This window comes from Nicotiana tomentosiformis, chromosome 8 (genome assembly GCF_000390325.3).
Source record: "Nicotiana tomentosiformis chromosome 8, ASM39032v3, whole genome shotgun sequence".
Classification (NCBI taxonomy): Eukaryota; Viridiplantae; Streptophyta; class Magnoliopsida; order Solanales; family Solanaceae; genus Nicotiana; species Nicotiana tomentosiformis.
Genome location: NC_090819.1, coordinates 104276710 through 104348798, shown reverse-complemented (window position 1 = coordinate 104348798; position 72089 = coordinate 104276710). Strand labels below are relative to the sequence as shown.

At 37.6% G+C, this 72089-nt stretch overlaps 4 protein-coding genes and 3 non-coding genes across 7 annotated transcripts; 1 reads left to right on the top strand and 6 right to left on the bottom strand.

The window, feature by feature from the left end:
* Window positions 1–24195: 24195 nt before the first annotated feature.
* On the bottom strand, window positions 24196–26138 carry LOC138897940 (uncharacterized). The gene is made up of 4 exons (XM_070183966.1): window positions 25994–26138; window positions 25086–25181; window positions 24803–24876; window positions 24196–24723 (listed from the first exon to the last, which is right to left on the bottom strand). The coding sequence occupies exons 1-4, from the start codon at window positions 26136–26138 to the stop codon at window positions 24196–24198; spliced, it is 843 nt and encodes a 280-aa protein (XP_070040067.1).
* Window positions 26139–29691: 3553 nt separating this feature from the next.
* LOC104100332 (probable sugar phosphate/phosphate translocator At2g25520) lies at window positions 29692–31250 on the top strand. Its single transcript, XM_009607544.4, has one exon. The coding sequence runs from the start codon at window positions 29888–29890 to the stop codon at window positions 30941–30943; it is 1056 nt and encodes a 351-aa protein (XP_009605839.1). The 5' UTR covers window positions 29692–29887; the 3' UTR covers window positions 30944–31250.
* A 12351-nt stretch (window positions 31251–43601) lies between these two features.
* On the bottom strand, window positions 43602–43761 carry LOC117277751 (U1 spliceosomal RNA). Its single transcript, XR_004508093.1, has one exon. It is a non-coding gene; the product is annotated as a U1 spliceosomal RNA (small nuclear RNA).
* Window positions 43762–45102: 1341 nt separating this feature from the next.
* On the bottom strand, window positions 45103–45220 carry LOC117277752 (U5 spliceosomal RNA). The gene has a single exon (XR_004508094.1). It is a non-coding gene; the product is annotated as a U5 spliceosomal RNA (small nuclear RNA).
* Window positions 45221–48087: 2867 nt separating this feature from the next.
* LOC104100333 (probable carboxylesterase 17) lies at window positions 48088–49418 on the bottom strand. Its single transcript, XM_009607546.4, has one exon. The coding sequence runs from the start codon at window positions 49236–49238 to the stop codon at window positions 48237–48239; it is 1002 nt and encodes a 333-aa protein (XP_009605841.1). The 5' UTR covers window positions 49239–49418; the 3' UTR covers window positions 48088–48236.
* Window positions 49419–49490: 72 nt separating this feature from the next.
* TRNAR-CCU (transfer RNA arginine (anticodon CCU)) lies at window positions 49491–49563 on the bottom strand. Its single transcript has one exon. It is a non-coding gene; the product is annotated as a tRNA-Arg (tRNA).
* A 459-nt stretch (window positions 49564–50022) lies between these two features.
* LOC104100334 (SPX domain-containing protein 1-like) lies at window positions 50023–52564 on the bottom strand. The gene is made up of 3 exons (XM_009607547.4): window positions 51998–52564; window positions 51424–51550; window positions 50023–50737 (listed from the first exon to the last, which is right to left on the bottom strand). The coding sequence occupies exons 1-3, from the start codon at window positions 52271–52273 to the stop codon at window positions 50295–50297; spliced, it is 846 nt and encodes a 281-aa protein (XP_009605842.1). The 5' UTR covers window positions 52274–52564; the 3' UTR covers window positions 50023–50294.
* Window positions 52565–72089: the final 19525 nt, after the last annotated feature.

Below are 72089 nucleotides of genomic sequence, written 5' to 3'. Positions count from 1 at the left end.
AAAAATAGGTGCTAGAGTAATTTCTAACATTATAATTTATTCGGAACTAGAAATGAAGACACTGTAATAGCTAAAAGAAGAAAAGAAAGTACTGAAAGAAGCAAGGAAAAGAAGAAGCTCTCCTCTCAATTTTCTGTCATGTGAGAAGCTCAATGTAACGTTATTTATACATGGAAAAGTACTGATTTCTCACATATATTTTCCCAAGTTAGCAACTTGCATGTACTTGTAGTTGTAAAGTTTGCTAAAATATAATCCTCCAAATCGGCAAGTGGGCCATTTGCTCGGATTTTTTCATGTGCACAAATACTTTCATCATTTGTCAAGTTGCATACACCACTTTTATTTTTAACTTTTCATCATTATAGTTCTTCTTTGCAAATTTGGAAACTGAACTTTTTCTTCTCATAGTTCTTTTTTCTTATTAGTTTAATTATTTCCTACAAAGAAAGAAAAAATATTAGTACTAAAAATTAGATTCCAACTCAACTTGTGCATGATATTTTTCTCTTATCATAACCCTTAGCCAAGAAATTGGCCCGCTGAGGGTTATATTTGATGAAGCCAAGGCCAAATGGGCTGAAGTCCAGGACGCTATTCTTTCTGCAACTGGGCGCGAGGCTGCTACTGCCGAAAAAGTGACTGACTTAGAAGCAGCCTTGAACTCCAAAATCAATGAGCTTGCTACTGTGAGGGCGAAACATGCCCAGTTAGAAGAGAAGTATGGGAAAACTATCGAGCATGATAGGCTCTTTAGTTCAACTGTCCGCGACCTTGGTATCAGCCTCAAATCTGCTAGGTCCGCTCGGGAAAACCTTTCTGCCAAGGTAACCCAACTCAAAGAAGAACTCAAGCGCCGAGAGGCTTCCCAAGTTGTTGAAAAAACTTATGCCATGTACAGCATGAGCAGAAAAACCATGGAAGAGGCCAAAGCTGCTGTCATTAACTTTGATGCCGAAATTGCTAAGGCACGCGAGCTTGAATTAGCTGCTAAAAGTGGACTCCCATCGAGGTCTGATGTACCTGGCCCTTCTGATTCAGGTTTCGAGTTTTCAGGAACTGAAGAATAATCGAAAGATGATGATGTTGAAGGCCAAACTGATGAAAATGTTGAGCCATCGGGGATGCGGACACTTCTCTTCCTCCTGGTTTCGGAGACACTGCAGTTTAGCTTTTCTTTTCTTTTTCCCATTTCATACTTTTACCGTTTTGGCATGTTCTTGTAAATAAGGACATATTTTTGCTCAAGTATTGTTTGAGTCTTACTTTCATTTGAATATCCATGCAAGTCTTTAACCTTTGCATTTGCTTAAGAACTTTGTGCACATTTTTCTGTTCGCGCTTTACTATGTGAAGCCTCGGATGCATTTTCCTCGAAGCACTTTGGTTCCGAGCATTATCCCTTTTACGTGAGGGTTTCTATAAGTATTTGCGCAAGTTTACTTTTTGCGTCCTTTCGTGTATGTCTTCAGGTGCATTTTTCCTCGAAGGCATTTTGATTCCGGGCACAAATTCTTCCGAAACGAACCCTTTAATGTGAGGGTTTTTATAAGTATTTGTGCAAGTTTATTTTTTGCGTCCTTTAGTGTATGTCTTCGAGCGCATTTTTCCTCGACGACATTTTGATTCCGGGCACAAATTCTTTTGAAACCAACCCTTTAACATGAAGGTTTTCATAAGAGAGGGCCCTCTTATATTTATGGTGCTCTTGAAGAGGACGTCTCCTGTTCATTATGGCACTAACATGTGAAGTACTTGTTTAACTTTCAAATGAAAAAGTTAGTTCATCGTTCAAATAAGAAACAAGATAAAAATAAAATGATTTCATTTCATGTAATTCCTTCTATTTTCAAGCATTTATTATGCTAAGAAATTGCCATTACTTCTGGGTAGCATTTATTATCCTAAAACGAAATTGCCATTACTTGTGGCTAACTTATATAACTTGTTTCTACGGGGTTGGTTGCGCAGTCCCCGGTCTCGATGATGCCTTTGGTTTCCAAATTTTTGTTTCCCGGTTGACGTGGCATTCAATGTTGTCTATCCTCATATCATTTCCCTCCCAGTGTTCGAATGCGAAGAATGTAAATTGGAACACTGGAAGTCTTGTATCTTCAAAGATTCCACCAATAAATTGCTAGATAATCCTTAACTCGGAAACATACCTTACTCCCCCTTAGGAATCCATGCTATCGAGCGAAAGAATATCTAACAATCTTCCAGTGGTTTGTGCTTGTGAACGGTCGGGTAACCTCTGTTCGGTAGCAAACTTAACTTCCTAGTGGGAATTTGCTATCGAACCAAAGATTATCTAACCGTCCCCGAGTGGAAGCTTGTTTGTTTGCCTTGCTATCAAAGGTCTTTTTGTTGTTGTCTTTGTAGTATGCTTTCTATCGTTGCCTCATTAAAAACCTTGCCAAAAAAACCCAATTGGGATAAAAACTGAACGAAGGTAAAAAGAGTGCAGCACATACTTTCCGCTTGAATAAAGTTCATTACCAATAATATCTTTTGAGGTGTGCCACGTTCCAGTTGCTAGGCAACTTGTCTCTATTATGGTTCTCCAACTCGTATGAACCTTTCCCAGTTATAGCTAAAATATGGTAGGGACCTTCCCACATTGGACCTAGCTTCCCCACGTTGAGCTCCCGGGTATTTTAGGTTACTTTCCTCAGAACCAAATCTCCTACTTTGAAATAATGGAGGTTGGCTCTTCGATTATAATATCTCTCCATTCTCTGCTATTGAGCTGCCATTCTTACACGTGCCGATTTCTGGTGTTTCTCGAGCAGTACCAAGTTGATTAACATTGCTTCGTTGTTCGATTCCATCTGTCCAAAAATATTTCAAAGTGGGTTCACCCACTTCCACCAGGATTAAAGCTTCAGCACCGTACACAAGGGAAAAAGGAGTTTCTCTTGTGCTCGATTTGGTCGTTGTTTTGGTGGACCCACAGAACTCCATGCAATTCTTAGGGCCATTTGCCTTTTGCTGCTTCCAATCTTTTCTTGAGGTTTTGAATAATCACTTTGTTTTTTGACTCCGCTTGACCGTCTGCACTCGGATGATAAGGAGAAGATGGGATCCTCTTTATCTTCAAATCTTCGAGGAACTTTGTAACTTTGGCACCGATAAACTGTGGCCCATTATCGCATGCTATCTATTTTGGTATTCTGAACCTACAAATTATATTTTCCTACAGGAAATCGATCACTTCGCGTTCTCCAATCTTCTGATAAGGACCTGCTTCCACCTATTTAGAAAAATAGTCAGTCGGAATTAAAAGAAACCTTACATTTCCAGGAGTCGGTGATAGCAGTTCGACGACGTCCATCCCCTATTTCATGAACGTACATGGGGATAGAACCGAATGTAAGGGTTCTGCCGATTGGTATACCAGTGGTGCGTAGTGTTGGCACTTATCACATTTTCATACGAAGTCTTTGGCGTCTTGTACCATGCGAAGCCAGTAATATACTGTCCGTACCAACTTTAGCACCAAAGAATCTGCATCCGAGTGATTGCTGCATATCCCTTCGTGGGCTTCTCTCATAACATAATTAGCTTCTGACGCTCCTAAGTACCGGGCCAGCGGGCCTTGGACGGATTTTCTATACAATTGGCCTCTCTTGAAGCTATAACGTGCATTTTTGGCGCGAAACGCCTGTGATGCTTTGGGGTCTTCGAGCAACTTCCCATGCTCGAGATAGTTGATTATTTCTTTTCTCTAGTCCCAGAACTCAGAATCAAGTCCCCGGGCCAATTTGAGCCCTGCAATCAAAGCTTCATACTCTCCTTCATTGTTACTTAAAGGGATTGTTCTGATGGCTTGCCTTAAGGTTTTCCCCGAAGGCGTGATTAAGACTATTTTGAGTCCAGACCCTTTTACGTTGGAAGATCCGTACGTAAATAAGGTCCAAACCCACGATGTTGATTTTGACACCATTACTGCCTCCTTGGTTGCCAGAGGCAGTAGTCCCGGACTGAAATCGGCCACGAAGTCAGCCAAGACTTGCGACTTAATTGCAGTCCTTGGCTTATATTGTATGTCGAACTCACTCATTTCGACGACCCATTTCGCCAATATTCCCGAGAGCTTGGGTTTATAGAGGATGTTCCGCAAAGGGAAAGTAGTCACCACAGCTATCAGATGGCATTGGAAGTAGGGCCTCAGCTTCCTAGCGGCAACTACAAGAGCTAAGGCCAGTTTTTCCAAATGTGGGTAGTGATTTTCTGCTCCCGTTAAAAATTTTCTAACGTAATAAATGGGAAATTGTGTATCTTCGTCCTCCTGGACTAAAATCGCATTTACCGCAACTTCTAAAACTGCGAAGTAGACTAGCAAAATTTCACTTTTTTTTGGTTTTGAGAGCAATGGAGGGTTTGATAAGTACTTCTTCAGGTCCCTCAGAATCTGCTGGCACTCCGGTGTCCATTCAAAATTATTTTTCTTTTTGAGCAGTGTGAAGAAGCGATGGCAGTTTTCTGACGACCGATAAATGAACTTGCTCAAAGCTGCTAATCTTCTTGTGAGACTTTGGACTTCCTTTACATTTGACAATTGATCCGGGATATCCTCTATGACCTTGATTTTGTCGGGGTTTACCTCGATTCCCCTTTGTGAGACCAGAAATCCCAGAAACACGAACATGCACTTCTCGGGATTAAGTTTCATGTTATGCTTCCTCGGGATGCCGAATATTTCTTGCAAATACTTAAGGGGGTTACCTGCATTCAAAGCCTTAATGAGCATATCGTCTATATAAACTTCCATAGTCTTTCCTATTTGCTTTTCAAACATCTTATTTACGAGCCGTTGATAAGTGGCTCTATCATTTTTCAACCCGAAGGGCATCACATTGTAACAATATGTACCGAAATCTGTTATAACAAAGTCTTTTCTGATCTTCCAGGTTTATTTTGATTTGGTTGTACCCAGAATAAGCATAGAGGAAACTCATTAACTCATGCCTGGCCGCGGCATCAATTATTTGATCGATATTTGGCAGTGGGAACGAGTCTTTCGGGCATGCCTTATTAAGGCCTTTATAGTCTACACACATGCAAAATTTATTGTTCTTCTTCGAACTACTACTACATTAGTTATCCGGTCTGGATATCTTTCCTATCGGATTGAACCGATATTAGGCAAGCAGGTTACCTGTTCTTTGCCGAATTTATTCCTGGCCTCGGCAATAGGGCATTTCTTTTGTCTTACCGGAGGTAGGTTGGGATCCAAACTCATCTTGTGCATGGCTACATCTATCGGGATACCTATCATATCCTCGTGCGACCATGCAAGACAATCGGCATTAAATTTAAGGAATTCAATAAAACCAGACCTGAGCTCCGGGTGCAATCCTGTCCCCAAATGGAATTTTCTTTCTAGGAATTCTCCGAACAATGAAACTTGCTCCAATTCCTCTGTCGTGGACTTCGTTGCGTCTGTCTCTTCTGGAACTTGGAAATATCTCGGCACCCGATAATATTTTGATGACTCTGCCCCCGGGCTAACTTCTTCTAGCTTGGGAGTAGGTGTCGGTTCCTATAATTGATATATCGTGTGCTCCTTCTCTCTGCTACTGGAAACCAGAATTGCATTCATCTCTCTCGCTACTGGTTGATCACCTCTTATCATCTTGATTCCTTCAGGAGTTGGAAACTTCAGCAATTAGTGATATGTTGAGGGTACACCTTTCATCTCGTGTAACCATGGCCTTCCCAAGATGATATTGTATCCCATGTCACTATATACTACTTATAAGAGAGTTGTTTTCATTATTACTTCAGCATTTGTGAGCAGCAAAATATCTCCCCAGGTCGTCACACTCGCAAGGTTGAATCCAGCGAGGAGCTTTGTTGCGGGAATAATGCTTCCGGTGAGTTTAGATTACTCCAATACTCTCCATTGTATGATACTAGCCGAATATTCTGGATCCACTAGAACACGTTTAATCTTAAAATCCAATGCATTTAAAGAAATTACATGTGCATTGTTGTGTGGTAACAACAATCCGTCTGCTTCTTCCTCCGTGAAAGTGATATCGTCTTCCCGGAGTCTTTTACTATGAGTTATCGATACTTTCATCTTCTTCGTTGCCGAAAAGGTGACCACGTTAATCTCATTCTCTCCGAAGATCATATTGATCATTTGGCGTGGGGGTTCTTCTCCTGCTTTTGAAGGTTTTGCGTTGTCTCTATTACGACCATAATTGTTCTTAGCTCGGTCACTCAAGAATTCTTTGAGGTGACCATTCTTCAATAGTGTTGCCACCTCTTCCCCGAGGTGTCAGCAATCCCCTGTTCGGTGGTCATTCGTCCCATGGTATTCACACCATAAGTTGGGATCCCTCTAGCTAGAATCGGATCTCATAGGTCTCGAGAATCGTGCTTCTTTAATATTTCTCATGGCTGACACTAACTTCACTATATTGACGTTGAAGTTATATTCTGATAACTTGGGGTAAGAAGAATCCCGAGACCACGACATCTCTTTATCCTGAAGTGATCTATTATTTTGACCACGATCAGTCCCTCTATCAATGGTGAACTTGTTTGCTACCCGAAAGTTTCTCTTACGGAATTCGGTCAGCTCGTAAGGCTAAAACTGGCCCCTCGAAGTCCATCTGCCCGCATCGTAGTCATCCTTTGATTTTTATCTACTTTTCTCCCGACCTTTGGCCGATGATGTAGAATCGACCTGGTCATCTTCGATCCTAATCTTTGACTTGTACCAGTTGTTGACATCTGCCCGAATGGTTGCCTGAAACTTAAGCAGGCTCTCCTTCAGTTTTTGGGAAGCGTCTGAGCTTCTCAGATTCAATCCTTTGGTGAATGCTTCAGCTGCCCATTCATCCGGGATAGCCAGGATCAACATTATTTTTTTCTGGAATCGGGTAATGAACTCTCGTAATAATTCATATTCTCCCTGTATGAGCATGAATATATAGGATTTCCAGGCTTGTACTTTGCTAGCCCCGATATGAGCCTTGATGAAAGAATCTGCGAGCATCTCAAAGGAATCTATGTAATGCTCGGGTAATAATGAATACCATGTTAAATCTCCACTCGTGAGAGTTTCTCCAAATTTCTTTAATAACACAGATTTAATTTTGTGAGGAGCTAAATCATTTTCTTTTACCGTCGTTGTGTAGGTGGTAATATGCTCCTATAGGTCTGACCCATCATACGTTGGCACTTCAGGCATTTTGAACAGCTTTGGGATTAGTTCTGGTGCCGCACTCAGCTTGTACGATAATTGAGTATACTTCTTCGAGTCTGGGCCTTTCAATACTGGTGGAGCGCCAGGGATTTGGTCCATGCAGGCATCTACTTCCCTCATAAACCGTAAAAGTTCATTCTTGAACGGGTATTTTTGGTTGTTAAGACCGGATCCGTTCCCCAGCCCAGTCAAAGCCAACTTCACCCGTGGGAGTGTTGTTGTCGTCTCTCTGCGTTGTTTGGTTTGCCGGAACACCGGGAGGAATTGGATCTCGTCTGTTTGCATTATTTGAATCCCCCGATAGCGTCTGATTCAGCTCTGTCATAAACTTATCCTGCCGTGTGAGATGGCCTAGAATGATCACATGTTGTTCTTGCAGGACCCTCACTGCATCCGCAACATGCTCCTCATCAGCATCACCGGGAGTTGTCTACCGAACCTGTCGAGGGTACTACCTGTCATGCACCGGAGTGTCGTCATTCCCCTCATTGTGGGTGTCACTGATTGAATCCTCAAAATGAGGCCGATCCCCTCGAATTTCAGGGTTGTGCGTGTTGTTAACATTGTTATCTGTCATTTTTTGTGATTTTTTCTAAGACAAAATAATCAAATCACGTTAGTAAAAAAGGCAAGGATCAACTTAATTGCACGACTGTCTAGGCCCCACGGTGGGCGCCGAACTGTTTACCCATAAAACAGTACAGTTGAATTTATACGTATTTTCTAGATAAGTGAACTAATTTAATCCTCAAATAATGAAATAATTGAAGAAATGTACAATACTTAGCCTTAAAATATAGATGAAATAGCGGAGATGACAGTTCCAGGAACAAGATTTTCGGGCACAGCAACGATGAGATCAAAAAGCAGAAAGAAAGATTGTATTAAGCTTTGTATAGAATGTAGTGTAAGTTTAACCAGAAAATTTCTGTCATTTACAATGATAACTGGGTTCACTATTTATAGTTGTGTCTAGGGAAGGAGGTCCTAGGATCGTGCCCTCTTTTAATGGGACGTCGCTCTTAATGCTGCAGAATATTCCTTATTAAATGCTACTGGGCGTAGAGTATTTAATACACATTTATGAACGTTATCCCTTCCGGTGACAAGCTGAATGGTTGTATTCACTCTTCAGCCATCCCCGTCTTGTGTTCCACGTGTCTTTCCTTTTGATGGCCACATGTTATATCATATTTCATCATATACATTGCTGTGAAGTTAAGTCTACAGGTTTAGGTGATAAACCTATTTCAAGACTTAATATGATTTGAAAAAGAGCTTCAAGCTTCTGTCTTTAGAGGTGGGGCCGAGAGGGGAACAACAAAGGCTGAATAGAATTAGAACAAAGTCACAAACCCACACCTGTACCTGCACCGCACAGATTTTTAAAAAAATTATTTTGACCCGCCCCGCACCTGCACCCCCCATTGCCATCCCTATGTGCCAGGAACTAAGTGCAGTTTGGAGTGTCCTGCAAGTGCTCTGCGGTAGAAGGTGTTGGTAACTAAGGGGAAACTTCTGACGCATTAATTGTTCTTGTGACTAGATAGAAACATCGTGTTGGTGTGGACACGGCACAATTATACGAACGAAAGATGACTATCTTGTCACAATGATAGTTAAGATGTTGTTTACCCGTAAAATAATACAGTTGAATTTATAACGTGGCTTATAGACAAGCGAATCGATTTGATCCCAAAATGATAAATAAATTAAATTAAATGCAAGACTTAGTGGTGAAATCGAGATAAGACAGCAAATAGCCTAGTTCCGGGAGCAGAGCTTCCGAAGGCCGCAATATGAATATCAATAAGTAAGAAATGAAATGTTTTTGAGCTTTTGAATAGTATATAGTATAAGTTTGTCAGAAAATTCGTCTCCTTATAATGGCTGTTGAAGTCACTATTTATAGTTGCACTTACCGGAGTCGGATCCCTTACAATACGAATGCATGAGCTGTACAACCGTACCAGAGTCAGATCCCTTCATCTCCGTGGATGAGCCCAGGTTGGCCAGTATGTCAGCTTCTGCGTTTTCTTCCCTCGGGATGTGGGTGATTGACCATTCCCTGAATCGTGCAAGCAGAGTCTGGACTTTCACTACATATTATTGCATGCGTTCCTCTTTGGTGTTGAAGATCCCATATACCTGATTTACTACCGGTTGGGAATCACATTTGATTTCTACAACCTCAGAGTCCAGTCCAGGGCCAGCTCAAGTCCTGCAATCAAAGCCTCATACTCGAATTCATTGTTAGTCAAGAGAACAGTTCTTATGGCCTGCCTCAGGGTTTCTCCCAAGGGAATGATTAGTACTACCCCGAGCCTGGACCCTTTCACATTAGAATTAAGCTTCATCCGTGAACAAGGTCCAACCTCCCGATGTCGATTCCGATACCATCACTGCTTCATTGGTGGCCAAAGGCGGCAATCCAAGGCTTAAATCGGCCACAAAGTTGACCAAAACTTGCAACTTAACCGCATTCCTGGTTTATACTCTATGTCAAATTCACTCATTTTGAATGCCCATTTGGCCAGTCGACTTGAAAGTTCAGGTTCGTGAAGGATATTCCGCAGGGGAAATGTTGTCACCACGGTTATCAGATGGCATTGAAAATAAGGCCTAAGCTTACGAGAGGCAACTATGAGAGCTAAGGCCAATTTTTCGAGGTGTGGGTAGCGAGTTTCCGCTCCCGTTAAAATTTACTAACATAATAGATAGGATATTGCGTACCTTCATCTTCACGGACTAAAATGGAACTTACCGCTACCTACGAGACCGCTAAGTAAATCAATAATTGTTCGCCTTCCTCTAATTTTGATAGTAACGAAAGGCTCGATAAATACCTTTTCAAATCTTTCAAAATTTGCTCGCATTTCGGAGTCCATTCAAAGTTGTTCTTCTATTTCAGAAGTAAGAAGAAGTGATGACATTTTCTGAAGACCGGGAAATAAACCTGCTTAAAGCGGCCAGTCTCCCTGTTAACCTCTGAACCTCTTTCACATTTGATAGCTGGTCGAGAATGTCCTCGATGTCTTTAATTTTATCGGGATTGACTTTGATTACCCTTGACACCAAGAACCCCAAGAACTTACCGAAGCTGACTCCGAATGAGCATTTTTCGGGGTTAAGCTTCATGTTGTGCTTCCTTAGGATGTCAAAGGTTTCTTTGAGGTGTTTATGATGATCATCTGCGTTCAAAGACTTAACCAGCATATCATCTATGTAAACTTCCATTGTTTTCCCTATTTGTTTTTCAAGCATTTAGTTCACGAGCCTCTAATTAGTAGCTCTGGCGTTCTTAAGCTCGAAAGGCATCACATTATAGCAATATGTGCCAAAGTTCATTATGAATGAATTTTATTCCTGATTGTCCTGGTTTATTTTGATTTGGTTGTACCCGGAATAGGCATCGAGAAAACTCATCAACTCATGCCCGGCCATCACATCAATCATTTGATCAATGTTTGGCAATGGGAACGAGTCATTCAGGCACATGCGAAATTTATTATTTTTTTCGGGACTACTACTACATTAGCTAGCCAGTCAGGATACTTTACATCCTAGATTGAACCGATATCAAGCAGTCGAGTTACCTCTTCTTTGACAAACTTATTTCTGACCTCGGCAATAAGGCATTTCTTCTGCCTTACCGGAGGGATATTAAGATCTAGGCTTAACTTATGCACGGCCACCTATAGCGGGATACATGTCATATCCGCATGCGACCACGCAAAAGAATCAACAATAAATTTAAAGAATTCTATAAAACCTGATTTGAGCTTGGGGTTTAGTCTTGTCCACAAGTGGAATTTCCTTTCCAAGAATTTATCGAACAATGCGACTTGTTCGAGTTCTTCCACTGTGGATTTGGTTGCGTCCATTTCTTCTGGTACCTGAAAATAACTTAGCACCTAATGGGATTTTGATGACTCCTCCTTTTGTCTACTTCCTTTGGCTCGAGAGCAGGCATCGGTTCCTGTAATTGCTATGACGCATGTTCCTTACCTTTGCTACTGGAAATCGAGATTGCGTTTATCTCCCTTGCCGCCAGCTGATCTCCTCTTATTTGTTTAATTCCCTCTGGAGTTGGGAATTTCAGAAGTTGATCGTATGTCGACGGTACAACCTTCATTTCGTATAGCCATGGTCTTCCCAAAATAATGTTGTAGCCCATGTCGCCATCTACTACTTCGAACAGGGTCGTCTTCATTACCCCTTCGGTATTTATGGGCAGCAAAATCTCCCTTCGGGTTGTCACACTTGCTAAGATGAACCCGGCGAGGAGCTTTGTGGCCGGAATGATGCTTCTGATTAGCGTGGCTTGTTCCAGCACTCTCCATTGGATAATATTTGTTGAACTCCCTGGGTCCACCAAAACACGTTGTATTTTTAATTCTAAAACATTAAGAGAAATTACCAAGGCATCGTTGTGCGATAGTAGGAGTCCATCAGCGTCATCTTCCATGAAGGTGATATCATCCTCGACGACTTCCCAAAGTCTTTTGCGATCGGTTACCGATACCTTTGTCTTCTTTGCGGCTGAGAAGGTTATACCATTGATCCCGTTCCCTCCAAAAATCATGTTGATCGTTAAACGGGGAGGATATTCTCCCGTCTTTGAGGGCTTTGTGTTATCCCAGTTGCGACCATAGTTATTTTTAGCCCGGACGCTTAAGAACTCTATGAGATGGTTGTTTTTCAGCAATGTCGCCACCTCCTCGCGCTGATGTCGGTTGTCCCCAGTCTGGTGGCCGTTGGTCCCATGATACTCACACCATAGGTTAGGGTCCCTCTGATTGGGGTCGGATCTCATTGGCCTCAGGAACCGTGCTTCCTTGATGTCCTCATCACCGATACTAGTTCCACTACACTGACGTTGAAATTGTACTCGGACAGTCTAGGGTAGGTGGAGTCTCGGGAACCTGACGTCTCTTTATCCTGCAATGATATGTTGTTCTAGGCATGGTTGCCTCTTCTATCGGTAGTGAACATGCCTACAGGCTGGAAACCTCTATCGCATCCTTCGGCCCTTTCATAGGTCAAAAATCGACCTTTAGTAGACCGTCGATCTGCATCGAAGTCATCCTTCAACTTTTACTTATTCTTCTCTAGGTCCCGACCCTTGGTCGATTCCGAGAAACCGAGCTGGTCATCATCTATTCTTATCTTTGATTCATAGAGATTGTGGACATCTGCCCATGTTGTTGCCTAGAACTCGAGCAGACTTTCTTTTAATATTCGGGAAGTATCAAAACTCCTCGGATTAAGCCCTTTAGTAAATGCCTCAGCTGCCCATTTGTTTGGCACGGCCGGTAGCAGCATCCTTTTCTTTTGAAATCTGGTCATGAACTCTCACAACAATTTGTACTCTCCTTGCACAATTATGAATATGTCGGACTTTCGAGCATGCACCTTCCTGTCCCCGGCAAGGGCCTTGATAAAATAATATGTGAGCATCTCGAAGGAATCTATTGAGTGCTCGGGTAGAAGTGAATACCATGTCAGGGGCCCCTTTGTGAGGGTCTCCGTGAACTTCTTCAGTAAGACCGACTCAATCTCGTGTGGATCTAAATCATTTCCTTTCACTGTCATTGTATAAGTGGTGATGTGCTCCTGAGGATCCGAGGTCCCATCATATTTTGGAACGTTTAGCATTTTGAACCGCTTCAGAATTAACTCTGGTATTACGCTTGATTTGAACGGTAACTAGTTGTACTTCTTTTAGTCTGGTCCTTTCAACATTGGCGGTGCACCTAGGATTTGATCCATTCGGGCATTTATTTCCCTCAAAAACCTCATGAGTTCGATTTTAAAGGGATTATTCCCGTTATTGTTACCAGATCCGTTGTCGTCCCCCTCCCTCCCCCCACCCCATCGAAGCCGACCTCACCCATCGGGGTGTTTTTATCAACCCTTTGTGTTGTTTGGTTTACAAGAGCACTAAGAGGAACCAGACCTCTTCCATTCGCATTGTTGGAAACACCCGACAACACTTGCTTCAACTCTGTCATGACTTGATCTTGCCACGAGAGATGGCCCATAATAGCCTTTTGTTGCTCCCTTAAGATTCTCACTGCTTCTGCAACGTGCTCGTCTTCAGCATCATTAGGAGTTGCCTCCAGAACGTGTCGTGGATATTGCTCGTAGTGGACCGGCGTGGCTTCATCCCCTCGTTGCGGGTATCGCTTCGAGTCTTCGTGTTGAGGCTGATTTTCTTAGGCCTCAACGTTGTGCATGATGTCGATATTGTTATCTGCTATTTTTTTTTATGATTTTTCGCTAAGAAACAAAAAAATAAATAGGTTAGTAATAGACGCAAGGATCAACTCAATTACGCAACTGTCTAAGCTTCACGGTGGGCGTCAAACTGTTTACTTGTAAAACGGTACAGTTGAATTTATAACGTGATTTTAGACAATCGAATCGATTTTATCCCAAAATAATAAATAAATTAAATTAAATACAAGACTTAGCGGTAAAATCGAAATAAGCTTCCGAAGGCAGCAGTATGAATATCAATAAGTAAGAAATGAAATGTTATTGAGCTTTTGAATAGTAAATAGCATAAGTTTGTCAGAAAATTAGTCTCCTTACAATGGCTGTTGAAGTCACTATTTATAGTTGCACTCAGGGAACAAGGTCCTAGGATCAAGTCCCTCTTAAATGACAATTATGGGGGCCATTGAAGAATGTGTAACGATAGGCTATGAATGCCAAAATTCTCTATAACGGATTGTGTATTTAATACTGCAGAATATTCTTTATTGAATGCTATCGGGTGACGGACATTTGTTTGTCTTCATTAGCAATATTTCCTTCGGGGGCTTCCCGGTGCCAACTGAAGCTGCTGCCCCCGGTCTTGATTCCACCTGTTTTTGGTTCCACATGTCGCTCTATTACATGAGTATTTAATATGAATCGATTTTACCCTATACGGATGTTTATCTAGTCGTTACTTACAACCTTTAGGAGCCGTCTGGTAGGGTGTATAAGAATAGTATTGGACATGATATATTAGTAATATTATGATTAGTAATGTTGAGATTAGTTATACTGAGATTAATCCTTATTTGTTTGGTTTAGTGTATTAAAAATAGCATGCATTGCCAATTTTTTTTAAAAAAATTGCTTGATTACAAAAATACCCTCCACATTCTTTGGAAAGGATTTGGAAAAGGTTTTGAAAGAATAATTCTGTCTTTATACATGCTTATTCAGGTATTAAAAATACAAAATACATAAACAGCCCCTTAAACTTGTTACCAAATTTTATTTAGACATTTTAACTAAGACCTTTTACTATTAGACACTCCAACTTCAACTAATGTGTGTCAATTAAACACATATTTCACAATGCTAGACTAAGTTCAGCGAGTGAATGCCACTTGCTGTGAGGTGGAAGTTAAAGCCAATAGTAAATATACACGTCAGCATAGAAAAAGCCAGAATTAAAAGAAAAAGAAGAGAGAAGAAAGAGTCTTTGAAAGAATTTTACACAATATGAATTATGAAGCAGTCATACAACACCCATTGGAAAAAATAGAGGAATGGAAAACGAAGCGTCTTCGAGTTCTCAGAAACGTCAAAAAACAACTCCACTACAGCTAAAGTTCATGACTTCTATCTTACAGTTACAGATGTCTCTCTTTTTTTTAAAAACATTACTCGAAGAAACCAGGAGAATTCTTCTTCCTTTCTGTTACGATAATATTATTACCATATCACAATCCCAAATATATATTCTTGAAGTGATGTAGAATCTTGGAAAGTTTATATTTTAATCTCTTTATTAGCTAGTTTACGACCATATACATGGAGGAGCTCCGGCGGGTCCAACAATCGGAGACTAAAGATCACGAGCGGAGACGGATTCAACAACATATTCCAGAAAAGAAAAAGGATAATGCTGAGTGTTTTAGAAAGTACATCTGTACATGCTATGGGACTCTATTTCTCAAAAAGAAATGAGGAACAGATCTAGCGATAAATGCAGGAGAGAAGAAAAGTAAAAAGGCAAAATGGACAAGAATAGCATTTGGATAGAAGTAAGAGGGGGGAAATGAAATAGTCACTATAATTTTCCTTTTTCTCTGTTAACACTTATTTTTTGGGCAATTTCAGACTAACATAAAACTATTTCACGCTCTCAAATGCTGTGTGAAACACGCATGGTGCCACATCAGCAACTTGTGTTCAGTTGACACATTTTAAGTAACATCGGGTGTTCAATAGATTAGCCCCTAAGTTAAAGTGTCTAACTGAAATTTCGTGATAAGTTTAAGAAGTTATTTATGTATTTGGCCTATTAAAAATTATGATATTGTTAATGTCATGATTTGATAGGTATAAGAATAGTACTGAATATGATGTATAACTAATACATATATTAATTATACATAAGTTAAAAAATATTACCAAACAAAGAATTAATAATATCAAAACTAATACGTACATTATTTTTCCTAATACATCCTACCCAACAACCCCTAAGTGTTTAGTTATGTATTTAGCAAAGTATTTATGAAAATATCCCAAGAATAAAAAGTTGACCATATATTGCTTTAATGTTGATTGTTGAAGCGTTAGAATATTTGTAAAAAACAAATACTTAGTAAATTCTGCAGAAAGCATTTCTCTCCTTTGGTGAAATATTAAAAAAATCATCAGAATTAAAAATAACTAAACACTAAAAGTTATTTTTCTTGGAAAAAACATCTTTTGACATATTTTATTCTTTGGATATTTTTAAAGGGAACCACAACCGTTATCCTTTGTGTGTGCATTGAGTAACCTGCTTACTATGCAATAGCTTGCAAATCACTCTGGAGATGTAAATCACACTAGTCAAACCCGCTGCGATGAGCTGTGACTGAGAAGACTGCTGGTGAGGAAAATCGATCTCAAGTCCCCCATGTGAGAAATTACTCACCCAACCAACTCAACCAACTCATGTGAGCTCCTTTTGTAGAAATGAACACCCCAAAAAGAATTACTCCATCCGATCTACTTTAATTAATTTTTGAATATTTTCACATATTTTTTAGCATTAATTAACAATAAAATTGATCATAATAACTTTAATTTGTTCTTTATAAATACCACAAATACTTCTAGCTTCTTTACTCTAATGGCAATTTTTTAACAATAAAATTATTTATAATAACTTTAATTTGTTCTTTAGAAATACCATAAATACTCCTAGTCTTTTTACTCCAATGACAACTTTAAAAAAAAACTAATTCTTTCTTAATATCTGAAAAAATTAAATATTTAGACACAAAAAAAAAATCAGTTAAAGTGGAGTTGAATAAGTAAAAGAGAAAAATGGAGGACAAAAGACGCGCAAGTAAATGATATCCACATGACAATTCTGAAATGTAGAGGTGCTTTTCAAACTTTCAAGTTACAAACAACTATAATCTTAGCTGTCATCGTAATATTCGATTTTAAAAATGCACCTCCACTTTATTATTCAGTTCCCCCATGTATGATTACTTCCTACTTAACATTTTAAAATGCAGATTAAAAAATTGTACGAAAACATAATATGAATATAACGAGTAGTTCGAGACTTATAGCTTGTTTGACCAAGTTACAAATATCAGTTTATTTTGAGAAGTATTTTTTCTTAAAATTATTTTTCTCAAAAAGTACTTTTGGTAAGAAATAATTTATGTTTGGCTAATTAATTTAAAAATCACTTCTGAGCAGCAATTAGTGTTTGGCCAAACTTTTAAAAACGATTTCTAAGTGTATTTTTTTCAAAAATACTTTTCAAAAAAATAATTTTGGAGAGAAATTAATTTTTATGCTTCTCCAAAACTACTTCTGTTTTTACTCAAAAGTATTTTTTTTTCTTCTAAAAGTTTGGCCAAACATTTTAACTTTGAAAAAAATACTTTTTTAAAAAAATAAATAAATACTTTTGACTCATGAGAAGCTTGGCCAAAGGCTATTACACAAACCCTTTTGTTTTAGAAGTGCTTACACAACACATGTGGAAAAATTATATTATTCAACACCCTGTGTAATTTGTTTGGTCAAACTTTTGAAATTTTCTCAACTGAAATTATATCACATTATTTTTTTATAACCATAGTATATGAGTTAGCTTGTGTATATTTCGACTAATTCACATGTTACTTGTCATCTTCCACCAGCATAAATACTGAATAATTATATTCATTAAAATTTGAAAGTATGAGAAGAAATCACATACCCCTCCATTTCAAGTTATGGTGTCATACTTCCTTTTTAGTCTATTTAATTTATTTTTATCTTTTTCAATATTTAATAACTCGTAACTCTAACTTTTTCACATTATATATTTAAGACCACAACATTTAAATATATGTACACACATTTTATTTTAGTACCACAAGATTTAAAAGTTTTCTGACGCTCTTAAATTTCGTATCTAGTCAAACTAAGACTCATAAATTAAAACGGAGGAATTGGTATTATTTGCTTTTGTTGGAATTAATACCCGAAAACTCATAATTTTCAACTCACTTTATTGTTCACTAGGCAACATCCTTGAATATTGTAAGGTATTGTTCTACACATTATTTCACATAGAAATAACTTGTGAATGTATTATAAATCATAGTTTTGAAAGTGAATTTATCTGATATTCTTAAAAAACTTTAATAGTTGATTACTCGCTTGATCATTTATTGACTCGCCATGAAAACAAAAAAAGAAAAGCTTTACTTTAAATCCAATTAGTAATTTTGACCTCACAAAGTCAAATTATTACATCAAATGGGATGAAGGAATATTAGTTTCTTCTTATCTGCCAAAATGCTGAATACAACTTTCTAAAAAAATGAAACAAACAGTTATATTGTTAGACTTTATTTACTGACAAATAAATGCCAAAGATCTTTTGCTATAAAAGAATAATTATGGATTTATCTTTTCCGCCTTTATTAACAAAAGAATAAATGCCGAAAATCCAATAATACTTTTTACTCAAAGAATAATTCCCTCTTTCCTCATCCAGAATCCTCTTTTACCCTTAACTAGGGGTGTCAATGGTTCAGTTCGGTCGGTTATTTTGTAAAATTTGTACCATACTAATTTTTCGATTATTCTATTATATATAACCAAAATTATACTTTTTGAAACCGTCCCAATCATATCGGTTTCTCTTCGGTATTGGTACGGTTCGGTTTATTTTTTGTTTTTTTTTTAATATCATGTAAAAATCACTAGTAGAAATAGAATGCAATAATATACGTATTTTTATAGGACTTAGCAAAACTCTCTAGACATTTTTACATTTTAAAGGATGATGAATTAAGAAAATATGAAAGATGGCTAGAATATAGATTCGTCAACTATTATATAAGATCGTAAAAGAAACTAAGCAAATTAATATAGAAAAATATATATCACACGAGTGAAAAGTATATAGGGTAAAATATGAAATGACACGTGGCTGACTAAAAGGAGGAGACATAGAATCCAAGATGAGATGGCTGAGGATCGAACGCAGCCACTCTGCTTGTCACCGGAAAGGATAACATTCATAAATATGTATTAAATGCTCTGTGCCTGATAGTATTTGCTAAGGAATATTCTGAAGCATTAAGAGCGACGGTCCGTTACAGAGAATTTGGCATTCATGTTCACTGTTACATCTTCATCAATGACTCTCAGAATTAGCATTAAAGGAGGGCATGATCGTAGTACCTCTTTCTCTATGCATAACTATAAATACTGAGCTCAATTACCATTGTAAAGGACACAAATTTGATCGCAAAAACATATACTATATTCTATACAAAGCTTTATACAATTTCACTTTCTTGATTTTAGATCTCATCATTGGGGTTGATACCCAATTTTGCCCTCATATTTTTTAAAATATATACATGCCTTCAAAATAGCATTTTATGCATCATTATTTAGTTTACAAATCTATACAAGCATTTTCTATAATTTTTCATATTTTTAGAGCTCTTAAATTAATTTTCTCGCATTTAAATTATATAAATATCTAGTAATTATCCTTTTAAATTATTTTGTGATGACTTAATTACCTAAAATTATTATTTTGCACCTATAATATATGTTTCAAATATTTTATTTCATTGCATATAATTATATTAGCATTTTTCAGCTATTTATCTAATTTTACAATAATGACTTATATTCATACACAATTGCTCTTTACTTTATATTAGTTGTGTCAAAATAGCATATTTATATTTTTTATAATACTAAGTTATTATTTTAAGCATTTCAGTGTATAAATAATATTTTTATTTATTTATTAAGTATTTTTTATAAATTATTTTGATAAACTTTTGGGTACTTAAATAATAGCCCATTCTAACCAATTTTGGACCACATTAGTGGCCCAAAACTACCCAAACCTTAGCCCAGTCCATCCCAGCCCAAAAGCCAAACGACCCCTAGTCTCAAACCCGGTCGGTACCCGTCTCAAATAACCCGCCTCGTTTCCCCTGTGATCCTGGTCGTTGATCTCAAATGATCAATGACCCATAATTAACCTATCCATTTTATATTACCCCTCACCCTAAACCCTAAAGACCCATTTTAGCCCGTCTGCCGCCCCCAAATCCTCTCGAACCTTCTCCTCTCTCCACAGAAACCCTAGCCGCCCCCTCAAATCTCTCCAAATTCGTCTCAACCATGGATTCTATCCATGATTTCCTTACCTTCTGTGTGTTATCTCATTATTTTCTACAAAACTATGGTATCACCTAGTACTTGCCTAAACATGACAAGTACTATCTCTCAGAATCCGGCCATTCGACTTCAATCGCTTGAATCTGGACAGTATTTAGTCCATATAAATCATGATCATGGCTATATGGGTCCGATTAGCCAATATTTTCGGCCAATATTTGATTTTTGTCAATTAGTGTTTACCTATTTTTTCCCTAATCCGATTTTATTGATTCTGCATGTTAATACTTCCTTATTTATGTTCGATTTTACAGTTTCCCTTGTTTACTGGTTCGATTTCTGTCACTATATAAACCCTTCCCCATCCCCCTTTGAAAAGGACTGGAATCGATATACTTTCACTAAAAATTAGAGCTTTGTTCTATGATTCCCTCATTCTCTTGTTCTGTACTTCATTTTGGCCGGCTGAAAGCCAAGGCCACTGAGATTCTGTTATTCGAACTCTCTCTTGGTGCGAGCATTGCCCGGAGTTCTTTTGAAGCTCTTGGGAACTTTGACGTATTGAGATTCTGGATTCTTGTGGAGTTTTTGTTCTTTGTTGTTGTCCGTTTAACTGGTAAGTCGCTTGATCTTTTACAATTTTATTTTTTATGTGTCTCGGATGTGCATGTGCTCTCGCTTTTGAAATCTATGGCTTAATGTGTTTCTAGGCTACTTTTATGCACAACTCTGTTAGCTTTACACTCGTTTTAAATCTCTCTAGCATTTAACTCCTCCTAATGCTGCTAGTTCTGAGATAATCTATGTCTAACTTGGATAATCTGAACCCTCCTAAGCTCGTTTAGCTAGTGTATTGGTGTCTGAATGTTCATAAATATGCTTACCTGCTTTGTCCTGGATCTCTATAATGAATGCCTCACATCTGTAACTATGACTTGTTTCTCTATTATTGTGTCACTCAGCATGCTCACTTGATCTCACACCCCTTTAATGATGGCTTTAAATTATAGAACAGTTATCTCAACTTGTTTTCCCTACCATGTTTGAATAGTTATCTCAACTTCCAATCAAACCCACCGCATCAAATGGGCACAGGAAAATTTTCACCCAATTGGCAAGGACCTTACATAGTTCACAGAGTACTAACAGGAGGAGCACTCATACTCGCAAAGATGGACGGAGAAGTTTGGCCAAAACCTATCAACTCAGACGCAGTCAAGAGATACTATGTTTAGATTGTATATATTTCTTCATCTGATGTAACTAAACTACGCTTGACCTAATTACCGTTTAAGAGGGGATACGTAGGCAGCCCTATGGGTTCGGTCACATCTCAATAAAATCTTCATTTTTGCCATAGTCAGAAACTGGGGCAGAATTTTGAGGGTCCTCCTCAAAATTCTAAAGCAAGTCTAGCCAACTTCGTCATATAGAACAGTCAAAGAATTGCTTTTAAACTGGGGCAGAATTTTGAGGAGGACCCTCAAAATTCAAGAGCAAGGAAGCCGCAATGTCTCTAAAATATCTCACAGTCATTGATTCATCTAACTTAGTCGATGTTGTATACTACTATATTTTAAATAACTACATTCATCAAATACACGCATTTCTTTCGAAAAACTTTATTTCTATAAAGAGCCAGATGTTACCCAGGGTGACTCAAACAGGATCTCAAGACATGAGCACAGGCAAAGCAAAAGACAAAAGTGTGAACCAACTTTTCCCTACAAAACTCATAATTTTTCTTTGGATGCAGGCACAGTAAGACAATAATATCTGCAGACACGTCGGGTCACTACCTTCAAGATAGCATATTATCTATCCCAAGCATCTCCAGTTAAGAAACACTCTACTATCACTCATCGTTTTCTTTGCATAAGGCTAAGCCATGCCTCCCTAATTGCATGAGACTAAGCATTGTGTCCTTTCTTTGCATGAGACTAAGCATTGTCTCCTATTTTGCATGAGGCTAAGACCTGCCTCCCTAATTGCATAAGGCTAAGCACTACCTTTCCTTACATTGAGACTAAGCATTATCTCCTATTTTGCATGAGGTTAAGCCCTGCCTCCCTAATTACATAAGGCTAAGCACTGCCTTTCCTTGCATGATACTAAGCATTGTCTCCTTTCTTTGCATGAGACTAAGCATTGTCTCCTATTTGCACGAGGCTAAGCATCGCCTCCTTAACTGCATAAGACTAAGCATTACCTCCTTAACTGCACAAGGCTAAGCACTACCTTCTTTGCATGAGACTAAGTATTGTCTCCTAATTTGCATGAAGCTAAGCACCGCTTCCCCTTCTTAGCATGAGACTAAGCATTGTCTCCAATTTTTGCATGAGGCTAGGCCCTGCCTCCCCCTCCTGCATACGGCTAAGCACTGCCTTTTTCTCAGGATTAAATACTATCCCCACTACACCACCTAAGACCTAGCACTATCCTCTGTTTACCTAGGGCTAAGCATTGCCTTCATCTTACACAAGACTAAGCCTTGTCTTGTCTCATCTTCGCATGTGACCAAACGTCACATCTTTGCACTTCATAGGCTGAAATATCGCCATTTTGTCCGAAGGCATCACCCTCATAGCCGGAAGACACCATTCCATGGCTTGAGGATCTCTCAGGATTGTACATCATTATTCAAAGGAGTCATGGTTTAGAGGCACCATTTTCATAGCCCGTGGACATCACTTCATGGCCTTTGAATCCCTTATCACATGATTCATGGCCCAGGACGTCATGGTCTAAGGACATCATCCTCACCTTCCAAAGACAACTTTCGTGGTCCAAAGGGAATTTGCATCATGTTTAAATTCTCGCAATAATCCATATATATTTGCATACATCATGTTTTAAGTTTTGCAGGTAATCCAGAAAGTAACCGTTCTCCTAACAGAAGCAATCTTTGCTTTGGTTTCCGTTCAATGTTCACATCCTGCAATTATTTCAAACGCAACCAACCACCATCAGTTACCCACTTTTACTTGATAATCGTTCAGATACTCATTTTGAGATACATCCATAACATTTCAGAGTCACATTCATGATTTCGCGCAAATTCGTTTGATATTGTCCTACCCAAAAGAACCCTTTTTCGAAGCATACGACCGTTCCTATGACAACTCCATCGGTTCAGTTCACCGTTGGATCCAGAATTACACACGACCTGATTCCCATAACACCGGGGATATGTAGGCAACTCAGGAACTAGGGTTCGGCCCCATTTTTCAAATCACACCATCCCTCCCTCAATTCGTCCAAAATTGATCATCATATTCTTTACCCGATAACTCTTTCATCATTTTCGAGTAAAGAGGGGCAGGTGTTGATACCCAATTTTGCCCTCATATTTTTCAAAATATATACATGCCTTCAAAATAGCATATGCATCATATGCCTTCAAAATAGCATTTTATGCATCATTATTTAGTTTACAAATCTATACAAGTATTTCCTATAATTTTCAATATTTTTAGAGCTCTTAAATTAATTATTTTGCATTTAAATTTTATAAATATCTAGTAATTATCCCTTTAAATTATTTTGTGATGACTTAGTTACCTAAAATTATTATTTTGCACCTATAATATATGTTTCAAATATTTTATTTCATTCCATATAATTATATTAGCATTTTTAAGCTATTTATCTAATTTTGCAATAATGACCTATATTCATATACAATTGCTGTTTATTTTATATTCGTTGTGTCAAATAGCATATTTATATTTTTTATAATACTAAGTTATTATTTTAAGCATTTCAGTGCATAAAAATTATTTTTATTTATTTATTAAGCATTTTTTATAAATTATTTTGATAAAATTTTGGGTATTTAAATAATAGCCCATTCTAACCAATTTTGGACCACATTAGTGGCCCAAAACTACCCAAACCTTAGCCCAGTCCATCCCATCCCAAATCCAAACGACCCCTTGTCTCAAACCCGGTCGGTACCCGTCTCAAATAACCCGCCCCGTTTCTCTTGTGATCCTAGCCGTTGATCTCAAATGATCAACGACCCATAATTAACCTACCCGTTTTATATTACCCCTCACCCTAAACACTAAAGACCCATTTTAGCTCGTTCCCCCCCCCCCCAAATCCTCTCGAACCTTCTCCTTTCTCCACAGAAACCCTAGCCTGGGAGCATCAGACTGCGCTGGGAGTCCATTTTTTGCAGCCAACTCAAGCTCTCGAGCCATAGCAATTTCGACATCAACATCAATGATACCAGCTTTGGCCTCTTCCAAGGTTTTTCTCCTCATAATATACATGGAGTAAGTTTTTTCAACAATGAGGGAAGTCGCTCAGCGCTTAAGCTCTTCTTTGAGTTGAGTAACCTCGGCGAAAAGGTTTTCCCAGGTGGATCTAGCAGATTTAAGGCTGACGTCGAGCTCGCGGACAGTTGAACTAAAGAGCTTATTATGCTCGATAGGTTTCCTATACTTCTCTTCTAGATGGGCATGTTTCGCCTCCACAACAGTTAGCTCTTCACTTTTGGAGTTCAAGGCTGCTTCCAAGTTAATCACTCTTTCAGCGGATGCAGCCTCACGGTCGGTTGCAGTAAGAATAACGTTCTGGACTTCTGCCCATTTGGCCTTGGCCTCATCAAATTTAACCCTAAGTGACCCAATTTCTTCGCTAAGGGTTACCACTTCTTGCTCGCTTTGCTGCAAACGTGCCTCCAAAACAATGGCCTCAGTAGCTCTGGTTTCCAGCTCTGAGAGGCGGAGAACAGTCTGGTCCCGTTCCACCAAAAGATGATCCCGTTCAGAAGTAAGTTCTTCCTTCTCACGAATCAACCTTTGAAGGCCCTCAGAAGCAAGAAAGTTGGCCTATAAAATAAGAAGAGTTAAAATTTAGAATACATTCTTTCAAAAGTAGAAGAAATAACAGAGGAAGGAGGGAACGTACCACCGCAGCGTTATGCATAGCATTGTTCAACAAACACTCTCCCGAGAGTGTTTTAATCTTTTCCCAGTCTTTTCCTAAAGCCAAAGGCTTCAGGTAATTAGCAAGCTCCACCGGCCGTGATAGTTGGTTGCACCCGGTAGAAACCAAAAGAATAATGTTCCTCCTCCTTTATGGATTTTCAGAAGGAGCAACATAATTTTGCCCCAAACTCTCTTTGTTTGTTTATCCTTCGGCCGGGGACTCTATAAAGAAGTATTCACACCCAAAACAGGCCCGGAGATACCTGTTCGAGTAAGTGCTTCCTGAAGCAGCCTCGCTGTATCAGCAAGATCAACCAGAACGTCCTCCTCGGGGACATCAACAGAGCCCGCAGGTAGACCTAATTTCATGAACAAAGTCATAAGAGTTCAACCAAGTTCTTCATATACAAATATGGAAACAAGGTAAATTAAAGTTACCATGATTTTTGACCTTACACCCGTATTTAAGGGCCAGTTCTTTCCACGAACGAGTTTTGGGCGTTGTGACGTCCAAGATCTTCTGTACCCACTGGTTCAAACCTTTCACCATCAGTGGGATCTATCGAGTTGCTGAAACATGCGAAGGGTAAAGAGATGATACGTCCATGGAAGAATATCTAGTAAGAGGAATACTATACAAAGAACTTACGAGTGCGGTTCCAAGCAACCGGAAAGGATGAAGTCGTTATCAGAATGATGTCATTGGTGGCAACTGCAACGAACCATTCCATCCACCCACGGTCGTTATCATCATCCATGCTAGATAACAAAGCATGGTGGCCACGCTTGAAAAGGTTTATCATTCCCCCATAGAAGATTTTGGGGGAATAGAGATTCATTATATGAGCTAAGGTTAGCTCCTCTATAGTTTCTTGGCACAAACGTCGAAGGCAGGCAATCGTCCACCACACTGAAGCACTTACCTGTGCCAAACACACCTGCTAGCGAAGGCAAAACTCCGCAATCACGGAATTAAGCTCTCCACTCAAAGAAAACGAACCCAAAGTAAAGGAATATGTGAAAAAGTATGTAAAACCTTCCTTGGGAAGGGTCACTCGCTCCGATAGATCAGGAGCAATAATTTCCAACTCATTGCAGCGGCAGTCCTCCTTCACAGCAGGAATACTGGAAGGACGAATGGAAGAAGGGTACCTACTAACAACCCATGTACGAGGGCTAGTAGTAGGAAATTTCTCTTCAAAATCCTTCGAAGTACTAAGCCTTCTTGGGATGATAGAATCCACTGTTAGAGGAACGGAATCCTCGGTTTTGTTCTTATTCTTTGTAGAACCAACACGTTTAGAGGAAGAAGCCATTGGAAAAGAAGAAGGTAAAGAGTTTACGTTTGAAGAAAATTAGAAAACAGATGGAAAACAAGGATACAAATCAGAAGCTCAAACAATTGTGAAACGCAAAGGAAACGAAAGTTGCGTATAAGTAAAATTTTGGCGGCTAAATTCATGGCTATGATTACCTCGATAAATTGGCAAAAGTTATGCTGAATCAGGAGATGAGGCGTGTTCGGGGTATTAAATGCGGAGAGACATGTGTCTAACCAACTGTTAGATACCTTCGGAGGAAATTATAGTAACTCCCGCCAAAAAGGTATTTCTACCAACTTTCCGGTAACACAAAAGTTATGTCATCGGAAAGTAGGGGGTTATCTGTATAGGGTAAAATATAATATGACACGTGGCTGACTAAAAGGAGGACACATGGAATCCAAGATGGGATGGCTGAGGATCGAACGCAACCACTCTGCTTGTCACCGAAAAGGATAACGTTCATAAAGGAGTATTAAATGCCTACGCCCGGTAGTATTTACTAAGGAATATTCTGTAATATTAAGAGCGACGGACGTTACAGAGAATTTGGCATTTATGTTCACCGTTACATCTTCATCAATGACCCTCATAATTGGTATTAAAGGAAGGCATGATCCTAGGACCTCTTTCTTTAGGCATAGCTATAAATACTGAGCTCCATTAATATTGTAAATGACACAAATTTTCTGGCAAGAATATATACTATATTCTATACAAAGCTTTATACAATTTTACTTTCTTGATTTTTGATCTCATCATTGTTATGTTCGGAAACCGTGTTCACGGAATCACCATCTTTGCTCTTTCATATATATTCTAAGGCTAAGTACTGAGTATTTTTTCGATTATTATATTATTTCAAAATCAACTTGTCTAAAAATCACGTATAAATTCAAATGTACCATTTTACGGGTAAACATAAAGATATTAACCAAGTTGGGACTGGGACTCAAGAATAAAATCTATAGAAGATTAAAAATTCAAAAAGATAAATCTAAATCATACGAAAGGGAACATATTTAATACATTGTAGTTTGCTACTCATAATCGCTACAATACCTTGTGTCTTGCCGGTGAATATGCTGAAAATAATTTAGCTTCAATAGGAGTAACATAATAGGTTTGGGAATTAGGATTTTGAGTTTAATTACTTGTTGGCTTGTAACTGTTTTCATAATTCTAAGACCCAAGGAAAAATTTAATGCTTTATTATTTTCAAACTTAATATATAAATATATTTTTCACATGTAAATTTATTCGGTACGGTTCAATATTTTTTCGGTTTATTTTCATAAAATAAAAAAACCTACCCTAATTATCGGTACGATTATAGATTTATATAAAAACATACGGTTTTGTTAAAAGAAACCTAAAAATCGGTTCGGTACGATCCGATTCGATCGGTTTAATCGGTTTTTAAATATCTATTGACACCCCTGCCCCTAACCTATGTCCTCAAGGGGAGAAAAAAAAAAATCGAGCTTCTTTTCTAACTTTAACTGCAAATATTTCTCCCTTCTATGTAACTTAAGTTTTTAGATGTGTTATTCTCTAAATTGTCAGCTTCTCTCTTTTTAATTTTCCCCTATGATGATGGATTTTCTTCCTTTTTAATCTAGGTTATTAGATTCACCTATATAAGTAATTAGATTTTATTACTGTCGTCAAAAAAGTAAATGAATAATAGTCAAACACATTACTTAATAGCTTTGAATAATGAAAACATTACGAACAACAAAATAATTTTTTAAAAATAAAACAAATTTTCTCATATCAGTAATTTTGTTTATGACAACCAGACTCAAAAAATATATCTACAGTTCTTAAATAAAAGAAAGCGACAACTTAAGCACTTAGGGGTTCTTTGGTTGGAAAATAAGATTATTTGAATCCCACCATTATACCACACGCCTCTTAATGCAAATACTACTAGAATAGAAGTATTAAGAATAGCAGTAGCTAGTAGATTTTATAAAAAAAATTCATAAAAGAATATTTCCTATTTATTTTGAACAAAGTTGAAATGAGATGTGCCGTCATTTGAATTATATCTAAATAATACTTCCGTTCCAGTTTACGTTAACCTATTTTTTTTGGTCCGTTCTAAAAAGAATGACCCCTTTCTAAATTTGAAAATAATTTTGCTTAAACTTACAATTATACCCTCAATGAGAAGCTTTTATAACCAAACAAATACTCTGGGTCTTTTTTTAAATTGTTTAGAACCACAGTTCACATAAATTGGAACGAAGGGAGCATAATGTAAAAACAACTAAAACTTCATGAAACAAAAAAATATATTTACATACTAGGAGAATTGACTATGTAAAAAAATAAAATAGACATTATTTAGGACAATAGGAGAACGTTTTCATTCTTTCCAAGCTCTTGAAGATATCGGAGAAAAGAAGCTCCGCGAGATTCCAAAAGGACGAATAGCCTGTTTGGTAAGCGGGAGAAATCAACTTATTTTGATAAGTATTTTTTTTTAAAATGGTTTTGAAAAAAGTACTTTCGTAAAGAAGCAGTTTGTGTTTGGCTAATCACTCTGAAAAGTACTTTTGAGCATTAATTTGTATTTGACCAAGCTTTTCAAAAAGTGTTTTTAAGTATCAAATTACGAATAAAGACATGAATAGATTTGCTTAATAGTTAATATTATAAGTAAATAAATAATCTTAAAAATTTATTATTACAGACAATAATTAAATCTTTTCACTTAATTCTTTTAATAGTATAAGTTAAATATATTAAAAATCATTCAACAAATATAAAAACATTTACCCCTAAAATCACTATATATTAGAAAGTTATCCTAAAAATAATAAAAAATATTTATACATTAATATCCTAAGTATTAGGTTTAACGGTTATTTTGGTATATACTATATTTTATTAAGGGTATTTTTGGTAAGAAGAAAAGTCAAAACTGCTTCTGCTTCTACTTTTGGGAAGAACCTACTTTTTTCTGTTTCTACTTTTTTTCCCCAAAAAAGCTTGGCCAAATACCTAAATTAGGAAAAAAAGTATTTTTGAGAAGAAAAAAAAAAAACTTTTGGCATATTGAGAAGCTTGGCCAAACAGGCTATAACTCTTCCAAGTCTCACTTTGTCTTGACACCTCACTTCTCAAAATTCAAATAAACAAATATAATACTATGATTTAAGTTATACTATGTACTTACATTCTATAGATTTTTTATATTATTGTGTGATAATATGTTAGCTACTCCTATTATTTTTATCATAATAATTTTTTATATTTATCACGATATTAACTCTAATTACCTAAATGAAAAAATTGCATAAATTAATTTTATACTATCAATACATACAATTTAAACTAATATGAAGAGGAAAAGAAAAACAAAAATGTCACATTTTCAATCACCTAAAATAGACCTCTAGTCTTCTCCCCAATTATTCATTTTCCCATCTTCTAAATTCTGCAAGACTCCAAAAGGGATAAACTCTTCCAAAGTTTCAAAACTCACCCCCCTTTTTCTACCCAACCCCTACTCCAACTCATAAAAAATGTAGTTAAAAATTCTACAAAAGGAAATAACAAAAAATAGTAACAAAATTATCACACTACCACATAAAAATAAGACCTCTTCTTCCCCCATTCTTCACTTTCCCCTCTTTGTCAAACCCACGGCAAGACTCCAAAAACCAAAGCTCTTTCAAATCCTCACCACCCTTTCACCTCCCCTCTCCACCACCACCACCGCCACCGCGAAAATGGGGAAAGGCGCCGCCTTGTCAAACGGATTAGTGAAAAAGATCATTCTTTCCTATACCTATGTAGCAATCTGGATCTTCCTTTCCTTCACTGTCATTGTGTACAACAAATACATTCTTGACCGCAAGCTCTACGGCTGGCCTTTTCCCATTTCTCTAACAATGATCCACATGACCTTTTGCTCTTCTTTAGCTTTCCTTCTCGTTCGTGTCTTCAAAGTTGTTGAACCTGTTTCCTTATCTCGTAATGTTTATCTCACTTGCATACTTCCTATTGGTGCACTTTACTCTGTTTCCCTTTGGCTTTCAAACTCTGCTTATATTTACCTCTCTGTTTCCTTTATTCAAATGTTGAAAGCCCTTATGCCTGTTGCTGTTTATACCATCGGGATCTTGTTCAAAAAGGACACTTTCAAGAATTCTACTATGGGTAACATGATGGCTATTTCTGTTGGTGTTGCTATTGCTGCTTATGGTGAAGCAAAGTATGATTCTTGGGGTGTTTTACTTCAGTTGCTTGCTGTTTTGTTTGAGGCTACTAGGCTTGTTATGATCCAGATCTTGTTGACTTCAAAGGGTATTAGTTTAAACCCCATTACTTCTTTGTACTATGTTGCTCCTAGCTGCTTGGTTTTCTTGTCAATCCCTTGGATCTTTGTGGAGCTTCCTGTTTTGAGAGAGAGCTCGAGTTTCCAGTTTGATTTTGCTATTTTTGGGACTAATTCACTGTGTGCGTTCGCTTTGAACTTGGCTGTGTTTCTTTTGGTTGGAAAGACATCAGCTTTGACTATGAATGTTGCTGGGGTTGTTAAAGATTGGCTGCTTATTGCATTTTCTTGGTCGGTGATTAAGGATACTGTGACTCCAGTGAATTTGATTGGGTATGGATTGGCATTCTTAGGAGTTGCGTACTATAATCATCAGAAGTTACAGGCATTGAAGGCAAAAGAAGCACAGAAGAAAGCTCAGCAAGCAGATGAGGAAGCAGGGAGATTGTTGACTGAGAGAGAATCTAATGGATCAGCTGATGGAAAGAAGGGTGATTCACAGGCCTAATTTGAATCCAATTGACAAAAGGGTATCAAATAAACCTTATGAAATTGGCTGGAAAGCATAAGATTTGGGGGCTTTCCTCAAGTTGACTTGTGTTTTTAAAAATGGATCTTGGGGTTTTAAGTATGTAGGTGGATGGATCTGTTACTGTTCTTTGATAGATCAGTTTCATTTCATATGTAGGCTTATTTGGGATATCCACATTTCTTTGTTTACACTGCAGATTCAATTCATGTATCTTATTAGTAGAGTTAAGATCTGAGATCCCTTATAGCTGTTTTTGATATTATGAGTACTGTTTTTACCTTTTCTTCCTCTTCTTCTACTCTCTGCATGTTTAGGTACTTGTTGATGTTACCAATGACTGGTCTTATATAATTTATTTACAATATTTCCTTTATCAGATTTGTGTTCTTTTCGCTTCTAATCTGATATTTGGGGCCGCGGTTGAGGTAATTGTCCATTTGGATCTGCTTCATAGCTGAGTCTCAAGTCATAACTGATCTGTGAATTCTTGCTTTGCAGCAAACGGTTTTGCTCAGGCTTAGAGTGGAAAGTGAAGTGAAATCTGTCTGTTGAAGTGGAGAAAGTTTAATGAGACTAATTAATGTTATGAACTGTCACCATTTTTTCTATGTTGGATTTGCATTAATGGCTGTTCCTTGCAGTAAATTTTCCTGTGTCATTACTTGTTCTTAACTGTGGGGATTTAATGCATGTCAAATGTATTTGGGACACGTATTTGGTGGCTTAAAGCCCGAGTAAAGCTTCACAGCTTTAGTTGTTTCCTTTTCAGCTTAGGGAGGTTGTGTATGGTATCCTACATTGATTGTCCTTGTGAAAAAAGTATCCTACATTGATTGAAGGATTTGAGTGTTGTTTTCTTGTAGGGTATTGAAGGATTTGAGTGTTGTTTTCTTGTAGGGTATTGAAGGATTTGAGTGTTGTTTTCTTGTAGGGTCGTGACTTGTTGTTTTCTTATGAGGTCTTGAGTTCTCAAGTGATGAAATAGTTTTTCAGATTGAGTTAGGTTCAAGATCTATTTTCAGTCGCATGGTATTATAGCCAGACCATCCATGTTATTGTGTTTCTCTATGTTGGGTCTCTATGTTATATGTTATTCATATTTCAGTTGCCCCGATCTGGGACGCTAGGTCTTATAGTATCCCAGTTTGGTTGAGAGATTGGTTTATTGTCTCCTTGTATAGTTTTAGATTCAAGGTCTATTTTCTTAGAGTATCATCATTTTGACTAGCCTGTAGATGGTTCTTGAGAAAGAAAATTATCTGTTCATCTCTGTATAGTCAGAGACATGGATGTAGGTGATTGGAAAGGATGTTCAAGGTTTATGAGAAGGCAAGATAGAGATGAAAGGAGTGGCTAAATATGCAGTGGCAGTGTAAAGTTTCTTGGCGAAGGCGCAACATATGTAAGGAGAGGCAACTCACTTTTATCTAACTTGGTACTTTTCATGTTTCGACTTAGGTTAGGACAGCTCTGCTCTTCAAAGTTAACCACATTTTTTATCTTCTTCTTGGAGGGTTTTTTTTGTTGAGGGATCTGTGGACACAATCCCTGATATCCGGTACAAGATGATGTAACACGTTAGAGGTAGATCTGCATATGGACAACCACATGGGAGGAGATTGGGTGAAGAGAGGGCAAACTTTGGCATTGTTTGACTTTTATTTTGTTCTTAGTTTCTATTGTTTATTGAATTAATGTGCTCTTATAATGTCACCATGTTGGATACACTGGTGATGCATTGTGTCACTCTTGAAAGTGAAGTCACCAAGTGATTGGTACAGGTTAATGGCTTTAGTCTTCCTATTTCTAGGTCCATTTTGATACCACTAGTAACACTTTCCAAAAGCCGCCATCTAACCAAAAAAGAAGTGGTCTTCTGTCTCTTGATACCATTTGCAACTTGAACCTTACACTAAAAAGAAGTGGTCTTCTGTCTATTGATACCTTTTGCAACTTGAACTTTACACTATAAAGAATCTCTTGTACGCGTGCATAATAAGGAAAAATAGCTTGTTGGCTATTCCTTATTCTTGATAGCACAGGAAAGAGGGACAACTCAGTACTTGGAAACTCTTGAGATAGTCTTCTGCTGCACATTAGACTCTGGTTAGAGGTGTTTGTAAAGGAGGTCAATAGAAAAACTAGAGGAAACAGTCAAAAGGGAAAGAAAAGAAAGGAAGCTGTGATGCTTAAGAATCCATTTGCTAAGGTTTTTTTCTGCATAATTGGGAAACCAACAAAAGGAAAAAGTCAAAGGGAAAAGAAAAAAAAACACAAAGAGAAACAACATGCAGCAAGAGGAACATTGTAGGCATCTTCTTGGTAAACTATTGCACCTAACCATTTTTGGGAAGTATTTATACGTATTAGTCATTTCTGAGCCAAATAGACCAATTATTGCACCTAACACAATACTTGCTTTATAACTTGTCTCACGTTTTAAAGGTAGCCACATATAAGGGGATGAATATTTTTTGAAGTGGGAGCTCCTAATGTGAAAATGAAAGCTTCCACTTTTTCTATATGAGACGGTCAGCACTTGGCATTTTGGCTGATCTACTGTGCTTGTGAGGATGCAGAAAGCCGCCGGCAGCTGGGATCAATGCCAGCTGTTTTCTTTAAAGAAAATAAAGAAATCTAAAGGAAAAAGTATAAAATTTATGAAAGCAACATTTCTTAATAAGAACTTCTAACATTCCTATGTTTGTCCTTTATGTTGCTTTATGAAAAGGATAATTGTTCCAATAGTTTGTAAAATTTATCTAATTCATCACTCTTTTATTTACAGCAACACAGTCACAACACATGCAGCAAGTATCATTAGTACAGTACACTTAATTTGCTTCAGCTCACTGGCAAGAACATTCATTTGAACAATAACAGCAACAATAAATTCAGTTTAATTTCATAAGTGAAATTTGATGAGTGTAGTGTGTACGTAGACCTTACCCCCTACCCTATAAAGGTTGAGAGGCAAGAACATTCATCTGAACTTTTCAACAATAAATACTCAAGTTTGAGTCTAAAACATATCAAAAAGAAAGGATTCTAATTGCTCAAGAAATAAGAATCCAGTAGGAAAAAGAATACATAATTTCTTTTCAAGAATACTACTTACTTGTATATCTGTTTCTCATTATAATTATGCTTAAGTAAGCCAATTTTCTCTAAATCTAATCTATAAATACATGAAAGAACAAAGTAAAGAAGTGCTTCACTTAATTAGTTATGTAACAGTAAATAAAGAAACATGCTTTATTGTTGTTGTTGCACGTCCTGTCCTTGTATGTTGTTAACTCCAACTACAGGTGCTGACTCAGGAGTAACATAACAGGACAAGATATCTCTGCATTCACCAATTTGCCTGTTCTATTAGGAGGCCAATGTTTGCATGAACGCTCAAAAATCACCTTCCAAATTCCATAGAGTTAATAGCCTTTCGCCAAGTTTCTTCAAGTTCAAAAGCATTTTTTTTTTTCAAAAAAAGTATTTTTTTTTTCAAATTTGAAGTGTTTGCCAAGCTTTTAGGAGGAAAAAAAAATACTTCTGAGGAGAAGCAGAAGCATTTTTGAAAAAACAGAAAAAAATAGTTTCTTCTCATAAGCACTTTTTTGAGAAGCACTTTTGAGAAAAATACACGCACTTTTTAAATGCTTGGTCAAATACTAATTGCTGCTTAGAAGTACTTTTTAAATTAATTAGCCAAACACAAATTGCTTCTCACCAAAAGTACTTTTGAAAAAAAATACTTCTCAAAATAAGCTGATTTTTTCAGCTTGGCCAAACGGGCTATAAAGGTGTTTGACCAAGCTTTGGGAAAAAAGTGCTTTTGGGAAGAAGCAGAAGCAGTTTTTGAGAAGCAGATAAAGGTAGTTTCTTTCCAAAAGCAAAAGCAGAAGCGGTTTTGACTTTTCTTCTTACCAAAAATACCCTTAACAAAATATAGTATATACCAAAATAACCATTAAATCTAATACTTAGGATATTAATGTATAAGTATTTCTTCTTATTTTTAGAATAATTTTCTAATATATAGTGACTTTAAGGGTGAATGCTTTTATATTTGTTGAATGATTTTTAATATATTGGAATAATATTAAAAGAATTAAAGTACTTTTTAATTTTATTTTCATATTTTACTTAAATAAAATAAAAAGATTTAATTATTGCATGTAATAACAAATTTTTGAGATTATTTATTTACTTATAATATTAACTATTAAGTAAATCTATTCATGTCCTTATTCGTAATTCGATACTTAAAATATTTTTTGAAAAGCTTGATCAAACACAAATTATTGTTCAAAAGTGTTTTTTAGAGTGATTAGCCAAACACAAATTGTTTCTCTCCAAAAATACTTTTTTCAGATGTACTTTTAAAAAAAGCACTTCTCAAAATAAGCTGATTTTTCCCGCCGGCCAAACATGCTATAACTCTCAAAAAGAAAGATCTGACGTTCATTGAACACTTTCAAGATTTTATTTCCACATACCATATACTATTAGTTACAGAAGACAATTGAGACAATCTTTATTTCTCTGACATTCCTATCTTAAAAGTAGAAGAAAGGAATTGAAGTCAAACATAACCAGAAAAGCAGTAGCCAGATTTGCGAATAACAGACTTGAGTACTTGCGAGGAAAAAGAGAACAGGAAAGTTGATCAAGCATAGGCATCAGGATTCTGAAAGAGATAGGCCTCCACAGCTTTGTACGCTGTTACGACCCGGATCCTGCCGTATAACATTTCACTTGCTAGACAAGCCACAGTTAACTAGATTATTTAACCAATTTTAACAATTCAAAATAAAACATTAATAATAAAAAATAAAAAAAAACGAAATAGTCTGAAACGGATAATAAAATATATACGACGATACCTAAACATCTTCCAAAATCTGAAGTCACAAGTGCATGAGCAACTAGAATATTATATATATGATCTGAAGCAAAGTACACTGTTTGAAACTAGATAAACAGTAGAATAGATAAAGAAGGGGACTTCAGGACTGCGAACGCCGTGCAACTATACCTTAAGTCTCTGAATGTCGCTGGATCCAAGCAGAACCTTACTAGACGCCGTTGGGACCAATACCAGTATCTGCACAAGAAGTGCGGAAGTATAATATGAGTACAACTGTACCAATATACTCCGTAAGTGTCGAGTCTAACCTCGACAAAGCAGTGACGAGACTATGTCAAGACACCTATGTAAAAATATTGTACAAATATATATAGAAAACAACAAAATAACAAGTGGAACAATAAAATATTAACTGGGAGGGGACATGCGAAAGGGGAAATGTCATAAAAATCGCAAGTACGAAAACACCAAATAATATCTTCCGAAATAAGCAACAATATAACCAAGTAAATCACCATTCCGAAAATCAAATAAGGCAATAAAATAAAGATGGCACGACATCACCTTCGTGCTTATACTCTAGTCCTCACCATGTAATATCATAAATAAAATGGTACGATATCACCCTCCGTGCTTTAATTTTCACAACCTCTCAATATATGATAATGAATGCAAATAAGGCACGACAACACCCTTAGTGCTTTTTCACTCGACTTCACCAAGCAACAATACAAATACAAATTAACAATGTAAGGCGGAAAGCAATTTCACTTCAATTAAAGAGCCATGGTAACTAATTCAACTTGCAAAAATTACCAACCTCTTCAAAATAAAACAATAAATACTAGGCGACTAATTAAAGGATTAATAATCTAACCTAAGCATGGAAAGCATAGTCAATGAAATAACTTAGATCAAAAAAATAATTTCTACCTGCATTCTTTAACCCAATAATAACGCATATGTACTCATCACCTCACATATACGTCATCCCCACATATAATACACGTAGCAAATAGGCCAACAAGTCCTAATCCATCAAGTCAAGGTTAACCACGACACTTACCTCGCTCCGCAATCAAATCAAGGCACAATCATGGGTTTTCCTTTGGAATTAGTCTCCAAATCAATCAAATCTAAACAAATATAATTCAGAATAGGCTTTAGAAACTACCCACGGGTGAAAAAGATACAATCTTTAATGATTTTGAAAAAAGTCAACCTCGGCCCGCTTCGTTAAAACCCGAGATTCAGACCAAAACCCTATTACCCATTCACCCCCGTGATCGTTTATGTAATTAGTTTCAAAATCCAACCTCAATTTGAGGTCTAAATCTGAGTTTTCTCAAAATTCCCAATTTCTATCTAAATCCCTAATTTCTACTTTGAAAATCCTAAATTTGATGTTGAAATCTCATGAAAAGTAACGGAGAATTGAAAAAAAAATGAATTAAAGTTGCTTAACAATGAATATATGAATAAAAATCTATTTGAAGATCGTCTCTAAAGTGTTTAAGGTTGAGAAGTGGTGTAAAATGAGCTAAGTCCCGAATTTCCCCTCATTTACCCAACTATAAACGTCGTAATTGTGAGTATCGCAAATGCGAGACAAAGGACGCAATTGCGAACTCTGTCACCAACCTGCTATAGTCGCAATTGCGACAAAATCATCGCAAATGCGATCAACGTTTCGCATTTGCAAACCTATCTAAACCTAGGGCTCAGTCGCAAATGCGACCGAGCCATCGCAAATGCGAATCTGGGATGTCCGCAATTGCGAATATTTTTTCGTGAATGCGAAGACTACCTTAGACAGTTCCCCATCGCAATTGCGAGCTCAACTTCGCAAAAGCGGAGTTCGCATTTGCGAACAGGTTCTTGCAATTGCGAGTCCTACAACCCAGCACCAGAATTGAAACACACCAGCACTTCTCTCACTATCCAAACTCAATCCGAAATGCATGAGAAACTCACCCGAGCCCCTCGAGCTCCAAACCAACCATGTACACAAGTGTAATAACATCATACGAACTCACTCGATCAAAACACCAAAATAACACCTAAAATTTCGAATCGGACATCAAAATGCATGAAATTTCAAAGAAAACTCAAGCACTTCTAAAATCACAACCGAGCGTTTGAATCCTATCAAACCAACTCTAATTTGCACCAAATTTTATAGACAAGTTTCCAATAGAAAAATGGACCTATATTAAGTCCCGAAACCAAAATTTGGACCTGGTAGCCATAAAGTCAATCTACGGTCAAACCTAAGAAATTTTCAAACCTTCAAATTACTAGCTTTCGATAAAACATAAATCAAGTTAGGGACTTTCGAATTCAATTCCGGGCATATGCCTAAATCCAAAATTAGGATACGGACCCACAAGGGTCGTCAAAATAATGATTTGGGATCGTTTACATAAAATATTGGCCATAGTCAACTCAAGTTATTTTTAGATCCAAAAATCATGTTTTCTTAAAATTCTCACATAAAAATATTTCCAGAAAAAAGACACGGACTGTACACGCAAATCGAAAAATATTAAATGGAGCTAATAGAGGTCTTGGAACACGTAAATAAGCGCTAGTACTCAAAACGACCTATAAGATTGTCATATTCTCCACATCTAAATAGAACGTTCATCCTCAAACGGATTTAGAAAAGTACTTGGACTGGTGAAAAGGTATGGGTATCTACTCCGCATATCGGACTCGAACTCCCACGTAGCTTCCTCGATCGGCTAAATACTCCACTACACTCTAACAGAAGGATAACTCTTAGACCAGAAGAATCTCTATGGAAAACTGGAACAACACCTGTGATGACGACGTCAGATGACTCTACCTCAAGTCTAGCTGGAAATGCATGAAAGCGGGGTTGGGGCCCACCACTCTGACCTCCGCCTCTCGGATGGCCTCTAGTTGGCTAGACTCCACCTCTAGTTAGCTGAGCGGGCGGTGGCGTAACTGCTTCTGGAACCATGGCACGAGAACCCTGTTGTGGCTTGCCGCCCTGTGACCTAGGGCAAAATCTCATAACGTGCCTCGGATCTCCACAAGTATAGCAAACCCTCGGCTGTTGTGACTGTCGAACCTGGAATTGGCCCTGTCGACCAAGATAACCACCCTGATAACTCTGGATCGGCGGTGCACTAATAGGAGCTGATGATGTGCTGTCAGCTAGTTGGTCAGGATGAGACCCATAAGAACCACGACTACCCGAAGTACCAAGGGATGCCTGAAGCTATGAGTGAATCGGCCTGGGAGGATAGCCTCTATCAAATGAACCCCTGCCTCTAGACGAGGCACCACTGAAACCACCAAAATAACGAGGTCTCTTCTCAGATACTTCCCCTTATCCTGGCCACGAACCATCTCGATCCGTTTAGCAATCTCTACGGCCCTCTGGAAAAAAATATTATCTCCGGTCTTTTTGGCCATCAGTAGCCTAATATTGAAACTAAGTCCATCAATGAATCTCCACACTCTCTCCCTCTCATTATGTAGTAAGATAATTGTATGGCGAGCTAGGTCAACAAATCGGGTCTCATACTGGGTAACACTTATGCTACCCTACTGAAGGCGCTCAAACTGCCTACGGTACTCCTCTCTTAGAGTGAAAGGATTAAACTTCTCCAGAAAAAGCTGCGGAAACTGATCCCAAGTGAGAGGTGGTGAACCTGCTAACTTACCCCGCTCATAATCCTACCAATACCTATGTTGTGCAACACCTCATAACAACGGTCCAAATAATCATGTAGATCCTCATAAGATGCACCACTGAAGTGAATAGGGAAGATCTTTGTGAACTTATCCAACCTCATCAATCCCTTAGAAGACATCGCAGGCCTCTCCTTGGTATGTGCATGAACAATAGGCTGAACTACCTCAAATGGAAGAACATCTAGAGTCTGATATATGGGAGCCATCTGCTCCGGAGTGTGAGTAGCGGGAGTCTGTGCTCCTCCCCCAGTGTGAGAGACAGTTGGTGCCACCGAAAATGCACTGGTCTGAGCCACACTCTCCATAAGGCCCACCAAACGGACTAGAGTGTCCTGAAGAACGGGAGTGGCTATAAATCCCTTTGGGACCTGAGCGGGTCCGACTGGTACGTCTGAGCTGGGATCCCCTCCTCATGATCAATCTGAGGCGCCACAATGGGTGCTAATGCACGTGCTCTAGGCTGAGCTCTGCCTCGGCCTCAATTATCAACCTCGCCCCAGCCTCTACCCCTAGTAGTGGCTGCAACAGAGGGCTCTGGTTCCTGTACGGCTGTAGATGTTATGCGTGTTCTCACCATCTGTGAGAGAACAAGAATGAAATGATTCGAACATTAATGATAGAATAAAATTACACAATAGGGAAAGAAAGAAGTGACATTTTCCTAAAGCTCCATATCCTCTAGAAGATAAGTACAGACGTCTCCATACTGATCCTGCAGACTCAACTAAGCTTGCTCATGACTCGTGATACCTAAGCAACCTAGTTCTCTGATACCAAATTGTCATGACCCGAAATCTCACTCTCGGGACCGTGATGGCGCCTAATATTTTACTTGTTAGGCAAGCCAACGTTAACTAAATTATTTAACCGATTTTAACAATTCAAAATAAAATATTAATAATAAAACAAAATAAACTGAAATAGTCTGAAACGGATAATAAAATACATATGATGATACCTAAACATCTCCCAGAATCCGACGTCACAAATGCATGAGCAACTAGAATACTACATATATGGTCTGAAGCAAAGCACACTGTTTGAAACTAGATAATTGCGGACGCCGTGCAACTATACCTCAAGTCTCTAAATATCACTGGATTCGAGTAGAACCCCACTAGATGCCGATGGGACCAATACCAGTATCTGCACAAGAAGTACAGAAGTATAGTATTAGTACAACCAACCTAATGTACTCCGTAAGTGTCGAGTCTAACCTCGTACAAAGTAGTGACGAGGCTATGACAAGAAACCTACGTAAAAATATTATACAAATATATATATATATATATATATATATATATATATATATATATATATATAAAAACAACAAAGTAACAAGTGGAACAATAAAATATTAACTGGGAGGGGACATGCAAAAGGGGAAATATCATAAAAACGGCAAGTACGAAAACACCAAATAATATCTTCCGAAATAAGCAACAATATAACCAAGTAAATCACCATTCCGGAAATCAAATAAGGCAATGAAATAAAGATGGCACGACATCACCTTCGTGCTTATACTATCGTCCTCACCATGTAATATATAAATAAAATAGTACGACATCACCCTTCGTGGTTTTACTCTCTGGCACAACATCACCCTTCATGCGTTAATCCTCACAACCTCTCAATAAATGATAATGAATGCAAATAAGGCACGGCAATACCCTTCATACTTTTCACTCTTCCTCACCAAGCAACAATACAAATACAAATTAACAATGCAAGGCGGAAAGCAATTTCACTTCAATTAAAGAGCCATGTTAACCAATTCAACTTGCGAAAATCACCAACCTCTTCAAAATAAAATAATAAATATTAGGCGACTAATTAAAGGATTAATAATCTAACCTAAGTATGGAAAGCATAGTCAATGAAATAACTTGGAACAAAGAATCAATTTTCACTCGCATGTTTTAACCCAATAATAATGCATATATACTCTTCACCTCACATATATGTCATCCCCACAAGTAATACACGTAGAAAATATGCCAATAAGTCATAATCCCTCAAGTTAAGGTTAACAACGATACTTACCTCGCTCTACAACCAAATCAAGGATACAAGCGCGGCTTTTCCTTTGGAATTAGCCTCCAAACCAATCAAATCTAGCCGAATATAGTTCAAATAATTCAAAATATGCTTTAGAAACTACCCACGGGTGAAAAAGATGCAATCTTTAATAATTTTGGAGAAAGTCAACCCTGGACTCGCTTGGTCAAAATTCGAGATTCGGACCAAAACCTCATTACCCATTCACCCCCAATCCTGGTTATGTAATTAGTTTTGAAATCCGACCACAATTTGAGGTCTAAATCTCAATTTTCTAAAAGTTTCTACCTAAATCCCTAATTTCTACCACGAAAATCCTAACTTTGATGTTGAAATCTCATGAAAAGTAATGAGGAATTGAAAAGAAATGAATTAAAGTTCCTTACCAATGAATTTAGGAAGAAAAATCTCTTGGAAAATCGCCTCTAGAGTAAGGTTGAGAAATTGTGTAAAATGAGCTAAGTCCTAATTTTTCCTCTTTTACCGAGCTGCAGACGTTGCAATTGCGAACTCTTGTTTGCAATTGCGAGACAAAGGTCGCAATTGCGAACTCTATCACCAGCATGCTATAGTCTCAAATCGCGAGAAAATCATCGCAAATTGTGATCGCCCTTCCCACCGCAAATGCGATCAAAGGTTCACATTTGCGAACTTGTCTAAGCCAGGGCTCAATCGCAAATGCGACCAAGCAATCGTAAATGTGAATCTGGGATGTCCGCAATTGCGAACATTTCTTCGCAAATGCGAAGACTACCCTGCCCAGTCCCCTATCGCAATTGCGAGCTCAACTTTACAAAAGCGTAGCTCGCATTTATGAACAGATCTTTGCAATTGCGAGACCTGCAGCCCAGCACCAGAACTGAAACACACCAGCAATCCTCACACTATCCAAACTCATTTTAAATGTGTCCGAAACTCACCCCGAGCCCCTCGAGCTCCAAACCAACCACGCATACAAGTGTAATAACATCATGTGAATTAACTTTCGCGATCAAAATACCAAAATAACACCTAGAATTATGAATCGGATATCAAAATGCATGAAATTTGAAAGAAAACTCAAGAACTTCTAAAATCACAACCGAGCATCCGAATCCTATCAAACCAACTCCGATTTGCACCAAAATTTTCACACAAGCTTCAAATAGCAAAATGGACCTATATCAAGCCCCGGAACCAAAATCCGAACCTGGTAGCCATAAAGTCAACATACGGTCAAACCTAAGAAATTTCCAAACCATCAAATTACTAGCTTTCGACAAAACAAGTCAAATCAAGTTAGAGACTTTCGAATTCAATTTCGGGCATACGTCCAAGTACAAAATCACGATACGAACCTACCGGGATCGTCAAAATACCAATCTGGGTTCGTTTACACAAAATGTTGACCGTAGTCAACTCAAGTTGTTTTTAGAGCCAAAAAATTTGTTTTCTTCAAATCTTCACATAAAAGTTTTTTAGGAAAAAGTCACGAACTGCGCACGCAAATCAAAAAACATTAAAATGGAGCTAATAGAGGTCTCGGAACATGAAAATATGGGCTAGTACTCAAAACGACATATCGGGTCGTCACACTTGCCTTCTTTGATCTCTTCTTCATTTAACTTGAAATCACCTTCAGTGTAGTATTGCCTAGTCACCTTTGATATAGATACACCATTCACTGATTTCTCAAACTTGACCTTATAATTTATCTTTTCAAGCTTGTCTATCAAGGCTTCACCTTCAATCAATGTGCATTTGTATGTGAATGTCTTTTCGTTAAGCTCATCAATCCGATTCTTTATAGACTTAGAGTTGATACCTGCACGAAAAAATATTCATTTTTAATTGTTAGTTCCATTAGAACTAACTACTCAAACAAAAACCTTCAGGCCCCCGCTGACAACCTTCAGCAAGATTGATTTGCCTGATGCTTCCAACACCACCATCGCTTTTGACAAAATGTGCATAAGCTACACAATATTTTTGGTTAAGAGTTGGGTAGGGGCCGCGCGAACGCAGGCCCCGCTGCCACAAATTATGACGTAGGCTCGACCACTTGGGTCGACCTTAAGCGGGCACCCCTCCAAAGTGCAATGGAGGTCACCAACCTAGGCCATGGGGCTTGTTGATCGCCCATTGACCCCGTCCAGGTAAGTAAGTTTCCTTGATGCTCCTCTCTATGGTTTTATACACCTCTCTGATCCTCAGTTTTCTTTGTGCCAGCCGATGAGGGAGATCACCCATTTAAGCTTTCTCTACTTATATTCTTAATGAAATAAATATTTTTACTTAAAACTATGGTTGTTTTCGATTTAGACTAAATGTGAAGCAGTTGGCAATCACAAGGAGTTATCATAGGGGTTAACAGCCATAAACCCATGAGATATCAATCTTTGAGTAGATGGAATAAAAGTAGTTGCATGGAAATACAGATATGGCATATCGAAAAAGGGCAGAAACAGCAACTATACTGCTGTTTGCAATAAGCAGAGTATCTATCGTTGTCCCATATTAATTTTGCTTTTGATCCCAATGCAACAAGTTAGTTGTGTGTATCTTCTTTAAGCTTTTGATTATACTATGTTAAAATAGGCACTTTTGCTGTATCTATGTAACTATTGAGTATTAAATTATGTTTAGTTCATCGTCCAACAGTCAACCAAAACATATATTTGATGCTTCAATTTTTTCCTATTGATATCATAACTCTTGAAAAAACAATATTGTTCCAAGTGGAATCTGGAATGTCATCCTTCCTATAAAAAAGAAATAATTACTTCTCTGTTCTCAGATTTGGTGTAAAAAAAAACATGATATCCTCACAAAGAGAGAATAAAACAAACTTTATACTACAACTTTTAACTGAAACATAAGATTTACAAAAAGAATTACCACAAAGCCTCATATTCACTGATTACCATGCGGTATATGAAATCATTGACTATAATCGTTTGATAGCTACTTAAATTGACTATAATCTCCAGGTTTCAGGTCTTTACCATGGTCACGGCCGTAAAAGTCAATAATTGTTTGATAACTACTTAAATTGACACAAAATTATAAACACTGCTATTATGATTTATGAAATATAAAGATAGCACATTATACATATTCCAACAGTTTTACTTGTTAAGGAGAACAATTTCAAAGATCACTGGAACTATAATATAAGAGAGCAAGCACATATATTCATATTCCACAGTTTCACTTATTAAGAAGAACAATTTTAAGGAGCATTGGAACTATAATATAACAGAGCAAGTTAGGAGTACCTGTTTAGTTTCCAATTTAAAAATAACAGAGGATTTCAGAGGTCCTTAAAACAGTTATCTACTACAATGTTGCCGGTTTCACGGTTAAACACTAGCCCCTACTTTCTGCAAGATTCTGCAACCAGTAATATTTAACTGAAACGTAGGATTTACAAAAAGATATACCACAAAGCCTCATATTTATTTAACCTAAGTAGAAAACGAGTTTTAGTACTTGAATTGTTAGGGGAACTCAATAAAGAGAACACCCTCCAAAAATAGGCATATGCCACTAAATGCAGCTCACACACGGTATTCTTTAGTAAAAGGCGAAAGAATAGTTCGCTTTGTGCTCACTGCGTGGCTGCGTGATTTCTACAATGTCAATGCTTCCCTTTTTATATTGTTAGAATGTTTGGTTTTACTCTTTCTTATCGATGTGGGACGCGTCTTACTCCTTTTTGTTCAACTTTATGAATTCAGTACATGATTGACTATCATGTTGACCGTAGTTTTTACCATAATCAGATCTTGGTTCTATTGGAATCACCATACTGTTACTCTTCAAAAATGTCAGCCAAGTTAACTATGACAACTTCATGACCAAAAGGATTAAGGTAATGAGTGCTAAAATTGGGGTGTATTCAGGTAGCGAGTTACTCTTTAACAAAGGCAGAGGCTATTCGATCAATGTTAGGTGCTTCTGTGCCTCTTAAAGAGGCATCCATTAACTTTGTGATTCCAGCGTCAAGGGGTTTTGATTCGTTGAGTTCGCTACGCGGATATCTGTTTGGATTCTTAGCTTGGTCCGAAATGTATGTTTACAAAGTCATGTATGAGACATTAATCATGACAGGATCTCCCATACTAAGAGACCCAAGAGTTCGACAAGAGGCCGTCAATCTTTGCGATACTAATAGGGCTGTTAATGAGTCAGATTATCCACAGTTTTTCCACTACACTGGAGGAAGAATTAACTGCACAGACAAAGCTAGAGAAGAGTAGATTTCCCATTCTCTTTGCTGCGGCTCAAAATCTGACGCCCTATAGACAAAATTCAAACTTTGTTACTACTAATTTGTCTGAGCAGGACAATCAGCTTGTGAGGGAATTAATTGAGATTCACAACAGGGAAATGTCCAGGCCTGGCCGTACTATGCCTATCACAACAATAATCAACGATCTCACTGCTGACATTGAAGTTGACTGATAATGGTGTTTGTTTGGTTGACGCTTATCATTAGGCGTGCAAAGTTATTCTTATTGGTTTGTTGCATCAAAGTTGAAATAGTTGTTTCTGTCATGCGCTTGAATGTGTGATTTGATTAATTAAGATTGCTTATGTTTTGACAAGAAATGGAGTAAGATATTATGCCTCCACATAATATCAAGCCAGGTAAAGACAATATTGCATATCCGCAACTTCATATTATGAACATACATTTAGGAACATAACATTTGTTTGTGAATGTTGTGTGGTTAATAAATGATACTTTTTTAACATCCATGAATACCATGATTGACATGTATATTATTTACATTTTGGCAAGCAGTGATTTTCTAACAACCATCATGTTGGTAAGCACCTTTCTTGCATTGTTTGAGAAAAATGCTGGTACCTGAATAAATAAGATAAGTGTGCTAATAATGAAATAATAGATGGAGAAAGTAGTAGTAAGAGAATTAAAGTAGTTAGTTGCAGTTGCTATACCAATTTAAAAGAACTAATTGATTACCTAATAAACTTTGGCGCAGACGTGTAGATTTAGAGTTGTGCAGAAGACTAAGCAATCTAAAGTGAATATTCATTGAGACGAAGTATGATATTAAGTGAAGGAAAGGGGAATTTTAGGAAAAAGATCTTTTTTTTAGATCTTTTTCCCCTTACTCTTTAATATCATCGTAATTTTTTTGCTATCACTCTAGATCGTATATAAAATAGTTGTATATTTAGATTCCCCTATTCTATTCCCTAAGTTAAGTAATTCTCTTGAGCAAAAAGAAAATAAGGAATTTGATTCAAAAAGTTGAAAAGAGTAAATAATAAACTAATAAAAAGACTAAAACATAAGCTAAATACAAGAAAAGATAAGAAGAGAGACTTGAGTAGTTGGAAAGAAGGAAAACAGGATGTCTGATTAAGTATAGGCATGATCAGGATTCTGAAGAAGACAGGCTTCCACAGCTTTGTACATAGCCAATACCCTCTCCTTGCCTGCTTTGATTTCCTCTTCATTCAGCTTGAAATCACCTTCAGTGTGGTATTGACTAGTCACTTTAGAGATAGAACCACCATCCGCCGATTGCTCATTAAGTTATCTTTTCAAGCTTGTCTATCAAGGCTTCACCTTTGATCAATGTGTATTTGTACATTAATGTCTTCTCGTTAAGCTCATCAATACAATAATTTATAGACAGAAAGTTGCTACCTTCTTATTTGCTTTATGCTTCCAACACCGCCAGCACCTTGCGCAAATTCGATGCTTTTAATAGCCTGTGGCAGCAGCTTTGGAATTAAGTTATGGGAATCAACAATGGAAGCCTAGAAGATCCTTGATGGGGAGACTGGTGAAGTGTGCTCGTCGGTGAAAGTGGTGATGCCCATGATCAGCTTCTAGTAGAAAACTCAAAGATGTTGTAAATAGCTAGGATGGAGAGGTTTTCTTGGATGGAAAAAGCTTAAGGAGTAACAAGGTACTTATAGGCTAAAATGAGAAATTATTAATTCTTGAAGTGTTTCCCATTGCAGATGGAAAACCATATTCTTTGGCCTGTCTTGTACTGTTTTTTTTAATAAGAACATAAGTTAATAATGCTTCCAAGACTTTGTAAAACTGCTCTTATCCATTATAATTTCTGGAGTCAGAACACAGTGAATCTGGTTTTTCCCCACTGATATAACTCCATTCCTCTGCTCTATAATAAGCTGCTGGAATACATTTTCCGTCCATTAACCTTATGTTCTTAATCGAAAATTGGCTTCAGAAGATTAAAGTTAAATTTAAGGATCAATCTGCTTTACCAAATTGTGTTCAACATTCTTAAACTGCAACGAAAAAATAAGACATGAGGAAACAAACAAAGATCAGAAATTTTTGCATGATGGTAATTGTCTCCTAATGCGCAGAGCCAGTTGGAAGTAAATTTAACTAGAAGAGCCAGTACTGATACAACATCAAAAACAACAACTACTTGATAGTATCATTGTATTGAGTCCCATAAAACAGGTGAAAAGATGAAAATTTAACTAATTTGTCAATGTCTAAAGATCACCACAAGTAGTTATTTGCATAAAGAAAAAGAAAGAAGAGAAATTGAGCGAAAATATTGTACTAAAGCATCTTCAAACTGCTTCAAATGACTATCAAGACCATATGGAATTCTAAAAACTATGTATGAAATCGCTCATTTGTTTCTGAAGCAAACGGGTTGCCTCTGATTCAGGATAAAACACATGATAAACATGAACCTGTCCCTCAGCTTCAACCAACTCCACTCTTTTCACACCATTCTTTTTCAAGAATTCAGCATACTTTACTCCCCTTTCTTTCAAAAAGTCCGAGCCAGCAACGAAAACTATCACTTCTGGAAACTGAGAAAACTCAGCGGCAGACATTTCAGCATTCTCAAAATTACATCCAAAATAATCACGGTTTGATCCTTGGGGCAAGCTCAGCCCCCAAAACATGTCGTTCATCTCCACTTTCCCGGCTGATCCATTAGCCATCTCTAATTCAGTCCTCTTTTCACTCCCAAAATAGGGATGAATTGGCAGCAACCCCTTAAGTCTACCACGAAAATCTTCATTTCTAGTCGCCCGGATAGCAACCTGATGAACTATATTGCCTCCAGCACTGTCCCCCGAAAGAAAAACCTGAGAAAGATCAGCCCTTTTCAGCCATGGTTCATATTCTAAGTTCTTGATCAGCCATTCCAATGCAGAATAACAATCTTCATAAGCTGTAGGAAGCTTATTTTCCGGTGCAAGGCGGTAGTCTACTGAAAGGATGATAGATTTGGAAGCAACACTTAAATCTCCAAGAAAAAGATGGTAACCAAGCCATGTAGTTGAGCCAATGCAAAATCCACCACCATGGAAATAGAGTAAAACAGGAAGCTGCTGGTTAATAACTCCTGATTCAGGAAAATCAGGGAGGTATATTCTACCAGATATTGGCTTTAAAGGGTCAATGATCACATCTTTGGACTTGTATCCATTGCATGGTTCAATTGATGCAGTGGCAATTTCAGGCTCGAATCGCTTAACTGAGCCATCGGAGAAAACTTGGATGTAACCAGGTGCTTCTGCAACTATGGACATCTTTTTTGGGGATGTGTTTAGATACCACTTGCTAATATGGCTTGGAATTGGAAGGTATTGCATTTTTCTGGGATTTATATAGAATTAATGGTTGGATGAAAAGTAGGGGAGATTTTGATACTAGAAGAAAGATAAATGAGAAGAAGATGGATAGTTGGTAGATCATACAAATTGCAATCAAGCTTGAAAAGAGGGAGAATGATTTTACAGCCTATATTCATGAAAAGGAAGTGAAGGTGGAATATGCGGAAGAAAATACATCTGTTGGAGTTGGTGAAGTAATCCAGTGAAATAAACAAAGTAAAAAAATGGAAACGCGCCAGGTAGGGGTCGAACCTACGACTTTCTGCTTAGGAAACAGACGCTCTATCCACTGAGCTACAGGCGCTTTTGTTGGTCATTTCTCTTAATATGTATATATATATATACACACACACACACACACACACACACACACACACACACCCCACACACACACACACACACACACACACACACACACACACACACACACACACACATTAAGAGAGCCTTCCTTAAAGTATCTATCTATTTTGTCAAGAAAGCATACAATAATCATCATCTTCCTTAAAGATTTTGGAACAATGCCTTCCTCTATTGGTTGTGTCAGATGCCGTAATTTATTCGGAGAAAAAAAAGCTAATAAATTATCTAGGGATCGAATTGAGAAATGCAAAAACTACAAAAATATTTACTCTATTTGATGCAACGAAAAAGGCAAAACTAGAAATTATTCTGGGCTTTGATAAGCTGGTATGTCTATCTTACCCAAATTACCCTCAAACCTATCAAATTCTGCCTCCAATACAATCAACAACCTTAAATCTATAGAAGAATTAACTTGAAAATTCCTTGAGCCAATAGCACTGGACTACAAATGCTGTAGACGAGTCACAAGTGTATATATTTGATCAGGTAACATCTCTACAAGATACACTGGAAATCTAAAGCTATATTTCAACTGTAAGGTAATGTAGTCGTGGCAACTGCACTCATTGCTTCTAGATGTACAAGCACCTTAACTGGAAAAAAACAAGGAAAAACAGCAAAGACATATATGTACTATGTAGAGAAGCTTGTCACAGACACAAGTGTCCATTACTTTGCTACTTGTTCGGCCACTGGAATATTCTTCCAGATCTTGTCTAGCTCGTTGGTCTGCATTGGTGGCAAAGAGAACGCGCTGACAGTTGAACTTCCGCTACGAATCTCTTGCAAGACTCTCAGTGCTGAATATGTAAGTTTCAAGTACATGTTTTCCATGTTCTTTATATCTGCAAGTTCTTCAGGAACTTTAACTGGCTTCTCTCCGCCACCTCCTTCTCCTCCTCCGCTACCTCCTGCAATACCTTCTTCTGCTTCTGGGACTTTAAGCGGCTCAGTTTGGTATAAGAGGTGACTAAGAATTGTATCACACTCCTTTATTAGTTTATTTAGAACCTCAGTTTTAAAGAATGGCTCCTCGAGCACCTTTTGGATGAAAGGCAAACGAATAAGATCGCCACTGAGTTTGTCATATTTCTTTAAGATCTTCACTACTCCTGTGGAAAGCAAAATTAACAAAGCGAAATAATAAGTATAAACATAAATATTAAGTTGAGGGAAAAACTATTCCGATCATATCAGCATGAAGTTGAGGACAACTGAGAAAAGAAGAAGAAATCTAAAGTTTTGAGGAGCCAAAAATTCTTCAGAAAAAATTGAGCCACAAACTCCTGACTGATTAGCAATCAGCTTGTAACATGAGCCTTAAGAAAATCAATAGATTTATCGTGTCCATATATAGTAACAGAATTTGATCAAATGAGCTTAGCTGAGATACAGTTAGATAGGAACTCTTAATCTTGGCCGTACAGATTAGAATGCCCCAAGTTCTTTAAAAAATCTCATTCAAGATTACAGGCCATGCTCCAACAATCTACAGCTCATAGCTCACGTTCGCACACATTAAGCTAGCTAAGAATTTTCATTAATTGACAGATCCTTCACATAAACTGATCTACTTCTAATTATCATAACTCTACCAGCATCCTCAAGCTGTCAGAATCTCTTTTTTCATTGCTTTCACAATTTAAGATGTAAGAATATAAATCTCATAATGAAAGTGGAACATTAACATGTTCAAGAATAGTTCCATTTACAACATGGAATTCCATCCGAATCAGCCTACTTTAAGACATTAGTTAACACTGTTGACCCAACAAATAGAAATATCAACGAGTGGTACCTGTGTAGTTAAGAGCACTGTAATTCTCTAACAAAACCATCTCTCCGTGGAGATCCACGACGTCCCTACCTACTCTAATCAGCTCTTCATTTGTCTTTTTCATCTCAGCTACCATCTCTTTCAGAACCTGCAATCAACCAAAGGAAAGACAAAAACCAACTTCAGTCTCTTGCGTTAACTCAAACAGGGCAACAGAGGCATATGGGTTCGAGCTCGAAATTCTACCACATCCAACATGATTTACTGGGTTCAAAATCTATTATTTGTACTAATTTGGTGAAACTTTTAACACATATACAATATCTGAGCTAAAGCTACTTGGCTCGATATGAACTCGCAACATGCCATATTCCCAAACTCAATTACCCACCTAATATCAAAGGACTTGATTATCATTTCATTATTAATTGCCTAATTGCAAAGGTACCCAAGAAATTCAAACAATAATAGGTTAACCAAAAGTAACATGGCAAAGGCACACAACAAATAAGCTACCATTCAAAATTAATCAGGTAACCATAAGAATAATAGGTATAGGAAACTTGCAAAATAAAAAGGGAAACAATTAAGATACCTTAAGCTGAATAATATAGTCCTCTTCTTTCTCCATAAAGAAATTGTTAAACTTCTCAATCTCCTCTTCCAACAGCTTCACAAAATCATTCACCTCCTTCGTAACAACCTCCCCCTTATCATCATCATCCACCTTCTGCCTTTTATTAGGCCTATCACCATCTTTAGGATAAATCAACTTCAATTCTTTCTTCAGATCCTTATAATTCAAGAACTTGTCTTGCCATTCAGGCAATGTTTCCTCTATATGGGCCTTCAATATTTTCCAGAACTTCATGATCCCTCCGAGAAAATTCAAGATTTGATTTTTCTGAAACACCCAATACGATAAAAAGTTTGAAAAACTGATTTTTCAGGAAACCCAATATAATTAAATTTCAAGAAAAGATCTCTGGCAAAGTATATGATTGAAAAAATGGAGTGAGAAATGGAGAAGGATAATAAAGAAAAAGAAGGGTATATAAAAGTAAGAGGTGTGTGGTGTGAGAAGTTAGCATACACGACGAATATTCGAAGCATGAATTCCCCCACTGGGTTAGAGGGGAATTGGCATAAAAGAGGAATATCCAAATTGGATATGCTGGCTTTCGGTGTTTAAATACTCTTTGGTTTGACCGTTTAAAGTAGTACTTCCTTGTCTCGTGGTGCCGTTTTCTGTTCGGAAATAAATATTACCTTTTTTATATAAAAATAATTATTTAATTTTTTATTTTACCTTAATATAATGATTTATATTAATACAAATAGTTTTAGTAATTTTCTTTACTTTCTTTTTGGGATTTCCTCTCAACAACAACCATAATTCAAATTCCAAATGTAGTTGAAAAGGATAAAGGTTAGCGTATTTAGATTTAGTGAGATATGTTTATTTCAATAATTCAATTGACAGGTTGAGGTTTGAGTTTTATTAGAAGTGCGTACGTTCGTTCTCTTAACAAAGTGGAGTAAAAAAAAATTAATTAAAATCGAATACAAAACTATACTTGAGCATGTTTATTCTAGCACTCAAATAATAAAAGTATTAATATTCAGTCCGTACATGAACAGTACCATCTATATTTGCAGAATTTGATATTCTTTGTTTAATTGTTAAGTCTCGATACTTTCTCCTTAACTGTTACGTCAGTATGTTATTTTTTCAATAAAACTTTGCATTATTTTACAAAAAAAAGAATATTCCAAGCTTGAGCCACCCCCACCCCCCAAAAAAAAAAAGATTTGGCATAATAAAAGGAATATCCATATAGGATATGCTGGTTACGGTGGTTAAATACTCTTTGGTTTCACCGGTTGACGTAGTCTTTGTTATGTAGTTAACATTTCTGAGGCCAATACTTATGTTTTCAGTAATTTCTTTTTTTATCTTTTCAGTAATTTTCTTCACTTTCTTTTTGTGTTTTCCTTTTAACAGCAACTATACATCAATTCAAAATTAGATGAAAAGGATAAAGGCTAGCTCATTTAGTGAGATGTGTTTGATTTAAATCAACAGGGTGAGATTTGAGTTGCATGAGAAGTAAGTATGTCTTCTCTTCACAAAGTGAAGTAGGGAAAAGGACTCATTAAAAATTTCTTTTATAGTATATTTGAACACGTTTATTCTAGCACTTAAATAAATAAAGTACTAATATTCAGTCCGTACATGAGCAGTATCATCAGTATTCTGTCGATCTTGATACTTTTTTCTCAATGTTATAAATAAAGTACCAATATTCTGTCCGTACATGAGCAGTATCATTTGTATTTTGTCGATGTTGATACTTTCTCCTCAATGTTAAGTCTCGATACTTTCTCCTTAATTGTTAAGTTATTACGTCAATATGATATTTGTTTTCAAGAGAATTTGCATTGTATTCAAAGATTGTTGAAAATATTTTTGGAAAAAAAAAAATTCTTCAATCTTTCAAAAGTTTTTTATCCAAATACCATTTAGAGATTTTCTGTAAATAATCTTTCAGTTTTTGTGTTAAATGGCATTTAACTGGAAAAAATCGAAAGTCTTTCAGTTTCCATCGTTTTCCTACAAACCATCCTTCTCCTTTTCCTATTTTACTTATGAGTTCGTCATTTTGTAGTTGTTTGATCTTCGAAGTTTGGAGTTAAAACTCATAGTATAAATTTAATAAAATAATATTCCTTGGACTAAATCGGACAATGGGCGGGACAAATTCAGGATATTCTTAGTGCAATGAGGATATTCTTAAACCTAAGTTTTAGCCAGTTAAAACGATTCCTAGTCAGAAAAATAGGGAGAAATGTTGTCATACAAACTGAATCTCGTAAAATTTAGAAGAATTATATACGATAGTAATAAAAAATATTACTGCTACTTAGTGTTGAAAAACTGAGGTGCGTGAGTGTCATAATGTCGTATAATATGACAATTTAGAAGCACATTTCACACTAGAGATTATAATCCAAAGAGAAAGTGTAATTTGCTTTATAATTTACAATCATCCTCCAATTATTAGAAAAAATATGCTCCCTAGAACAACAAACTCCCAAAAGTTTGATTGGTCAAAGATATTTTGTTATTTCAACTAAATCTCTGGTAAATTTAATCTGTTTTGAAATACTCAAGATCTAATGACAAATTACTTCCAACAACAATATTATATTGTACAAAAAACAAACTACTACTTTCACATTCAATATATATATATATATATATATATATATATATATATATATATATATATATATATATATATATATATATATAGATAGATAGATAGATAGATAGTGAGAGAGAGATTAATTAAAAGATTAGATGCAAATAAAAATCTCATTTCTGAACTAAAGGTGACAAACTAAAGATGACAACGTCTTGGCTTTTGACAACTAGGCCAACTAATTTATTACAAACACTTGAAAATAAAACGATTATTTAATTGGAGTGGCATGTTAGAAGCTAAGCTTATGATAATAATTATTTATAGATGTTTCATATATGATTAGTTTGATCAACTTCTTTAATCATCTTCTGGTCTTAGTTCTTTGTAGTTAAATTTTAATCAAACTGTTCAATTGGGATGGTTGTTAGGAACCCTAGTGATCTGATTAGCATAGCTGCATAGTTATTAATCTCATTCTTAAAATCATAATTTTATTTTTCAATTTGGAATACTTTCTTGTATTAATTTTCGTCAAAATATCAGCTGTTTTGAACTGAATTTTTATAGTATAGTTTTCAATTCTTTCATAATGTAGCCATATAAAAAGAATGAAGAAAGGGTAAGAAAAATACATAGAACATATATAATCCTTCATGTTTCATGTGAGCGAACCCACAGCCCTTACCGTTGAACCAAGACCCCTTTTGTTACTGGGTTCGGCAGTATATATTTATATAGATTTAGTAAATATTTCAATACAAATACAGAGTTCCGAAAAAAATCACTGGGTTCGCCCGAACCCGCACCCACTGCTGTAGCTCTGCCCCTGGTTCCAACTGCAGTCATTGATATCTTTCTAATGCAAGCCTAGCTTTAATTAAAATTTTCTGAATGCGTCCTTTATTCTACTATTCTATTTGTGCGTAGGAGTTTGGTAAAATTTATCTGCCAGCGAATACTCATACCAAATAAATAGACTGCATAATATGTGTTTGTATAGCACTTTTTTAACTTAATCATGGCTAGTTATTATATATTTTTACCTTATTAAACCACTTAACTATAGTAAGTTAATATAGTTTGGTATAAATATTTCGTGCCAGTAAATTTTAGGAGAAGAGTTTGGATGTCTGTTACCTATCCTGAACATTTATTATATACTACTAGTACATAACTTGTAATTCTAATAAGCAACTTTTGTCCTTTGTAGCCATAATTTAAATAATATGAGGATGTTTGTATTGGCTTTTAAGCTGGTCAACTTAGCGTTTAAGCTTCTTCTTTTTTTGTATTTGACACAAAATTAAAAAATAATTAAAATAAGCCAAAAGTCATAAGTTGATCAACTCAACTTTGACTTTTTGACTTAACATCTATTTCTATGTTTGAGCAAGTATTTTGCTATCCTATCCTTTATAATTTTGCATAATTTCAACACTATGTGCCCTCAATTACAATAGCCCTAAACTATCATTTCTTCTCTTTCATTCTTCTTTTCCACGGCCATTCATCCCATCTGTTCTGTATAGAAACTTTTAATGAGACTGGATGCAGTGGTATTGTAACGACCTGGCCGGTCGTTTTGAGAATTTAAGTCCCGCCCGATGGTATAAGGCCCTGAGCAGCTTCATATTATGTGTATTGACTTGCGTGCGTGGTTGAATTCAGTTACCGGATGATTCAGAGTGATTTGGGACACTTAGTCCCTAAAACAGAAGCTTAAGTCTTAGGATTTTGACCGTAGTCGGAACTATGTGAAGACGACTCCGGAATGGAGTTTCGTCGATTCCATTAGCTCTGTTGGGTGATTTTGGGACTTAGGAGCGTGTCCGGACTGTAAATCTGAGGTATGTAGCTGATTTAGGCTTGAAATGGCGAAAGTCGAATTTTTGTAGATTGGGACCGGAAGTGGACTTTTTGATATCGGGGTCGGAATGCGATTCCGAGAGTTGGAACAGCTCCTTTATGTTATTTGAGACTTGCTTGCAAAATTTGACGTCATTCCGGGTTGATTTGATAGGTTTCGGCACAAGTTTTAGAAGTTGAAAGATTTGAAATTTATAAGTTCGATTCATGGTGTGATTCGTGGTTTCGACGTTGTTTGATGTGACTTTAAGGCTCGACTAAGTTTGTATGGTGTATTAGGATTGGTTGGTATGTTTGGTTGAGGTCCCGGGGGCCTCGGGTGAGTTTCGGGTGTTTAACGGATTAAAAGTTTGATTTGTGTTACTGCTAAGTCTTCAGGCTTCTGGTATTTTCGCACCTGCGAAGAAGAGACCGCAAGTGCGAGAGCGCACGTGCGGAGAGGCAAGCGCAGAAGCAGAAAAATGGAGGAGTGATAGGGGTCGCAGGTGCGATGAAAATTCCGCATCTGCGATGCCCGCAGATGCGAAGATTGAGGCGTAGGTGCGAGAAGAGCTGGACTTGATAGTCTCCGCAAGTGCGAAGAAATTGTGCGCATCAGCGGCTCCGCAGAAGCGGATTTTGGCGCGCAGAAGCGAGAGGAAGCGCAGGTGCGGTTGGACATGCGCACTTGTGGTCGCGCAGATGCGGCTAATTATGTGCAGGTGCGGTCACGCCTGGGCAGAAAAGAGAAATCTGAGGGTTTGGTTTCATTCTTCGTTTTTGGACTTGAGAGCTCGGAATTTGGCGATTTTTCGAGGGATTTTCATAGGAAACTTTGGGGTAATAATTCCTAACTCGTTTTTGGTTGTATTCCATTAATCTTTTTGGGGTTGAAATTGGGAAAAATTAGAAGAACTTCTTCTATGAAGATTTTGAGTTTTGAAAGGAGATTTGTGGTCGGATTTGAGTAATTCTTATATGTTTGGACTCGTGAGTGAATGGGTGTTCATATTTTATAATTTTTACCCGATTTCGAGAAGTGGGCCCCACGGGCGATGTTGAGTTAATTTCGGAATTTTCGTTAAAATGTTGATTTCGTTAATTAGATGAGTCTATTATTGTTGTAATTATGATATGTTGGCTAGATTTCGTCCATCCAGAGCCGGATATTCATGGAAGGGGCATTCTTACGGATTTATTGAGCTTGACTCGAGGTAAGTATCTTGCCTAACCTTGTGTGGGGAAACTACCCCTTAGGATTTGAGTTATCTATGTTGATTGTAGTCTGTGTACGCGAGGTGACGAGTACGTGCTCGGACCTATTTGTGGAAAGTTGGCCTTTTAGGGTTCTTATGTCCTTATATTCACTGTGTATGATGTTGTTTTTGATACGTTTGAATTCCTATTTGCTAGTTTCACCTCTATATGCTTTGACTAGAGATAATTGCTTTAGGATTCACTCTTACTGTCTATTTGACCCTTATTCGACTTAACCAAAGATTTTTACCTCTTCTATCGTCGTGTTATATTTTTTTTATAACTGCTTATCTTTAATTGAAATTATTATTTTCTCACTCTATAATTGTTTAGTCTTAATTGGAGTTGTGATTATCTTCCGCTGCTTATCCTTATTTGAATTGTTGAATTTTTCTCGTAATTGCTCAACCTCAAAAGGATTTTAGATAACCTATATCTTAGTTGACTTGCCATTATTGGAACTATTTGACTCGTGTTGGCTTCTTATTGTTAACTTGAATATTGTGGAATCGTTGCTACATTTTTATTTTGTTTTCCCTTGTTAAGCTGTTCTCCTTGTGCCTAACATTATTTACTGTGGTTATTTCTTGTGAATGAGTTATACCATTTTTGTGACTTAAATTCTTGAGTTGATTTGCTCGCCGTACTTTGCATTTCTGTCATTGTTGCTTTTGTACTCGTTGTGGTGATTTACGAGGTTTCTGTCGTGTTATAGTTGTTATCTCTGTTGTTTGCGCTGCATATTTAAATTGGGACTACTGACGTATTTTGGGAGATCCCCCAGTACTGCATATTTAAATTGGGACTACGGACGTATTGCGGGAGATCCCCTTATCTTGCATATTTAAATTGGGACTACGGACGTATTCTGGGAGATCCCCCTGTCTTGCATATTTACTTTGGGACTACTGACGTATTCCGGGAGATCCCCCAGCACTGCATATTTAAATTGGGACTACAGACGTATTCCGGGAGATCCCCCATGTCTTGCATATTTACTTTGGGACTACAGACGTATTCCGGGAGATCCCCCCAGCACTGCATATTTATTTTGAGATTATGAAACGGTATTCCGGTAGATTCCCCGCTGTGATTATATCTGTATTCGGGGTTGCAAATCTTCCATGCTCAGGTGTCAGAGGGTGACTTATGCTCGAAGGATATGATTTGAAAAGTTTATATTTGAAAAGTATTTATCTTGAAAGAACTATATTTGAAGGCTAATTATTTGAAAAGTTTATATTTGAAAAGTATTTATATCGAAGAAACTATATTTGAAGATATTTATTTGAAAGGGTTATACTTGAAAAGTATTTATCTTGAAAGAACTATGTTTGAAGGCTAATTATTTGAAAAGTTTATATTTGAAAGGTTTTATCTTGAAAGAACTATGTCTGAAGGAAGTATATTTCAAAAATAATTTCTTATTGGAAAGGATTATTATCTAAAGACCTCAATTTTTTTTAAAAAAACTTACGGGTGAAAGTTTACACTTGAAGGATTTTGACTAATTTATTGGGGTTGTTGGCTGAGACCTGATGTAAAAACTATTGCAGCTGCTGAGTTACTACTTGCCTTTACTTTATTGTGAATTTCTGGATTTGGGTTGTGTTTTCATTCATTCTTCTGTGTCTTATTCTGGTGTTCCGCTGTTACTTGCTGTTTTTTCTTCCTTATTGCAGTTGCTATGTCGTTAGCCATATCTCGGGGTCCTTAGATAGATGTCATGTTCTGTCATCCCTATACTTATACTTGTTCAGTTTATTAGACCAGTGGGTGTCTTGACTAGTCCTCGTCACTACTTCACCGAGGTTAGTCTTGATACTTACTGGGCACCGCTGTGGTGTGCTCATGCTACTCTTTTGCATATTTTGTTTTTGTTGTGCAGATCTAGGTACTTGTTTGTTAGTTATCTGTGTGGACTGTAACTGTGGAGACTCAAGGTAAATCTGCTGCTGTGTTCGCAGGCTTCAGAGTCACCTTCAACTTTTCATTTTGCACTGTTTATTCTTATTTTTAGACAGTTGTATTTAGAAGTTTTCTAGCAAACACTCTGTAGAGCTTATGACTTGTACTACCGGTTTTGGGAGTTTTAAGAGATTCTATTTAAACAATGTTGTTTTAATTATTGTTAGGCTTACCTAGTCCCTAAGACTAGGTGCCATCACGATACCCAGACGGAGGAAAAATTGGGTCGTGACAGGCATAGTCACATATGATGAAGTATGATCAATTGAACACCCTTCATCAAAAAATTATACTGTGTATATATGAAATTATATTGCATATATGAATCAAAAATTACCTTTTATATACTATATTAAATCTTGAATACCCTTAGCAAAATTCCTGACTTCGCCACTAACTGGACGAGATAACATTATTGAAATGGTGCCGGGAAAGTGTTTCAAATTTGAGACTGTAATAATATTACATGGATATGCATATGTTAGGTTCGTGCATTTCATTTGCTGCCCAGATTTGAATTAATGGTACATATATTGTATATTGTAGATGAGTTCATCAAACAAAATATTTCGGTAATTCTTGTTGGTAATCCGTGTTTGAAATCAGAAAATCAGAGAAGGGAAAAACGTTAGTTCAATAAACAAAATATAAAATAATTCCGAGCCCTCAAGTTGCTTGTGTGTTCTTAAGGAATTTAATCCCCTCAATGTTGCCCAAGGTTATAGATTAATTCCTCCCAGAATAGAACGGAATAACTATTCTGTAATACTGGCAGTCGAAATTACAGAACTTCAGTGAACTCAATAAACGGAGCAAATCACACTTGACACTTATATTTATTTAGAAAATAATACAACAATGTAGAAAAGAGGGGAGAAATTTTTAGATTTTCCATATTTGCAAAATGAGGCCAAGTCTCTAAATTTATAGACAAAGGAAGGTGATATGAAGAGGTGCAATCCAAAAGGTGCCTATTCCATTTCCCATTCACACCCTTTAAAGAAAAACGCAACAATCCCCCACATGAATGGGGAATGTCCATATGGGTAAAACTATGCATGGAAAAAAATATGTGTGATTCGCAAGTAAGGATTAATCGTATCTGGATAAGTAGGTTTCCCTTTGAACTTTTCGTAGTGAGCTTATGTCGGATATACTCGGTCAATCGGTAGATTTGATATCTTTGAACCGTCGAACTTTGGTGTATACCTAGACAACCATAACTCACACAATCAATACTTAACCGTCTTTGGTTCTCATTGTTGTGTTCGTTTCAGCCATGAACACCGCCTGATTTCATAAGTGCGTAGAGAACTGGCCTTGCAAAATTCTCCTTGAAGCAGCCAATACTTCACACTTACATAGGTGATTCCTAAACGTGTCATCCTGTAGATACACTATTTGATATACCCCGTATCAAATTTAGAAACCATTAAAACCTTAATATTTTATCCTTGGTACTAAACATTATCTCATCACGAGAATGGAATAAAAAGAAATTTTATTTGATAATGTTGAACCGTTATTAATGACTTTGTTTGAGCTCCTTGAACCTAGATCTTGGGATATTCAGTCTTCTAGGTAGAGTTACCGCCACAATGACTTGTCCTCGGCCATAGTCCCATTCCCCCCGATGATCTTTCAACTACCTTTCTAGTTAGGCCTTTTGTAAATGGATCCGACACATTATCACTTGACTTTACATAGTCAATTATGATAACTCCTCTAGATAGTAGTTGCCTAATAGTTTTATGTGTTCGTCGTATATGACAAGATTTTCCGTTATACATAATGCTCCTGACCCTTCCTATTGCCACTTGACCATCGTAATGTATGCATGTACGTGCCAATATTTTAGGCTAAGATGGAATTAAAAAATTCCGGAGCCATTCAGCTTCTTCACTGGCTTTATCTAATGCTATAAAGTGAGCCTCCATTGGATAACGTTCAATGCACGTTTGTTTGGAGGATTTTCAAGACATCGCTCCTCCGCCGACTGTTTAGAATCGGTTGAACCGGTGATCTAATTTGCATCACTATACCCCTCTCTACTATCACGGGATACTTATTATAGTGCAAAGTATAATTTTGAGTATATTTCAAATATTACAAGTCTCGTTTCATTGTCACGAAAGTTCAATGCAAACTTTCTTATGTCGTAGACTAATACTTCGTGATTTTCTATTGTATATCTTTCTATGAAAAGTCACAACCTTCGAAGTGACATCCTTGCATAAAAGAACTAAACAATATAAATTTTAAAGAAAGAAAATAACCTTTCGAGAAAGACACGTGACCAACTTCTGAATTGGTAGTTTCATCAGCGAGTCTTTACTAAGACTGAACAACTGATGAATTCACCGACTACCATATCAATATACACTAAAGATTTGTGGGATCCAAAAAAGTATATCATTTAATTCTTCTAAATAATATAGACATTAAATCTAACATTAGATTTTGTCATGCATATGCTAAACGCCCCCATATTTTAAATATTTCATGTGCCTTTTTTATTATTCGTTATCCACATACAATCCACATATAAACACACAATGACTACATGATTTGGAGTATTCTTAATGTAAACACATTTGTTTATACTCATTAATTTTGAAATCATTTGACCATATTATTTGGTCAAATCTCGCGTATCATTACTTGAGTGCTTGTTTTAGTCTGTAAAGTGACTTAATACATTTGCACACCTTCTTTTCTTTTTCAGGAACCACAAACCCTTGGTTGTTCCATATGGATTTTTTCCCTCCAAATAACAATTTAAAAAGGTTGCCTTCACATTCATTTGAGGATTTCAAGACCATATATTTTAGCCAATGCTACTAACATTCATATGTACGTAATACTCGTAACCAATGAGTATATGCCAAAATAGTCAAGGACTTCTCGTTGTCTATACTTTTTGACAACAAGTCTTGACTTATCCATGTCAATAGTGCCATCATCCTTTATTTTCCTCTTGAAAATCCATTTTGAATCCAACCATTTGTGCCCTAGAGTAAGATCAACTAACTCCCAAGTGTAGTTATTTAATATGGATTCTATCTCACCATTGAATGCCTTTTCCTAAAAAAGACAACTTTTTTGTAAATATTTGAGACTAATTTTTCCAACAAGAATGTTAGAAAATATGGTCCAAAGGAAGTAGTTCTCCTTTGATATTTTCCATGTCTTAGATTTTTTACTAGACGACTCACATTTATTTTTATACGGATAAATATTCTCAAAGAATTCAGCATTATCGGATTCAATTGTCGTATTAATATGAATGTGGGGATTTTCTGATTTATGAACCAGAAAACGATATGCCTTACCATTTGTTGTGGCCCTCGGCCGCGATTTAACAAAAGGTCAAGTTCGACCATGCTCGAACAACACCTACCGGCCCTCGACCGCGATTTGATAAAAGGTCAAATTCGACCATGCTCGAACAAACACCTACTAGCCCTCGATCATGATTTGATAAAAGGTCAAATTAGACCACGATCGAACAAACACTTACCGACCATCGGCCACGACTTGATAAAAGGTCAAATTCGGCCGCACTCGGATAAACATCTGCCGGCTCTCGGCCACGACATAATGAAAGAACAAAGTTTGAGTAAGCTCGAATTAACATCTATCGGCCCTCAGTCATGTCTCGATAGAAGGTTAAATTCAACCAAACAAAAGGTTAAGTTCGAACAAGTTCAAACAATACCTATCGATCCTCAACTAATGAGACATACTCGATTTATACAGATAAAGGGATGATTCGGCCTATGGTAACCCAAGGACTGTGATCAGCTAGAGGACGACAACAAAAAATATAAAGGAGCAAAACATGCAAGCACATAAACAAATCACGTCAAATAAGAAAGGCACAAGTGAAAGCAAAAATTAACTTTGATATTCATAGATAAAAGTTTGTTACAAAGGATCTTGGGGACGCCAAACCAAAACAAAAAAAATGTTAAAAAAGAACTACTGGTCATCTCCATCACGACCCACAATAGCTTCATCAGCCCGATCTTTAGCAACATCACCACCTTGACTATCGACACCATCACCGTCCCGGCCTCCAGCGTCCTCTCCCTGAGGGTATATAGTATCATACCAGGCATCCTCTTCAAGATGATCCATGGCATCCTCCCCATACTCATCCTCTTCGCCAGGCCGAGATGTAGAAGTGTCGTAGCCACAAGCAAGCCGAGCCCCGCGAGCCTTGACCCGAGCATCCTCAAAGGCCGCCCCAGAAATGGAGCCCGTCACATGCAACTCATGAAACACATCCACTCGGGCCTTGGCATGAATCCATTCTTCATACAACTCACATGGGTCATTGGGGAAGCCAGAAGCATTAGACAAAGAAGGCCACGCAAGCAGTTGGTCCTTCTCGGCCTCTAAAGCAGCAACTCAATCATAAAGATCGGAGGTTTCCTTTTCCAACTCCCCGATCCCCTTCTCAAGCTGGTCCTCCTTAGTCCTCGCCATTGACAGGTCATTTTCCCGCTCGGAATGAAGGGTTAGGTTCGCCAACTCAAGGAACTCCACCCTCATCTGAGCCTCCGCCCGAGAAGACTCCGCCTTCTCAAGCTCCTCCTGCTTCTCGGTGATCTCCTCCTGCCTCCATATGAAACTGGCACTCGTCTAACTGGCCTTGCAGCTGGGCTACTTGCAGTTGGGTACTGACATTGGGCCTCTACGCCTTTGCTGAGTTCCAGCTCCTCCTCCTTAGCTCTTAACGTCTTCTCAAGAACACTGAAATGCTCCACAACCGCCATAAGCTTTTTATCTTTTTTTTTAAATCCTCTCTCAAAGCAAGTACGCCGCCTCCTTTGTGAAATTGGCCCCGGAGCTCCCGGTACTTTCCACGACACGTTGTATACTTATCTTTCAATTTCACGTAAATTTCTTTACGCCTCTTCTCCCACCGAGCACTCTCAATCTCTAGAATGGCCGTCTACAAAATGAAGAAATGATGTTATGAGTTGCACATAAACTAAGGCATAAGGAAAAGAAAGGACGACATTTGTACTTACCCTGAGAGAGAGACCAACAATGTTATTAGACAAGGTACCATCATTTATCTTCTCGAGGGTCATGCCCTCTACTTCAGAACAGAGAGGACCGAGGGCAGGGATTACCTCCTCGGTATTTACAAGCAGATTACGATCCATTGGAATCGTAATAGTCCTAGAGCCCCCCTCCAACCTCACCTCAAGTTGAGTGAGCCCCTAATCAATTATCCTCAACTCGTCCAGATCCATGTCAGAATCAAATCTGGCGTCTTCCTGAGCAATAGTCTTTCCTCTATCACCGGCAGACGAGGAGACATATACTGCAGCCCTAGAGGAAGAATCCTCCTCTTGCCTTGGAAGTGCGAGGCCGTCGTCAAGCGCCCCCTTCGATCGTCTCCCCCCCGGGACACACCAGTGTATCCACATTCATCTCCTTCAGGTGCAGGGCCTCGTAATCCACCCCAGTACTTTCTCTAACATGTATTACGGTCATCTCTCGAAGAACAAAGTCGCCCTTCTCTAAGTCGACGACCATTGGTCTTTCTCCCTCCCCCCTTCTACAGCTCTCCTCTTACGAGGCATTAGACCTCCATCATCAGGGGAGACATCATCGTACTCGTCAACCAGCAAAAAAAGTTGAGGAGCACAAGTAGTAGACGAGACGGAGATAGGCTCTTGGACTGCAGTAGCCAAGGCAAGGCACGGAAGGTACAATAGTTGCAACAGGGGCAGAAGCCGAAGGCGCAATAGCCTTCCTTTGAAAAGAAGGCACAGGCGCCCGGCTCCTCCGAGAAGATCCTCTGCCTGGGAAAAAGACAAACGCAGAAGTTAGTAGAATGAATCGACAAACAACAAAGAGTGAAACGACCAAGTCCAGAGAGAAGAAGTTACCTGTCGAAGGAAGAGCCGACTTGAACTTCTTGAAAAAGCTCGACCAAGGAATAAAGATAGAAACAAGGCACTTACGTGTGTAGTTCCAAGCCTCAAGAAAGCCATCAACGTTAGCAACAACGTCATCAGTTCTGACGTAAAAGAAGTTAAGCCAAAACTGACGACTGGCCTTGTCGTCCGTCTTCACCACCAAGAATTTGCCTCCACGGTGGAGAAGGTTTAGCATCGTTCCCTTATAAAAGCTAGCTTCCTACTCAATCATTTCCACATCTTCCTCATCATCATCAGCTTGTGGTGTAGCGGGGTCATAGCCACAAGCAAACCGAGCTTCACGTGCCTTAGCACACGCAGCGAGACCACTTGGCCCTGAAGGTCGGAGCATTGGGCCTGGATCCCCTACTCTCCTCGAGCTCCTCCTATTTGTCCTTCAACGCTCCCTCGAGATCTCTACATTTTTTGATGACCTTCACCAATTCGTCATTCTTCTCCTTTAGCTCGTTTAGGAGGGCCCAGAAGTTGCTACTGCCACCAAGTCGCCGACAAAGCTCACAGTGCTTATCACGATATTCACATATTTTCGCTCCATCTTTTGGAAGATGGCCTTACGTTTCTTCTCTCGGTGGGAACTTTCAATATCCAAGATCATGGTCTGAAAAGAAAGCCAAAGCGGGTAAGAACAAAGTCAGAGTCGACATGAAAAATGAATATGGAAACGGAATCCCAAACTTTCCCTAAGAGCAAGGCCGACTATGCTCTTCGACAAATTGGAATCCTTCAGCTTCTCGAGGGTCTTACCCTCCACATCGGAACAGAGTGGACCACGAGAAGGGACCACGTCCTCCGTGTCAACTAATTGATCCCGGTCCAGAGGGATCGCAATAGTCCACGTGCTCCCCTCCAACCTCACCTCAAGCTGGGTGAGTCCTTCCCCTATCATCCTAACCTCCCCGGCGTCCATATTGGAGCCCGTATCATAATCCTCTTCGGCAACACTTTTGCCCTTGGTATCAACCCAAGAAGAAGGATCCTCGGCTGGTAACGAGGTCGATGTCTCACCCCTTTGTAAGGCGTCAGGGACTCGTGCCGACGACCTTTCAAAATCCATTTCGACCTCAGGGAGCAACATACATCCCTCGTCCCCCGACGATGGCAGAATTTTTGATAGAAGCTCGACATCAACTACAAGATCAATGGTTGCCGTTTCTCTGATGATAAATCCCCCCATCACCGAACTACCCATGCGGAAACCTCCCTCGCCAATACTGATGGATCGCCTCTTGCGGGGGAGCCGATTATCATCATTCGGCGATGATCCTTCCTCATCATCCTCATCAGTTATATGACGCAGAGGGGAAGTGGAAACACCCACCGCAGTATTCGACGACCGAGCAGATCTCATTGCAGCAACAGGAACAGAAATGACCTTCCTCTTACGGAATGTCGGAGTAGGAGCTTTCTGCCTTCTCGAAGATCCTCGGCCTGCAAAAGAGATTTGAACGTCAACTCTTAGAGTTATGACGAACACGCGACCACAAGGTCAGGGTGACATATGTAAAAAGTCACTATATATGAGTATAGATGGACAAACTCACCTGTCGCTGAAAGCTTGGGCCCGAATATCTGGAAAAAGGCCGGCCACCCACGAATCCCCACTGTGTGAGGCAACACCTGGCTAACCCAATCGTGAATATCCACGACCAAAGGAGGGGACTCGGTCTCGGCTGAATGAGAGAAAGACAGAACGGTTAGACTACGACCAGAACGAGCAAAATGAGCACTTAGTAAAAATACTTAAGGGTGTAATTCCATGCCTCATGAAATCCATTTGCGTTCGCCACCACGTCCTCAGTCTTGATGTAGAAGTAGTTAAACCAGAATCAACAATTTGCTTTATCGTCCATCTTCACTACCAAGCTTTTGCCTCCACGGTGACGAAGGTGCAACATCGTCCCTCTATGGAAACTCGGCGCGAAGAGGTGCATCAAGTGGCAAAGAGAGACCCCGCGGCCAGCCAATTCCGCGTACTTTGTCAGCATGAGGATGAGCTTGTAGATATAAGGAGAAAGCTGAGCCGGGCAGACACCGTAGTAGCAACAGAATTCCTCTGCCAATGGGAGAATGGGAAAATAGTAGCCCGCGTAGAATGGATATGCGTAGAACGCACAGTATCCGGGGCGATGAATCTGTACCACATCGCGTCCAGCCGGGACCAGATCGATGTGGACTGGAATTTTGAATTTCGCCCTAAAATTAGCAAGGGAAGCCGCATCCATCTCAGACTCTACGGTCTCAGGGTCATCCTCGGGCATCTTTAAGAAGTCAGTTCTAGCCTTCTCATTACGGGAAATTATTTCCTCCACCGTAGGAAAACTTTCATCGTCTGCAACAATGGCAACCCTACCGTCATGGGGAGGCATGCACACTGCCAAAGGAACAAGGTCAGGTTCCCCCCAGAACTGGAAGACACATTAACCATTTTGGTTTATGAATAGAAGAGGTATAAACACAGAAGAGTAAAGAGTAGCAGGAGCCACCAAAATCAGTGAAGGCAAGAGTATGAAGTAAGGTCAAGAAAACAGAGATTCTGATCGAGGAAGGAAGAAGAAGATATGAAAACCCGATTTTTAGAATGCAAAGAGTGAATCGAAGGATTGAGTATCCCCATTTATAAGAGTTAGGGCATCAATATCAAGGAAGCAAACCATCGTTTCCCAACTCAAGAATCAAAATGGCAGAGGCGCGGGAAACGATACAGGGTATCAGAAAAACACGTAACAATGACGCATGATGACATGACATCACTCTGAAACGATGTGACCCTAGGTTGCGGCTCACGAAAGGCCACGTTTTCATCCCGTCCGAAGCGCTACTACTCGACCTGCTCGCATAAAAACTCCCAATCCTAACTAACAGAGTTTGCTCATCAAGGTCGCCCAAGGTCGACATCAATAGGTGTAGGGACTAACTGTATAGGTCAAAATCTATTTCAGTGGGATTTGGCACGGAGCGATATCATGAAAAGCAATATGGTCGAGGTCGACTAGTAGATAACGGGACTCGTAGCCGAGCAGTCAATAACGGCCGAGGTCGAGTATCAAGGGCAGTGCTAACGGCTAGTTTTTGTAATAGGATATTCAAGAGAATATTTCATTGAATATTCTTGGTGTCTGTACTTTTAGGGTTGACTAGGGTATGTCCCATATAAATAGAAAAAGAGATAGGGGAAAAGGCATGTAACATTCTCTAATAAGAACACTTTTTTCAGAGGAAGACTTTCTCTCTAAAAAAGATACAAACACTACCTTTCTGAGAAGATTCGATTATATATTATTCCACACTTTTCCATCAGATCCGAGAATAGTTTCAATATCATAGTATTTGCCTATCACTCATCACTGTCAGAAGGAGGAATCATCCACCCCATTCAATATTGGGTGAATCATTCTCCTTATTTACGTTAGTGCCATTCATTATTATTTATTACTTGAAATTCTTCTATCATTAATGATCTAAAATATTGAATGTACGCAACATTTAATCCTTCGCCAACATTGTCCGATTTTATTTGAGTTGACTAGTTATAAATCTGGAGATATTATTATTAACTAGGTTTAATCCCTTTTCATATAAAATTAATTAGTTTAATCAAAGATCTACATTTTTGGTCAAACAGTTTTCATTATATTGATAACATAAAAATCTGTTCTTCCTTTGTTCAGAGTTCATTATTTGTTTTTTTTTTAAATTAGATTAAGGTCACATAATTTCAAGTTTAATTCTTGTTTAGATAATTAGGATAGTCTAATTTAGTTAATAGTTAATTACAAGTCCTCGTGGATTCGACATCTGACTTTTAATCACTTTATTACTTGACAACCGCGTATACTTGCATGTGCGTTTGGCTGCAACAGGATGGTCGTTAGGAACCCTAGTGATTTGATTAGCATAGCTGCATAGTTATTAATCTCATTCTTAAAATCATAATTTTATTTTTCAATTTGGAATATACTTTGTTGTATTTATTTTCGTCAAAATATCAGCAGTTTTGAACTGAATTTTTTAGTATGTTTTCAATATTTTCATAATGTGGCCATATAAAAAGAATGAAAAAAGGGTAAGAAAAATGCATAGAACATAATCCTTCATGTTTCATGTGTTCCAACTGCAGTCATTGATATCTTTCTAATGCAAGCCTAGCTTTAATTAAAATTTTCTGAATGCGTCCTTTTATTCAACTATTCTATTCGTGCGTAGGAGTTTGGTAAAATTTATCTGCCCGCGAATACTTATACCAAATAAATAGACGGCATGATATGTGTTTGTATATGCACTTTTTAAACTTAATCATGGCTAGTTATTATATATTTTCACCTTATTAAACCATTTAACTATAGTAAGTTAATATAGTTTGATGTAAATATTTCGTGGCAGTAAATTTTACGAGGAGAGTTTGGATGTCTATTACCTATCCTGAACATTTATTATATACTAGTAGTACATAACTTGTAATTCTAATAAGCAAATTTTGCCCTTGTAAATAATATGAGGATGTCTGAATTGGCTTTTAAGCTAGTCAACTTAGTTTTTAAGCTTTTTTTTTTCTTATTTGATACAAAATTAAAAAATAATTAAAATAAGCAGCATTATCGTATTCGATTATCGTATTAATATGAATGTTGTTTTATCTGACTTATGAACCAGAAAACGATATGCATTACTATTTGTTGCATATCCTACGAAAACGCAATCAATGGTCTTCGGTCTGATCGTTACCCTTTTGTGTTTAGGAACTTCTATTTTAGCTACGCACCCTCCACACTTTGAAATATTTTGTGTTGGGCTTCCTTCCTTTCCATTTTTCATATTGAATGGATTGCGTTTTGTTGTAGGGAACTCGATTGAGTATTCGGTTAGCTGTAAAAATAACTTCTCCCACAAGTTCACGAGTAAACCAGAACTTATCAACAAAGCATTCATCATCTCATTTAATGATTGATTCTTTCTATCCGTAATCCCATTGGATTGGGACATGTAAGTGAGCATTGTTTGATGAATAATAGTATATACCAAACATATTTCTTCAAAAAATATCATATTCGCCACCCCTATTGCTTTGTAGACCAATCAGATGAACTGTTGTCGTGTCATGATAGAGCCATAATTAATAAATGGTGAAGTTTTTAATCTTTAAATCAATCTGACACAACCAGAATTAATGAACAGTGAAGTTTTTAATCTTCAAACCGAATGATATCTCATACAATCAGATCTAATAGACAATGAAGTTTTTAATCTTTAAGTCGAGTAATATATGTGTCACGAACCGAAATCCATTAAAAGTCGTGATGGCGCCTAACACCGCTGTCAGGCAAGCCAACAAAAATTAATTAGCTTAATTACCCATTTTAGTATTTTTAAATTGTAATTTCCTTCAATTAAATAGTAAAAGATTGAACTTACAGAGTAAATAATAATATTTTCGCAACTAAACTACTGAACAACCCATAACCACTCCCAAACCCCGGTGTCACAAGTGCATGAGCATTAACTAGGGAGTAAAATAAAATACAGCATCTGTCCGAAATATAAATTAGGCAGGAAAGATATAAATAACTCCGATGGAGACTCTGCTGGTTGCGGATTGTAATATGGAATGCAACTTGCCTAAGTCCCACATTAACCACACCTCTGCGCCCACAAGGCCACTAGACATATATGTACCTGCACAAAAATATGCAGCAATTGTAGTATGAGTACGTAAATCAACGCGCACCCAGTAAGCATCCAGTCTAACCTCGAAGAAGTAATGACGAGGGGTCGACTCTGACACTTACTATGGGCTAACAATAAGATACCGATATTAAAATTAAGCATGGATTGAATAAAACAACTGAAAACCCAATAAACAAAAGGTAAGTAAACAATTCCTTTAATAATAGGAAGTTTCCAAATTTATTTTTTCGTCATTTAACAATTTATATCTCAAGCCAATGAAACAATATCAATTATTATTAGTTCCAAAGATTTATCATGCGCAAATCATGCCGAGGTTGTACAGCCTGATCCAACGTAATATTTAAATTGTGCACTGCCGAGGGTCGAACGACACGAACCATAGATGCATCTATCTGCTACCGAGGCGTTCAGCCCCCTCCACAAAAGAGAAAATACATTTACAACAATCAATTCAAGATTTATTAAGGGTAATTATTCAAGGAAATACCAAATTCTCATTAACGGTCAAGAAAAATAAAGTTTAACCTTTTACAATTCCTTTATCAAGTTTCAATATGATTTAAGCAATTAAATTTACAAGTAGGGTACAAACATTTATAAGTATAGCATGATATGGATCCTAGACTATCCGGACAATAGCATAATTAGTAGCTACGTACGGACTCTCGTCACCTCGTGCGTATGTAGTCCCCACAAATAGAAGTACCTTTTAATTCAATTCACCTATGGGGTTAATTCCCTCTTACAAGGTTAGAAAAGAGAC

Bases quoted from the DNA above. Each gene is read 5' to 3' on its own strand.
- LOC104100332 (XM_009607544.4), top strand. From the start codon at position 29,888: ATGGGGAAAGGCGCCGCCTTGTCAAACGGATTAGTGAAAAAGATCATT.
- LOC138897940 (XM_070183966.1), bottom strand. From the start codon at position 26,138: ATGGCTTCTTCCTCTAAACGTGTTGGTTCTACAAAGAATAAGAACAAA. The intron at 25,182-25,993 runs GTACATGGGTTG...TCATGAAATTAG, and splicing joins ATTTCCTACTACTAGCCCTC to GTCTACCTGCGGGCTCTGTT. The intron at 24,877-25,085 runs GTATCTCCGGGC...CTTTGGCTTTAG, and splicing joins GGAAGCACTTACTCGAACAG to GAAAAGACTGGGAAAAGATT.
- LOC104100333 (XM_009607546.4), bottom strand. From the start codon at position 49,238: ATGCAATACCTTCCAATTCCAAGCCATATTAGCAAGTGGTATCTAAAC.
- LOC104100334 (XM_009607547.4), bottom strand. From the start codon at position 52,273: ATGAAGTTCTGGAAAATATTGAAGGCCCATATAGAGGAAACATTGCCT. The intron at 51,551-51,997 runs GTATCTTAATTG...GGTTGATTGCAG, and splicing joins ACTATATTATTCAGCTTAAG to GTTCTGAAAGAGATGGTAGC. The intron at 50,738-51,423 runs GTACCACTCGTT...TGCTTTCCACAG, and splicing joins CAGTGCTCTTAACTACACAG to GAGTAGTGAAGATCTTAAAG.